Genomic DNA, 72,089 nt, shown 5'->3' on the forward strand with positions numbered 1-72,089 from the left:
CGATCATAGGCCATTGATGCCAAAACAAAACATTCTGTGGTTACACTCACTACAAATGAAAAAAACTGTATCATGCATTCAGAGAAAGAGATCACTTTACTCTTGGCAAAAATGTCTTGTAGCATCTTTGGTGTCACTGTGGATGATAACCAAGTATCCACAAAAGCTAAAGTCCCAAGAAATAAGTACATAGGAATGTGAAGGTGAGGGTCATTCCAGATGAGAGTGATCAGACCAAGGTTGCCCACAATGGTGATGAGATAAATGACCAAGAACAGCAGGAACAGGGGGATTTTCCACTGGGGCAGATGAACAAGTCCTGAGAGAACAAACTGTATGGGCAGTGTTGTGTTGTCCATTTGCATGTCCTCACTAGGTGTCTCTGAAATGAAAATTGATTGATGTCACACAGCATTCACTGAAATTCGTATAGTAAAATGTTGGGTAGTACAATTTAAAACGCAACTCTGTAGTTATCAAGTTGTCCACGAAATTTCATTTTATATCACTACATATGATTAGAACTTTTCTTCAGAGTGAAGAAATTACTTCATTTTTCCAATAAAGGTTCAAACATGTATTTAAAGAAAAGATACCTTTTAAATTTTCTGTGCAGTGTATGAAATTACAAGTTGGCTAGGTGTAAAAGTTCTGTATGTATGTAATAGGGTCATAATCAAGGAAGGAACAGTTTTAAGAATCTTGATTATACAATGAATTCAAATGAAGGGTCTTAGTCAATTCAAATACTTTAATTTAATAAAGTGAAATCTTACAATCTATAGCAACTTAGGAATTTCTTTAAAAATTAATTATAAGGAAGTGGAGAAAATCAGGTTCTCATAGGAAAATAAAAATCAATAATATAGGAAAACTCTTAACATACCTAGAGTCTCCTATGTATTACAGAGTTGTCTGGGAACATATATGCAAATTGTAGATTGTAAGATCATAAGTTGGTTTAGGTGTTTATTAACAAGAATCTAATGACCAAACTTTATAAAATATCCACAGGTGCTATTAAATGCAAATACTGTTATTGAAACGTGTGACTGTGCCTCATGGATAACTATAAACACAGGTAAATTTGAAAGGACTTATAATATTAACCTACAATTATAGAGTAACGTACCACATACAAAATGGTGTTCAATGGCATGAAAATATCATTTGTTGACTATGAATATGATCTCTTCAAAATGGGTTGCACCATTAAGATACACTATTCTCTTAGCCATTATCACTGAACATGAATGGTACATTTTGTATTATCAGTTTACTGAAGGTTTAACACTAGTGACCAAGTATGACTGACTGTGTTTTGCCAGCCAATTACTCTGATACCCCAGAATTTCTATGTTAAAACCAATGATTTCCAGAGTACATGTTCCCTCAAAGTAAACAAAGGACAGACACAGTAATAATACAAACCAGAACTGAACCAAATATTTGAGGGTTGTAGCTTTAATGAGGAGAAAGTAAATAAGAATAAAACAGATCAATAGGGTGTCAGAAGGCAAATAAAGGATCTTTAGGGACAGATGGCAAGAGATCCCTGACTGTTGAGATTAAGAAAATTTTAATGGTTTGGTGAAAGTAGTTTTCTGAGTGTAATCAGAAAATAGCAGGAAATGATGAGGATGAGAGGGCCATGCAGTGATGTTCTCTGTTCTGAAAAGTATGGGGAGAGTTGGCATTTTTTTGTTGCCCTATCTGTTACCTGAAGAACATCTAAGGAAAAGTGATTATGCAAAGTATAAAGAAGTGAGAGGAGAGAATAAGAAAGCACTAACAAGAGAAAAACCACAACTGACATGGAATGAAATACTTGGAATGATAAAAAGAAACAAAATGGAGGAAGACAAGCAGGCAGTGCTTTAACAAAGATAGATTTACATAGAAAAAGGGAGAGAAAGTATTGTCACAAAGCAACATAGAACTGAAAATTTAGAATGTCTCTTTCTCTTTAAAAGTACACACACACATATATAATACACACATGTATACTTAAAAACATATAAATATATACTCTCTATATAATACATATACAACACACACACACAAATATATGTAATGCACACAGACATACACACAGGCATATATATATATAGGTATATATATATGTATCTATATATATATATATATATATATATACATATATATATGTATCTATATATATAGGTATATATATATGTATATATATATATATCTGTGTGTGTATGCATATATATGTGGTATGTATGTATGTATGTATGTATGTATGTATACATGTATATACACATACATATATCTCCCTAAATACATGAGACTACATTGAGAGAGAACATGAGACTATTTGGAGAAAAAAGAGAAAGAGGAAATGATATAAATATATTATAGTCCTCCAAATTAAAAATAAATAAGTAAATAAAAGCCTATTTAAATGCAAACTTGGAGTACATATAGGAAAATAAGTTTCTGATGCTTCGTTTTCAATGTTGGTTTTACCTTTGTTCTTTATTAACTATTATTGATCTTGAAAAAAACATTTTTTAATAAAATTCAAAATATATTTTCCCTAGACTATACGTTTTAGAAACAGATACATTAAGTTTGAGCACATTATATTTTTGTAGTTGGAGTACTTGAATGTATGTGGTCAGTGGATGAGATTCTTTTACCCTGTATTTATATGATGCATTTTTTATGTCAAAATAAATAGAAAATATTTTTCTACAAATCTTAATAATTTGATTTAAGAACACATATTCACATTACTCTCTAACAACTTTGTAGGCTCCATTCTATTCTTATTTTGATGAATAGAATAAAATTGATCCAGATCAATTTTTCATACAGATAATATACACCATGCCAAAATTTTTATTTTAGGGTAAATTTATGGGGATAAAATGGTGTTTCTTTCATGGAGTTCAAAGCATACCAAGATATGTAAATTCTCAGATTGCTTGATATGTAGAGATGAAATAAATCATTAATAAAGGAAAGATTAGACAAAAATATCTTTGTCATCTTCCAATATGTACTTATTAATATGTACATAAACACATATCTAAATATATATCAAGGTATACTACATGATGAAACATATTCTATATGTAAAGTCTACTCTGCACACATTTATAAACAATATGCATTATAAATAAATAAGCAATACTATAAATATTATTGTTATAAGTAGGAGATGTAACTTAAATCATCTACTTAAGTAACAACTTTAAAGACATAGGAAGAAATAACTAAAGAATGCCTCTCTTACTGAAATCATTATAATAATTGCTTATACGAGAATCATTACAATTTCATATTGAATTTTGACTTAACACCCTACTTCAGGAGAATTTAAAAGTCATTATAGTCAGGAAAGATAGCCCAGCTGTTAAATACCAGGGTCACAGCTAAAAATAAATTTAGTTAGGTAAAAAGATTTCTAAAACATATTAAAGAGAACAATTAGAGATATTTTACCCACTTATATTTAGTCATTAATTGAAATATATAGGCAATTTTTGTTGCTGCTATCATTTACACAAGCTATGTAAATTTTTATGAATTAAAATGCCTTATTAAATTTCTATGGAAAGCATGGTGAACACTACACAACTTATTTGTTTCTTACCCATTTCAAGTATAACTAAAAATGCAAAGGTCCTTATAAAGGGTTGAGTGTTCTAAAGCAGGGAAAAGCACAATGGTACAGACAATAGGAGCCTGTGCAATGGCCATCTGCATCACAATTTGTCTGGCAGTTTCGTGACTAAGCACATCAAATTGTGTTTATGTGACTTTTCATGCAATCCAGGAACTTTTATACCATTGCCTGATTCTTTTTCATGAAGAAGGATTGAAGAACTAGAATTCCCACTGGGGCAACAGGGTTCACTAGAGGCAAAGAGATGACTCTCTACTGGACACTATAGGATTGGACAGAATTATAAATTGGCTCCACTGGGAACTGTTGATTTCAAAACCATAAATATTTATTTACTGTAAAAGGTTAATTTTGACACATAAATTGTTTTACTGTGTTATTTCCTATCACACTGTGACAGGTTTAACCAAACTAATATACGATTTTATATTTTTAAGGCATAGAATAGTGTGCTTCTCTTGAGTTCATCAAACATGACATGATCATGTCAATGATCACATTGCTATCTCTTCCCCCCTCCTCCCTCCTTCCCTCCTCCCTCCTCCTACTCCCTCCCTCCTGCCCTCTCTCTTTCTCTTACAGCATGAATTGTGATTTTTATGAAATATTTGGTGTTTGTACTGGTTTTCTAAATGCATAATAAACCTAAAACCAATTCATAAATAATAAAATATGCGATGAATCTAAGATGGCTGTGGCAGTGCTAAATCCTTTTGCACTGGTTTTCACTGAAGCTTTGGTGAACACACTGGTGCTATTTGCACTGCAAATATCACTGTATGAAGCAACAAAGAACTCTTTTTCAAATGCCTGATTTAGAGTACAGGTTACTGTTGGATAGGAATTGTAATTTTTACGGTACACACAATGTATTTTTCTGTTACATAGAACATCAATGTTATTACCTAAAACTAAAAATAAAAAAATTCATATCATCATTTCATAACAATATCAACTTGCCCTGTGATTTGATACCATTCTATTCAAATGAGACATTTTGGTTTTAAAAATTGAGCCCGTGACTCAACTTTCATAAAAATTATTAAATGGAGTTTTGTTTGGAATTATGATAGAATTTCCATCAATTTCTGAAATGGTCCTAAACATACTTTGCCATTTTGTATTAAATGCTTTTGGAAAGTGACACGCTTGGCATTGAAGGTGAGACAGGCAAAACAGCAATCAAGTCTGAAAAGGGTTCAAGATGATTTCCCTATTGCAGTGGTAAATATTCGGCCAAGAGTTAATCAACACATTAAAACAAATATTCATCATTATTGAAATTTTCTTCCTTCTTTAATCATGTATAAAATTACATGTGTATCAAAATATGTCTTAAAAACAATTCTACTACCTGGGTGTGGTGGCACACGCCTTAATCCCAGCACTCAGGAGGCATAGGCAGGTGGATTTCTGAGTTCTTGGCCAGCCTGGTCTACAAAGTGAGTTCCACAACAGCAAGGACTTTACAGAGAAACCCAGTCTCAAAAAACAAAAACAAAAGCAAAAACAAAAACAAATAAACAAAAAGAAACAATTCTACTAATGGTTCATTAGTAATTGTATGACAAAGCTCAGACACACAGGAAGAAAGAAAAATGTAAGCACAGGATTGCAGTAGAGAGAGGAATATATATATATCCATCATTTCCAGACATCAACGCCTGGAATCTAAATTCCCAGAAGACCTTGGTAAAACACACATTCTGCTGAAGTAGTTATGGGTGGACTGAGGAGGAGTCTACTTTAGAGCAAGGTGATGCCCAAGGACACTGTTGTCAGCAAGCTATCACTGAAAGAACAAAATTATCAGAAAAAAGTAAAAACCTTAAATACTATGTATGTGAATTTCTTTAGTGAAAGAACAAGGTAGAAGAATTGGTCTCTAAGGCAGTGTGTTTGAGATTACACAGGACTTGGAGGCTGGGTCACAACCAGTGCAATTTACTAATTTAGAAGATTACTCTTGTGGAAGATTAACAGGAGAGTAATACATTCCAATTTTCTTCTTTAAATATAATTTTATTAGTTCTTTGAGAATTTTGTGCAACATATTTGTAATCATAGTCAACCGTTTCCCCCACCTCCTCCCAGATCCTTGGCCCATTGTTATTCATTCAATGTCAATTAATTTTGTGTTAGTTTTGTTTGATTTGCACCCATCAAGTTCAATTTGTCCTGCCCATATATACTCTTGGATTAGTGGTCTCGGGTCGTAAAATGCTCTTGATGATGACGAAAGACTTTGCATGTAGTTAGGATTAATGGAATATGGTGAGTGTATCATGAACAAATGAAGAGTCTCTAATACAGAGCATATGTATACATTCTGCTCCTGGCCCTAGGTAGAGGCTATACACATCTATATTCCTGCACACTTTTGGCCAACTTGTGCAGACCTGGGATCTGACAGGCTGAAAGAAATGGGCAGACTACAGTTTAATGCTGTTGACAATCTTACTACAGTTTCAATGCACTTTTATACACAAATATGATAAAGAAAGTAATGACTCAAGGAAGGTGGTTTAGGTTCAGAAAAGCATGATCAGAGAAACTTGTAAGCAAACATTGGTTAGCATATACTAAATATTGACACATCAGCCCTTTCCCAGAACTTTCTCAAGACAGACCAGTTTGAACACAGTTGCTGGCATATAACTTTATATTATGTCTGGGAAATCACAGAAGCAAAGCAGAAGCTCATATCTGGATTCAGGGTACACAGAGCAGATTGAGTTCTGTAGCTATGACCTGACATCCAACAAGAATAAAGAAATCTTATAAATAAAATGCGAATGTATGTCATAGCAGGCACAAAGTCTCATCAAACAACAATCCAGGGGACAAAATGAACCTGAGGTAAAACGCCCTCTGCCTTTTTTCCTGGAATCTCTTTCACAGTTACTAGTGGGCCATAGGGGGAAAAGTACTACTGTTATTATGCGAAACAATCATAGAAAAAATGGCTCTAGCCAGGCAGTGGTGGCTCATTCCTTTAATCCCAGCACTTGGGAGGCAGAGGCAGGTGGATTTAAAAGTTCAAGGCCATTCTGGTCTACAGAGTGAGTTCCAGGACAGGCAGGGCTACACAGAGAAACCCTGTCATGAAAAACTAAAAAAAAAAAAAAAAAGGCTCCTCATGATACATTGACATTTTCATAGATCAGTGTATCACTCAACACTCCTCAAAGAAGCTTCTTGCAATAGATGGTAATTTACACAGAGACCAACATGTGGAGAACATCCATACAGTGACAAACCTTGGAGCATTCAGACCAAAATGGAATGCGTTTATCAAATTTCTCCTCTCTATCAAATTCCTCCTTTCATGGTTCAGGAAACTATAAGATTGGAAGACTGTTAGAGCCAGAGATGGTAGATGGCTACAAGAATACATTGTCTTCTATACACAAGAGGGCTAATGTCCATATATACTCACCAATATAAGCAAGACCAAATCACATGGAATGGATCATAAGCTGGGACAGTCACTCATTGTCCATTTATTCAGTTTCTGCTTCACTTTTGTCTGCTTGTTTCTTTTAGACAGCAACAATTTGGGGTCAAAAAATTTGAAGGTGGATTAGTATATCCAACCTTCCACTAAGGGTCCTGTCTAAACTGATAGTAGTCTCTTCAGGTTTCTTATTCCCATTGTTGTGCATTTCAACTGCTGTCACCCACACAGTCCTCGGAGACCCCAACATCCCAGGGCTCTGGGACTTTCTAGAGGTTACCCCAACTCCCACCCCCAGTGGCTGAGTATTTCTATTCATTCTCCTGGCCCTCTGGGCTTCTCTACAGTCTTACACACATACCTGATCCTGCCCCTCTTTTCCATTCCCCCTCCCATGTCCCACTCAGATTCTTCCCTCTCTCTACCCCCATGATTATTTTGTTCCCCCTTCCAAGAGGGATTGGAGCATTCTTGCTTGGGCGTTCCTTCTCATTTAACTTCTTAGGGTCTGCTTGTTTTATCATAGGTATTGTGTGTTTTTTAAGCTAATATCCACTTACCAGTGAGCACATACCATGCATGTGCTTTTGAGTATGGATACCTCACTTGGGATGATGTTTTCTAGTTTTATCCATTTGCCTGTGAAATTCATGATGTCCTTGTTTTATTGGAGCATGCTTCCTTGTTATATTGTAAAGCATCTTTTGGGTATATGCCCAGGAGCAGTATAGCTGGGTCTTCAGGTAGAACTATTTACAATATTCTGAGGAAATGCCAGATTGATTCCAGAATGGTTGTGCCAGTTTGCATTCACAGCTGCTATCCAGTAAGTGTGTTCCCCTTTCTCCATAACCTTGCTAGCATGTGCTGTCACTTGAGTTTTTTATCTTAGCCATTCTAATTGGTGTAGGGTGAAATCTCAGGGTCATTTTGATTTTGATTTACCTCATGACTAAGGATTTTACATTTTATTTTAGTGTTTCTTGAGATTCCTCTATTTAGAATTGCCTGTTTAGTTCTGTACTCTATTTTTAAATTTAGTTATTTGGTTTTTTGGAGTTTAAGTTCACCAGTTCTTTATATATTTTGGATAATATCCCTCTATCAGATGTAGGGTTAGTGAAAAATCTTTTCCCAATCTGTAGGTTGTCATTTTATCCTATTGACAGTGGCCTTTACATCTCAGAAGCTTTTCAGTTTCAAGATGTCTCATTTATCAGTTGTTGATCTTAGAGTCTGAGCCATTAGTGTTACATTCAGAAAAATTTCCTTTGTGCCAATGTGTTCAAGAATATTTCCTACTTTCTCTTCCGTTAGATTCATTGTATGTGGTTTTATGTGGAGAGTTTTGATCCACTTAGACTTGAGATTTGTGTGTGGTGATAAATATGGGTCAATTTGCATTCTTCTACATGCAGACCACCAGTTAGACCAGCACCATATTTTGAAGATGCTTTTCCCTCCACTGTATAATTTTCACTACTTTACGAAAGATCCAGTGCCCATAGAAGTGTGATTTTATTTCTGGGTCTTTGATTCTATTCTAATGATAAACCTGTGTGTCTGTAACAATATTATGCAGGTTTTATCACTATTGCTATGTATTACAGCTGGAAGTCACTGATAGCAATTCCTCCAGATGTTCTTTTTTATTGGTCTGAATTGTTTTGGCTATCTTGCTTTTTTTTTTCCCTGTGTTTAGTTTCTTAAATGAAGTTGAGAATTGTTCTTTCCATGTCTGGGGAAAATTATGTTGGAATTTTGATGGGAGTTCCATTGAATCTGTGGATTGCTTTTGGTAAGATGGCCATTTTCACTATGTTAATCCTACCAGTCCATGAGTTTCAAAGGTCTTTCCATATTCTGACGTCTTTTTTGATTTCATTCTTCAGGGACTTGAAGTTCTTGTCATACAGATCTTTCACTTGCTTGGTCACAGTTTCACTAAGATATTTGAAATTATTTGTAGGTTTTTGGAGGGTATCGTTTCTTGAACTTATTTCTTAGCCCATTTATCATTTGTATAAAGGAATACTACTGATTTGAGTTAATTTTTCATCTATCTACTTTGTCCTGGGGCTTTAGTTTACAAAGAGATGATTCTGCTCCTGCAGCTTTGCTGCCACCAAAATGCACTTTCCTGACCTGTTTCTTCTCCCTTTATGCATCTCTCCTTGACAGATTTCTCACGACTCAGGCATCTCCATTATCTTGAATTTCTAGTGCAATTCAATCTTTGCTTCTACAGCTTTGTACAAAGGTCACTGAGGTCTTCCTTGTACTCTCAGGGTCCTTTTGAAACAACCTCAGTCATGTCACACACTCCTTGTTCTCAATGTGTTGTTAACACCCTGTAGAAGAAGTCTATGCTTTTTCCACTCTTAAAATTTTCATGTCTCCAAAGCCAGTACCAGGTAGATAACACTGCTAAGTTTGTCTGCCTACTAGAGACAGATCCTCATGCCTTCAAATTACATTAGCTGCAGCTTTTGTATGCAATTTATTTCTAGAAAAATACTCTTAGACACTGATGAAAATTTGAAAGTTTAGCCCAGTAAGATGTTGCTTTCATTGTACCATTCTTATTGTTCCAATGCAGAGTAGGAGGCCTCCCCTTAATGTTACTAATATTTTTTAAACAATTATAAGCTCACTTTTAGTGTATATGATATTATGCTTATAGTGTTCTTTTGCTCTCCAAACTGTACATTTTGAACTTGTTTTTGTCCTACTTGTTTTTCTTAAATTTTATCCCCATATAAGTGTAATCAGTAATAACTACTCCACACTCTCAACATTATGCTGTCTTGCAATTCCTTCCACTAAGTAAGCTAGCCCATTAATTTTTAACACAGCCTATGTTAATTCACGGACATGGGCAGAAAAGTTATCTTTCTAAAATACAATACAGATGCTCACTATCCCAGTTGCTAATACAGTGTTCACTCCCTTCTGAAATGTCATGAGGCAGGTCCCCACAGTACACATTACTCTCAGCACTACTGTCTTCTAGGCTGTGGACCTCATAGCCAAAGTTAAAAATATGCCTTGAAATCACTTAAGACTTATGACTGCTAAATACTTATCCTGTTTGTTATGTCATATTCTAAGAGAACTATGTAGCTATCAACACTTATTGCCTTGCATTTCCTATCTATACATAGGCGTATGTTAAATTATGTACTCTTCCATATCCCTCATACAGAATAATGCACATGTGTCATTTGTTGAAAGCAGTAAATACAAAGGTTGAAAGCAAAGTTCTAAAATCCATCATAAAGTTTAAACTCACCATTTATGGGAATTTGGATTTAAACAATGATGTTTGTAGTACTGTCTGTTATCTGGGTCATTTGGGATCAGTTGGAGCCACTGAATTAATCAATTACAAAATTCTATCAACGATTTCTATAAACTATCCCTTTCCATTCTTCTGCTTAAAAATTCTATTAATTTATATAAAATACCATATACGTCCATTCCACTGAATATTGGTGTCCTTGCTGTTGAATAAAGGAGAGAGCAGAGTCCTTTTTTGTGGACAGACAGATGCAGACATACATAGATATAGACAACATACAGATATATGCAAGGGCAAACACAGACAGAGACATAGGAAAACCTTCTTCACATTCACATAGTAGAGAGACAGTAGAAGACACCAGGAACATGAAAGCGAGAATTCAAATCTGGACTTGCTCTTTTAAAAGACCCCAAAGATAAGTTCTTTATGTAATGTGCACGGATGCATTATTGGAGACTCAAAGTTAATCATTAGTATGTTAAATCCAAGTACTGGGCTTCTGCTGTAATAACCTGCTAATCTCAGCATTTTTCCACTTTTATATTCAAAGGTTTGAAAATATTACATACTTATAAGAAATACAGGTGGTCAGTTTCTTTACATGGATATCCCATGTCTGGTTCCACCTTCTGTATTAGTTACAGAAGTATTGCTGTGATAAAACACCATGACTAAAAGCAACTTATGGAAGAAATGGTTTGCCTTGACTTACAGTTTCAAAGGGTCAGAGTCCATAAAATCTTGGTAACCGGAAGCTGAAGCAGAAAGCTAGCTGATCACATTTTGTCAGCCTACCAGGAAACAGAGAACAAACTGGAAGTAGGTCAAGACAACAAACTCTCAAAACTCATCCCTAGTGATGTATTTTTTTTCCAGCAAATCTGTTGTCCTAGAGATTCCAGGGTATTTACAGACAGTCTTGTCAGCTGGGTTCCAAAATGCTTAAATACATGAGTTTGGGGAGCCACTTATTCAAACCACCATAGACAACAATATTTTAGGAATGTTTTTTTAGGGAAATCATCTTAAGTCATAAAAATGATTGAAAAATTTATTTAGCCATTGTCAAAGGAAGATAAGAAAAATAAAATTCAAAACTCTTTGAACATTTCTTTAAAGCATTAAAAAAAACTTACAGAGAAAAATGTGACATATTTATTACTAAATCATATCTCTGTGATGGCTAAGCCTTTTGCTTTAAAACCTTTTTCAGAGAATCCATGACTTGCTTTTTTCTCAGGCTGTAGATAATTGGATTTAAGACAGGAATTATTACCGTGTAAAACAGAGAGTCTATGATATCTTGACCATCTGCTTCTTGCGACAAAGGGAAAATATATATGATGAGAACAGGCCCATAGTACAGAGACACAGATAAGAGATGGGCACCACAGGTAGAGAAAGCCTTCTTCATGCCTTGGACAGACTTCCTTTGCAAAATCTTAAACAGCACTAGTGTATAGGACACAAGAACAATCACAATGGTGAGGACTTGAATTATTAAAGCAAAAATAAATAACAGTTGAAAATTAATAGTAGTGTCAGTACAGGAAATCTTTAGCAATGGAACGATGTCACAGAAAAATTGATGTACTATATGGGAATTGCAGAAGTTTAGTAGTAATAGAAATCCCTCGTGTATTGAAGAATGAAGAATTCCACCTACAAAAGACAGGACTAAGAGACATATACATAGTCTCTTAGTCATAATCATTGGATAAAGTAAAGGTTTGCATATGGCTACATAGCGATCATATGCCATAGCTGCTAACAAGAAACATTCTGTAGTAGCACAGATTCCAAAGATAAAGAATTGTATCATGCATTCAGAGTAGGAAATCATCTTATTGATCTGTAAGAAATCGAGTAACATCTTTGGTGCCACTGTGGATGATAGGCAAGCATCCACAAAAGCCAGATGGCCAAGAAAGGAGTACATAGGGATATGTAAGTGAGGGTCATTCCAGATCAGAGCAATTAGACCAAGGTTCCCTACAATAGTGATAAGATAGATCACCAAAAAAAAAAAAAAAAAAAAAAAAAAAAAAAAAAAAAAAAAACAAGAACAAGGACACCTGTAGCTCTGGAGACCCTGTGAGCCCTTTAAGCACAAACTCTGTCAGCACAGTTGAATTTTTCATTTCTGAATCCTCAATGGATAATCCCTGAAATAAAACACAGGAAAAGGAATGTTCACCAGGATTTATAAGTCAAATATCAGGAGAGTACAATTGATACTATATATGGTTATAGACTAATAACCATATCAATATAACATTTTAGTTCTATATTTTTAAAAATTGCATTTGAAGGATTTATGGGGAAGAAGTTTAAAGCATCTATAAAACTAATTTCTTACCCATCTTGTACGTAGTGGCTATTGACTAAAGATGGAATTTTTGTCTCACAAATTTGTTCACTCAGTCTTACATTTCTTAGATTTTGTTATGAAAAGATAGAAATGAAAAACATTTCAATAGACTAAAATAAGAAATAAAATAACAAACCTCCTAGCAAAAACATGAATAACTTAGCCCCTGCATATTGCATCTCCAGAATATTCTGCAACAATATTAACTGCATTCCTCCATAAAGAATTAGGGGTATGGTATTACTCCTTTAATGACATTTTTTAATCCTTTTGTTCCTTTCATGTCATCCAACTGGATTCTAACAATTTCTGTAAGACATTCAAGTTAGAATCAAAGGGAAGATAAGAAAGAAAACTTCTGAGAGGCTACGCCTAACAGGCAATGGAAAGCAATGCAAAGACTCACAGCCAAACCTTAGCAAGAGCTTGGCGAGTCCAACAGAAGAGTTGGGAGAAGGGTTGAAGGACCCTAAGAGGACAGGGACTCAACAGGAAGACCAATAGAGTCAATTAACCTGGACCCTTAGAGGCTCCCAGATACTGAATTACCAACCAAAGAGTGAGCATGAGGTGGACCTAAGACTCTGAATATATGTAGCAAATGAGCAGCTTGGTCTACATGAAGCTAATCCCCAAAATTGGAGCAGGGTCTGTCCCTGAGTCTGCTGACTGCATGTCTACTTGTGGCACTCACACCCGGAAATAGCTTTATCTGGCTTCAGTGGGAGAAGATGTGTTTAGTCTTGTAGCAACTTCATGTGTGGAAGTCGGGATTGGGTGGAATTGGGGTGGAGTATAATAGTGTGTAAGGTGACACCCAGAAGGGAATTACCTGACTCAAAAGAGAAAGGGAAGGTGGAATGTTGGGGGGGACTTGCTTGTGTAGGTGCTGAGAGGAGAGGCTAATATTGGGATGTAAAGGGAATGAATGAATTTTTAAAATGACTAAAAAAAATGAACAGAAAACCCCTAATCCAAGTCATACATACCTGTAATCCCCACACTCAAAGGAAGGGAGAATGAAAATTATACCTGGGATATGTAGAAAGATACTGCCAATTTAAAAAATAACTAATCAGCAAAACAACCTAATCTAAATTCAACTAGAGTGTTGAGAATTGTGACCCAAAAGAAAAGACAGGTATTAAGAATTACCAAATAAAATTATACTGTCAGAAGTCAAAACCAATGCTCTAGTAGGATAAGCAATAGAGATGCCTGGTTGCTGAAATTAAGGAACTTTTTGGCTTTGATGAGAATGTAGGTAATGCCAAAGAGTAGCAGTGACTGAGTGGCATCAGGAACTCCACCATAAAGAAAGATGCTCTCGGGGAGCCAAAGAGAGTGGGACAAGATGTGGACAGCTTTTATCAGAGTGGATAAAAAGAAGTTATCAAGAAGAGAAAAAATCCAGGAAAGGGAAAATTGGATGAAAAGGAGAAAGAGAACTAGAGTTTCTTCTGTCTGTTGTTCTTTGATTACTCGATTACTGCCAGTTCTGAGTATTTTTATTTTCCTTTTGAAAATTTTAAAATATATTTCTCTATAAATTTTTGCTTCCAAAATGCATTGGATTTAAATTTTATGTCACAAACTATGTGCTGCAGTAACACATTTATATGTTTGACTGATACTTCTTTGCATATTTAAACCATATTTTATAATGTTAAAACTAATGTTAGAATTGTTTCTCTAGATATCTCTCTGGATTTATTTGGTAGCATTTTCATCTCTAGTGATTTTTCTTTTCTGGCAGAGTAGGATTCAGTCAAATATTGAATCTTTACAAGAGATACATAGGGTGTCAATATGTTCAGTCATTAAATGAATGTGTTTCTTTACACGTAGTCACAAATATGCATATTTATATACCAGTTGAGTAGACATCCTCTACTCTTATCTCTCCCTAACATATGTGCATCTTTCTCTCTGTGTATATAGATATTTCTTTCAAATAAATTATTCTCAGATCTTGATAATAGGGGAATTATATTTAAGTAACCAGTCTGAAAATTTTCAATTAAATAGGCAAAGTAATCATTTTTATTGGAATTATGAGAAAAAATTCATATACAAGAACAATAGCTACTTAGTTCTTTAAAATTAGTAACTTAGTTCAAGAAAACTGAATTTATTGCTCAAGTTATAACATTACTAGCAAAACAAATTATTTTAAACTACTGTATTTCTTCATATTTTGACTAAAAATTAAAATATAGAGATATTATTTATTGTTCTTATTTTATTTTATACCAAGCTGAGTTCTGGTAAGCTAAATATAAAAGAATCACAACTTAAACAGCATTTAACTCTTTACATAATACATTCATATTATTGCATAAATCATCCCTCTTACCCATATTGTGAGAGATGTCGTAGAGGTCTTTAAAAGGTGTAGGGAATTTGAAGGCAGCCAAGAACTCAGCAGTGTATAGCTATTGGAAGGCTATTAGCAGTTCTTATAGCAGTGGGTTGTTTTGAAGCTTTTATTCCATAAACACAGGGAGAAAACCATTAACTGTGTATTTTCCTTGTACCTGATATTAACCAGTAGCAGCCCTGAGCAGAGACCTGAAAGTCCCCTCTGCGATCACAAACTTTCCCTGAAGACAGTGCAGCACTGCCCTGCTGCCCAGTTCGGATTGGACACATGTGAGGAGTCCTTAATGGCTACATGAGCTAAACAGACTTTTACACTGTGAATATGCATGCAGTGCCCGAGTCTAGCTTGAAAGGATGGAATCACTGCTCATACTACCTCTGATCACTAGTAACACTCCTGATAGGTTTAGACAATAATTAATTATTTTTGTCAGTACACAAACGGTACAGGCATGTTGGGCTGTCTACTAGAGGAAAGGAAGCTTTCTTTATTTCTTTTTTTAAAAATTAGATATTTTTTTATTTACGGGCATATATCCAGAAGATGTTCCAAACGGTAAGAGAGACACATGCTCCACTATATTCATAGCAGCCTTATATGTAACAGCCAGAAGCTGGGAAGAACCGAGATGCCCCTCAACAGAAAAAAGGATATAGAAAATGTAGTACATTTACACAATGGAGTACTACTCAGCTATTAAAAAGAATGAATTTATGAAATTCTTAGGCAAATGGATGGACCTGGAGGGCATCATCCTGAGTGAGGTAACCCAATCACAAAAGAACTCACGTGATATGTACTCGCTGATAACTGGATATTAGTCCAGAAACTTAGACTACCCAAGATACAAGATACAATCTGCAAAACACATGAAACTCAAGAAGAAGGAAGACAAAAGTGTGGACACTGCTCCTTCTTAGAATTGGGAACAAAACACCCATGGAAGGAGTTACAGAGACAAAGATTGGAGCTGAGACGAATGGATGGACCATCTAGAGACTGCCAACCCAGGGATCCATCCCATAATCAGCCACCAAATGCTGACACCATTGCACACACTAGCAAGATATTGCTGAAAGGACCCTGATATAGCTGTCTCTTGTGAGGTTATGCCAGAGCCTAGCAAACACAAAAGAGGATGCTCACAGTCAGCTATTGGATGGATCACAGGGCTCCCAATGGAGGAGCTAGAGAAAGTACCCAAGGTGCTAAAGCAGTCTTCAACCCTATAGGTGGAACAATAATATGAACTAACCAGTACACCCGAAGTTAGTGTCTCTAGCTGCATATGTATCATAAGATGGCCTAATCGGCCATCAGTGGAAAAAGAGGCCCATTGGTCTTACAAACTTTATATGCCTCAGTACAGGGGAATGCCAGGGCCAAGAAGTGGGAGTGGGGGTGTAGTAGGGGGGAGGGTTTGGGGGACTTATGGGGTAGCTTTGGAAATGTAAATGAAGAAAATACCTAATTAATAAAATAAAAATAATAATACATTTCTAATGTTATCCCCTTTTCTGGTCCACTCTCCAACCTCTACCCATCCCCCTTCCCCTGCTTCTATGAAGCCGTTCCCCCACCCACCCACACACTCCTGCCTCCATGCACTGGCATTCCCCTACTCTAGGACATAGATCCTTCACAGGACCAAGGGACTCTCTTCCCATTGATGCCCAAACAAGGCTATCCTCTGCTATATTTGTGGCTGGAGCCATGGGTCCCTCCATGTGTACTCCTTAGTTGGTGGTTTAGTCCCTAAGAACATGGGGGTGGGGGGTCCTGATTGATATTGTTCTTCCTATGGGATTGCAAACCCCTTCAGTCAGAAGGAACCTCTATCCTCTTGGTGAGCCTGGTTTGGGAGTGTAATTGTTAGAAAACTCAATGGTCTCCAAAACTGCCTTGGGCTTTCAGCTTTGGGATGAGAAAGCTCAAAGAATGAAATTCAGAGACCAAAGAGTTGTGCTGTTGAGAAAATTTTATTATTAAATATTTGTAGGTGAGTGTTCATGAGGCAAAGGAGGGGGGAAGAAATAAAAGAAGTGAGGTAGGCAGAGAAAGAGGAGAGGGGAGGAGAGTGAGAAGGAGGGAGAGGACAGGAGGTAGGAGAAGGGACAGAGATAGATAGAGACAGACAGACCTACTGCATCCAGCACTTCCTTACGTCAAAAAGTAGCAAAATCTATATTAAGGTCTGCGTTTTGAGGCTGATTATGGGATGGATCCCTGGGTATGGCAGTCTCTAGATGGTCCATCCTTTTGTCTCAGCTCCAAATTTTGTCACTGTAACTACTTCTATGGGAGTTTTTTTTTTTTAATCCCAATTCTAAGAAGGGGTGAAGTGTCCACACTTTGGTTTTCATTCTTCTTGAGTGTCATGTGTTCTGCAACTTGTATCTTGGGTATTCTAAGTTTTTGGCTAATATCCACTTATCAATGAGTACATATCATGTGAGTTCTTTTGTGATTGGGTTATCTCACTCAGAATGATACCTTCCAGGTCCATACATTTAGCTAGGCATTTCATAAATTCATGCTTTTTAATAGTTGAGTAGTACTCCATTGTGTAAGTGTATCACATTTTCTGTATCAATTCCTCTGTTGAGGGAAATCTGGGTACTTACCAGCTTCTGGCTATTATAAATAAGGATGCTATGAACATAGTGGAGCATGTGTCCTTATTACTAGTTGGAACATCTTCTGGATATATGCCCAGGAGAGATATTGTAGGATCCTCTGGTAGTACTATGTCCAATTTTCTGGGGAATTGCCAGACTGACTTCCAGATTAGTTGTACAAGCTTGCACTCCCACCAACAATGGAGGAGTGTCCTTCTTTCTCCACACCCTCGCCAGCATCTGCTGTCACCTGAATTTTTTATCTTAGCCATTCTGACTTGTGCGAGGTGGAATTTCAGGGTTGTTTTCATTTGCATTTCCCTGATGATTAAGGATGTTGAACATTTTTTCAGGTGCTTCTCAGTCATTCAGTATTCCTCATGTGAGAATTCTTTGTTTAGCACTGAGCCCCATTTTTAACGGGGTAATTTTCTTTTCTGGAGTACACCTTTTGAGTTCTTTATATATATTGGATATTAGTCCCCTATCTGATTTAGGATTGGTAAAGATCCTTTCCCTATCTGTTGGTGGCCTTTTTGTCTTATTGACAGTGTCTTTTGCCTTACAAAAGCTTTGCAATTTTATGATGTCCCATTTATGGATCTTACAGCACAAGCCATTGCTGTTCTATTCAGGAATTTTTCCCCTATGCCCATATCTTCAAGGCTTTTCCCTACTTTCTCCTATATAAGTTTCAGTGTCTCTGGTTTTATGTGGAGTTCTATGATCCACTTAGACTTGACCTGAGTACAAGGAGATAATAATGGATCAATTCGGACCCTGATATAGCTGTCTCTCTAGAGATTATGCCAGTGCCTGGCAAACACAAAAGTGGATGCTCACAGTCATCTATTGGATGGAACACAGGGCCCCCAATGGAGGATCTAGAGAAAGAACCCAAGGAGCTAAAGGGTTCTGCAACCCTATAGGTAGAAGAAAAATATGAACTTACCAGTACCCAAGAGCTCATGTCTCTAGCTGCATATGTAGCAGAAGATGGCCTAGTTGGCCATCATTAGGAAGAGAGGCCCCTTGCTCTGGCAAACTCTATATGCCCCAGTACATGGGAACACCAGGGCCAAGAAGAGGGAGTAGGTGGGTAGGGGAGCAGGGCAGTGTGGAGTACAGGAAACTTTCCGGATAGCATTTGAAATGTATACAAAGAAAATAATAAATAAAAAAAATTTAAAAAGTAGCAAAAGTCACAGAAGTATTAGATGTGGAAACAATATTAACCTCATTTGTTTTTTGTAGGCAGCCAACGACTAAAAGATGGCGCCGGTTTCTGGTACACTGTGGCCATAAACAACACCAATGTGCAGGCGCTATCCCGAATCTGGAGCCAACCCCTCCCAAGGGGGTGCATGCAAATTAAGGTGCCATCAGACTGACCAATCCCAGGAGGACACAAAGCTTTTCCCTCTGCTGGGGTGTATATAAGGAGTCCTCCCACCAATTTGTCATGCCCACCTTGTCCAGCAAGGAAGACACAACACAGTCAGATTCTTCACCAGATTTTATTGCAGGAATGTGTCGCTGTGCTACGGGGACCCCGGAAACCCAGGGAGGAGAAAAGACACAACCCAGGAGGACCACTGCCCCCCAGGCCAACATTCCCACCCATTCTTTAAAGAATGAGAAGGCATTGGTGATTCAGGAGGTGAAGTCCTGCAAGGCGACAGGGTCCAGTTCAGTGCTGTTGAGTTTGGCAATCTGGAGGAACAGCTTTCTGGACAACTGCTCCACTTTAGCCGACCAATTTCCTTTAAGGTACTCAGATAAGAGGCGACTCTGTTCAAGAGACTGAGAGAAATTAGCTTGTAGAGGGGTAGATGAGACACAGGACATTTGGACATCTTTATACAATTCTTCAAACTATTCTTGAACTAAGTCAATTCCTATGGAATTTCTCAACGTTAAAAGGAGAAATAAGAGAAAGTCCCACCTGCTTTGATATGATTGAGGAGGCATACGTGACAAAATGTGGCCACAGCTTTTGCTACAAGTGTATTCATCAGAGTTTGGAGGACAATAAGAGATGTCCCAAGCGTGATTATGTTGTGGACAATATTGACCATCTCTATCCTAATTTCTTGGTGAATGAACTCATTCTCAAACAGAAGCAAAGATTCGAGGAAAAGAGGTTCAAATTGGACCACTCAGTGAGTAGCACCAATGGGCATATGTGGCAAATATTTCAAAATCTACACTAGGCACAAAGGTGGGAAGTTTCACAACCACAGCAGTATACCCTGCCAACACTCTGCTAAAAACATGTCCTTCCGGAACTATTACAATCTATATCTCTGTCGGGGGGGAGCAATTTTCATGACAGCCTCTCTGGTACCCAAATCAGGTGTTCTTGACCATGTGGAAAAACACAAACAGCTCCCCTGAATCTCAAAATAATGGGATCTGAGCCATACCATTTTCCAGTTAAGACATCTTTCCGTTTGACATCCTGTTTAATGATAGGCGAGGTCATGGCATGCCTATCTGCAGCCTAATGACCATGTTCATCCAGAATAAAAAAATTTAAAGTAAAGAGGGCTACAGATAATTTTTCTTTGGCTCGACATTGGCGATTCCCCCTTTTTGTTTTTGTATGAGTTCTTTTAAGGTTCGATGTGCTCTTTCCACAATGCCTTGGGCCTCTGGATTGTAGGGAAGGCTAGTAGAGTGACTAACCTGCATTATTTTGCAAAGCTTTGGAATAATTTTGATGTATATGTGGGGTCATATTCAATTTTTAAACTATCTGGCTTTCCCCAAGCTGCCCAGGCTTCTAGGCAATGGCCAACCACCTTGTGGGATTTCACACCAGACATGGGGGAGGCAAAAATGATACTTGAACAGGTGTCAATTGAAACATGAACATATTTTAATTTTCCAAATGCTGAGACATGAGTAACATCCATTTGCCAGAGTTTTAGAGGAAGCAATCCACAAGGGTTAATACCAACATGAGGAGGGTGGTGAAACTGCACACAATGTGGGCATTGTAACACCACATCTCCTGCTGAGGCTCTTGAGATATCAAATTTCTGCTGAAGTGTGGCAGCAGGAACATGATACAATTGATGGAAATCTTTTGCAAGCTCCAGTGGGATGGCGTGAAAAATAAATTCCATGCGAGTGCTAGCATTCATTAAGGCATTTCTTTCAGCCATAGGGCCTGGCAAGGTAGAGTGAGCTTGAATATGTTGAATAAAGAATTCATGTGTTCTTTTCCAAATTAATTTTTGTAACTCTAATAAGATGGTGAACACAGGGCTGGTTGGTCTAAGGAGTCCAGCAACTTCTCATGCACACACTGCATTTACTACATAAGCAGAATCAGAGACTAGATTAAAAGATTCCTTAAAAGCTTTGAATACTTCCAAGACAATTTTACATTCAGTAAGTTTCAGGTGCCAGGATTGTATTGAAAAAGAATGGGCTTTTGAGAATTAACTACATAGGCACCAACACCTGTTTTATAACCATCCGTATAAATATCCAGTGCATCCGATATGGGTTTTGATACTGTGATTTTTGGAAAAAATCACTGGATGTTCACTAAAAAAATGTAGCAAAGGATCTTTGGGATAATGATTATCTAACCCCCCATCAAAACTACAGTGCAATAGGGCCCAATCATCTATCAAAGAACTTAGGATCTGTATTTGATTAGCATTATAAGGTGTAATGATTTTCTGAGGGGGTGCTCCAAAATGTTAAATACATGATTTAATGCCCAGAGTCGCTAATTGAGCTACAGCAATGGGATAATATTCAAGGGTTTTATTGGAAGACACATGAGGATGGATCCACAATAGAGGACCTGACTGCCATAACACTCCTGTTGGTTGACAGAATGTCTTCAAAAGACATAGGAGGATGTCCTCTCCTTCTTTCCATCTATACAGCTTGGCCTTTTCTAAACAACTTTCTACCTTTTCTAATGCTACTCGGGCCTCAGGGGTGAGAGCACAAGGTGACGAAAGCTGTGGATTGCCCTTCAGTATATCAAAAAGAGGGATCAATTCAAAATTTGATAGCCTCATATATGGACGAATCCAATTTATATCTCCCAACAACTTCTGGAAATCATTCAATGTTTTCGAATGATCTTTACGTAATTCTATCTTTTGAGGTGTAGTAAAATGTGGAGTAATTTGGGCACCCAAGAACTCTCCTAAATTTCCCATTTGAACTTTATCAGGAGCTATAAATAATTGTTTCATTTCTAATTCTTTTAATAGCTTAATATAGGCTTCATCTAAACTTTCTTTATTCTTTGAGGTAAAAAGGATATCATCTATATAATGTACTATCCTTAATTTTGGGAATGCACCACGGACAGGTTGTAGGGCTTCTCCTACAAAAAGTTCACACATAGTACGACAGTTTGCCATCCCTTAAGGTAAAACTATCCACTGATACCGTTTATCAGGCTCTTCATTATTCACAGAATGAAGAGTAAAGGCAGAGTGCTCGCTATCACACAATGCAAGGTGAATAGAGAAAAAACAATCTTTAATATCAATGATTATAATAGGCCACCCTTTGGGCAAACTAGAAAGTAGGGGCAGACCCCACTGTATGGGACCCATAATCTGCATTTGGTTATTAATGGGTCGAGGATCATGCAGGAGCCTCCATTTGCCTGATTTTTTCTTAATCACAAATATGGGTGTATTCCAAGGTGACTGGGAAAGTTTAATATGTCCTAATTTCAATTGTTCCTCTACTAATTCTCTGGCTACTGCCAATTTTTCAGAGGAAAGAGGTCATTGAGGAACCCATACAGGTTCCTCTGTTTTCCAAGTAATGGGTATACTGCCCTCAACAGCCCCTAGGAATAAACCAATCCCTTTTTATCTTGTTTGAACTTAGTTGGTACTAGCATAGTACTGCCTTGTAATGACTTCCCAATCCTTTTCCTGGAGTGTAGCCCATACTAGACATAATTTCTCGGGCTTGTGGGGAATACTCATTAGTTAATCTAAGATCCATCTCGGTTAAGACATCCCTGCCCAATAGGGTCACAGGTATGTCCACAATGTAGGGGAGGAATTTTCCCTACTTACCTTCCTCATTTTTCCATGTCAATTCCTTATACTAATAAGAGGGGTAGTCTCATAACCAAGACCACACAGGCTTTGAGATGATGTCTCAAGGGCCACTTTGACAGCCAATCCTGAGTGGAGATACTACTGCAATCTGCACCAGTGTCTAATAATCCTAAAAAGGATCGTCCTTCAATCTCCAAAGTTAACATGGGGCGGTTTCCTAATTCCATAGATAAGAAAGCAAATCGAGAACCTGTAGAACCTAGTCCACTCTCCCCTCTTATTTTATTATTTGCTGGGAAATATTTATGTAAACTGGGTAGTAGCAACAATTGAGCAATTCTATCTCCTGGGGATATAGCTAAAATGCCACTGGGGGAGGCCACTAAGATTTTCACAACCCCCGTATAATCTGGATCAATCACTTCAGGGGTAATTTGTAATCCTTTTAAGGCAGACGATGAACATCCAAGCAGCAGCACCACGGTGTAATTTGGAAGTGGGCCTTTAAAATCTGTCTCTATGGGCTGTACACCCATCTGTGGGGTTAGTACAAGTCTGGTGGTGGAGTGGAAGTCCAGGCCTGTGGAGCCCATAGTGACTCTCCTTGGTCTCTCAGATGTCGAAAAGATGGCCAAGGTTTCTTCTGTTCTGTATGAAGGGCCCCATATATTTGAGGGCCCTGGGGACATGGGCCCCATTGTCTGTTTTTTGTCCTGGGGCCACCATATCCTGCTTGTAATGGTGGGCCGTCTATATCTTTTGTTGATCTGCACTCATTTGTGCAATGTTTTCCTTTTCTACATTTATGGCATATTCCCAGTTGTCTAGATTTATCTAATGTAGTTCTCTTTTCATTTTCAGGACATTGTCTTCTAAAATGTCCTTTTTGGCCTCTCTTATAACAAGCATCATTGCTAAACTTGCCCAACTGCACTACTGCTGCTGCTAGGCCTGCATTGGTTAATGGGCCCTCTAGTTCTCTGCAGACCTTCCTCCATACTTCTAAACCTTTATGTTTATAAGGTGTAATGGCTACTCTGCATTCCTTAGTGCATTCTTCATGTACTAGCTGTTTGACTAAAGGCATAGCTGTATCAGGGTCTCCAAAGATTCTAGTAGCTGCCTCAAGGAGTCATGCTACAAAGTCTGAGAATGGTTAAGTGGGGCCCTGCAAATTTTTCATAAGATTGCCTGAGACTGTGCCTTTGTTCTGCAATGCCTTCCAGGCTTTGGTAGCTACCTCATTTATTTGGGCATAGACTGCCTCAGGATAATTTGTTTGATCTAAGGCAAACTGCCCTAAGCCTAGGAGCATGTCTACATCCCAATGCCTCTGAGGGTCTTGTCCTGAGGCTAAATTAGCTGCTGCCTGGCTGTTTGCATGTTCATATGACCAAGACCTCCAATCTATATACTATCTGGATGATAGGCATGTCTCAGCTATATTGTTCCAGTCCCTGGGGGTGAGGCAATATCTAGCAAGCTCCTGGACCTGTGCAACTACAAAGGCTGCAGTCACCCCGTAGATATGGATTGACTCAGCCATTTGCTTAATAGTTTTAAAATCCACTGGCTCGTGATACTGCTGCCCTTGTCCATCAACAATAACCGGAAAGGTTAATCCTATTTCTTTCATCCACATCTCTGGGCAGAAGGAGGTACCTGGTCTAACAGCCCTAGCAGACTCCTTTTATCCAGTGTAATCAGGATTGAAACGTGGACCTGTTGGTACATTCAATTTTGACCTTTTGTTAACCAACACTCCCTTTTTCACTGGGTTGGCTCTATATGGCCAATCCAGATCATACCTTTCCCTCTCATATTGAGCAGCCTCTGCTTCTAGGTCAACTTCCTCATCTTTATCAAGCTCTGAGTCACTGGAGTCAGAACTTGCTGAACTTATTGTTGTCTTTTAATGAAGGATATATTTTTTCTATTTCCTTTTCTTTCTCATTATTTCGTTTTCCTTTTGAATTTGCCTTTTCTCCCTTCTCCTTTTCTCTATCTTTTTGTCCCTTTTCTTTTCCTTTGCTTATGTATTTCCTATCTTCCTCTGACATACTTTCTTGTTGTCCTGTGAGAATTTTCTGACCTGCCTTTACCACTTCAACACACTGCTTATCTGCTAAACAAGTTCATGCCATGCGCAAAAGCAATTTCATGCTGGGCTTTACAAAAAAACAAAACAACAATGGCAAGAGATCCACACTGGATCTATGGGCGAGAAAAACATATCCCCCCTTTTAACCAGGGATCAATTTGGGTGACTTACTGATACCGCCGTTCCTCAGCTGAAGAGTTCTGAATCCACGAGATCCTCGGGACCCCACCGTATGGGCCACCAATTTGTTATGCTCACCTTGTCCGGCAAGGAAGACACAATATGATCGGATTCTATTCAACAGCTTTATTGCAGGAATGTCTTGATGTGCTATGGGGACCCCAGGCACCCAGGGAGGACTCCTTATATACACCCCAGCACAGGGAAAAGCTTTGGGTCCTCCTAGGATTGGTCAGTCTGCTGGCACTTTAATTTGCATGCACCCGCTTGGGAGGGGTTGGCGCCAGATTCTGGCTAGCTCCTGCACAGTGGTGTTGTTTACGGCCACGATGTACTTGAAACCAGAGCCATCTTTTAGGCGTAGGCTTCCTATAGTTCTTGCTACACTAGCCAATTTGAAAAGTGATAGAAAAGAAACAGCTTTTGTGTGCAATTCAGAAAAAGGAAAAAAAAATGTATAGAGCAAGCCCCTTTGACTCAGCAACTATTGTTACTCCAGGAAGCAACAACTGAAGGAGGCACTGTTTGAGGTTACTGAGAAGTCCTTGTGGATGAATTACAGTTTATGTCCTCATACATTTGCAGCAAAACCCTGAAATCTTTGGCAGGAATAGGCAACTTTTGGGAAATATTATCCTCAGTCATCATGGGCCTTAACCAAGCCTGAATGTACAACCTCAGGCTGTGATGTGACCATGAGACCTGAGTTCACTGTCATGAATTAGGGGTTATCTGACATATAAGACATTTGTTGTACACCATAATTAGTTAAAACAGGGCTAAGGTATATTCAGGTTACTGATAAGTATTATTTATATAAATATCTGTGTCAACGTTTACATAAAATATGAGCATCATCATATATCTTAATGTTATCATGAATGGTATTCTTTCCATGATTCTAATTATTTCATGGTTTATAGAGGCATTCCAATAATAATAATAATATGTAAAATATTGTACATTATATATTTTACATATAATGATATATATATATATATATATATATATATGAGAGAGTGAGAGAAAGACAAGAGAGAGAGAGAGAGAGAGAGAGAGAGAGAGAGAGAGACTTTAAGTGAATTACCTTATAATGGAGTGACAAGACTCCTATTAAATACCACAGGCTAGCAAATAAAAGTGCCAGTGCCAGGGATAGTTTATCTTTTTTGGAGTAGTTGAACAGTGAGATCCCATAGGTCCACAAAGATTAAAGGCTATTGTCATGGCTTCTGGCTAACCCCAGAATATGGTAAGACCCAACTGCTAAAATAGCACATATTTAAACCACAAAATATTGGGAAATTGAGCTGGTACTCCCCTGGAAGCTTCACCTCTTCCAGCTAGCCTTCACTGTTTTGAAAGGTGCTACATACACTGCTGTAGGATAAAGATAATTAACAATGTTGCTCAGTGAACATTTGGAGCTATAGTTATATCATTATAACTGATCTAACAAGACATGCTCACCTGTGCAATAATGGCATGAATCACTTTCTATTGTACCTAAGTCACATTCCATAATTCCTGTGTTGAAACTCATACCTGTCATTATTACCCTGTACCAAGTACCTATGGCTAGACAGATCATAGGCCCTAGAGGGAGAATCTACCACTATTATTGTCCTAAATTGGCATAGTATTAAACTGAGTCCTATTGACTTGTTATACCTACAAATTAGTGCCTCTCTTAATCCTCTCCAAATCAAACTTCTTTTTTGCAGTATATGGCAAGTATCAAGACACATAACTGCTTAAGAGATAGAGAATAAAAGTCTACAAAATTTGCCAGATTACAAGGGGCATCTATAGCATACTCTGCCTCGTAGTTCTCAGAGATTATTGCAGGTGAGGAAGTGAAAAGATTAAAGAAAGAGCCAAAGGTAGTGAATAACTTTAAGGTAACAATGTTTTCTGAATACAATAATAAAGTTGTATATGTGATCTCAAAGCAATTTGGACATTCCTTTCCTGAGATTTTTGAGTGTTCTAGTAGGGATTATAAAACCTGCTCTAGTATTATAAACCTGAACTCCAAATTAAAAACAATAATAACATTTGTTAAAATATGGTTTTTATTATTCAGTATTAAGATTCAATACTTCCTGATATATAAAATCTACATTAAAAGGGGAACATTCAATTATAACAGGAATACTATTTTATCAGTGTACACTGCTTTTGGTTACCACAAAGAATAAAGACAAGTTGACAAGAAGCATCTATGCCAAGCCAACAGTCTGCCTATGTTCATTATGTGATACAGAGTAGCAATACATCTTTACTTCATCCTTCATATATAGTGTGAATTTAAATTTCATGAATCTTTCTTTAAAGCTACCTGATTATAAACCACCATACTGTGTGTTGGAAAAGAAAGAAAGGGTTTTAAGACTTTAAACTGTAATCTGAACAAGTTTGTAGCCAAAATTAAGTATTAATCAAAGTCAAATGTGATCCAAGAAGAGTAAATAAGCTTTTAAAGACTATAAGTTAGTAATATTCTCTTTGAGATTATAGTGCTATATAAATTTATCAAATCCTTAAAAGTATGTATAATTTCACTTTTAAATTAACCCATCTTTTCCACAATTGTAAAAAGAAAGTCAAAATAAGTCAACGTATAAAGAGAAAGGATCTATGAATCTTACAGTTTAGAGGTTTGACTATGTTATTAATCAATCCTTTCTTATGAGACTTGACACCATGGACCACTTGTATTTGGAAACAAAACTGTTCATTCATGTCTAAGGAACAAAAATGGGGCAAAAGGGTGGGATCAGAGTCTCATAATCTTTTTTAAAATAATGCATTTATTTACAAACTCTTCCACATATCCCATATGTTAAAGTTCACACAACCTGTCAATAATTCCAAATGGCAAAACAAGTTGCTGTGTCTTACAAAAAGACCTCAAACAATTCCAGGATGATCAAACAGAGGATGTGGGAAACAAATATGCTTTTATATATCTAAAAGTGCAATCATGCTCACAGATAATATCACATCACATATAATCTCTAAATTCATACAAATACATATGTACATCTCTGTATCTTTACATCTTCACATAATTTTACTTGAGAAAGATTTAATCCAAAACCTACATGGTAAAAAGTTTTGGAAAGGAAAAGAGTTAACAACAGATATTTGTTACGTTGCAAAAAACCAAAAAGTTTTGCAATATATATACATAAGAGGAGTAGTGTCTACGGTAAGGTTCTCAATAGCCAATTTAAGTGTATGGATAAAACAAACAAACAAGCAAACAAACAAACAAAATGTAACAGAGGTGAGACTGAAGATGGTTCCTTTATTCTGCATTCGGGAAGTGCATGACATTTGCAATCAAGGTCATCCTACATATAAAGCTCCCATAATTTTCTTTTTTTCTCATCTGTCCAAAAATAAGAAACAGACAAAAAATTGAAACAAACAATAATAACAAAAAGAAAAAAAACCACGGGAGTCTATGACATCATATCTTAGCACTGTTTGAGCTTAGCTTATATACATTTATAATAGTTTTTTCAAATATACACTCTAATAACTCTTACATAGCCCATTTAAATGCTAGTTAATTCAGTATTTAAGATCTAAGCTATTGAGATACTTCTATCTTCTACCACTACATTTCCTCAATAAAATCCCTCACATATTTATTTCATGGAAACGGTTAACATTTTAATTTACTGAAACTTCCTGGAAGCTGATAAGAATGGAAGTAGACAGAATGTCAAGGACAGCCCAGATGGTGAGAAAAATGAGCCTCTCCTCACACTCCCAAGCACACTGACCACAGAACATCCTCTGACAGCCTGACTGGTCTTATACTTACATTTGTACTCCAGTGACTTTATTGTTCCTTAAAGAAAACACAAGTAGAATTGCTATATGAATCATCATTTCCCAACAAAATTTAATGAAAGACCTTACAATCCCATGGTTTGTACCTGTTTACAGAGACATAACACTGCCTCATCAGAACAAGGAAACGTTCTATGAGTCTCCAAGTTATCAATGACATTATATTCATGATGTTTTTACAGGAACTACAATACTACAACAGCTAATATACTTATGTCATAAAAAGTAATGTACAGACCTGTTAAAGATTTTTAATTTGATTTCTGTTGTATTTATTTTTACTATACTGTCTTTAGATAATTTAAAATTCATTTCAAATATTTTTAAAGAAATGGATACATAAACAAGAGTTCATTTAGTGCTAGCTCTGGGGGACTGGGATATGTGCAGTGGGAAAGAACACTTGCTGCTCAATTTCAAAATTGTGGTTGCATTCCTAGCAACATGATATTCAAATATCAATAGGAAAGGGCTTCCAATGAAGAACAGATCATGGGTCCACGTGTAATTTCAGTGATGTGAATGGTGGAGAAGAGGAATACTGTGGTTAGCAGGTTAAAATTATAGCTTGGGGATCAGTGAAAGACACTATCTCAAGAAATTAAATAAGAAGGATTATGCAGGACATTTAACCTCCCTCTGGTCTCTGCACAAGTTTCCATGACCAATGTAACAATTCACAAATAGGTATGCCTACATCACATACATACATAAACATATAAAACAACAACAAAAATTCAAGGTTGGATTCATTTTCAAAATATTTTGACAATGTTTAAAATATAGCCACATTAAGGCTACACAAATTTGCCATGTTTTAATAAGTGCATGACAGATAATAATGTGAAATCTAAGTATTTCTCCTTAAAAAATTTGCCAGTGAACTTTTTACTTGCTTATTCCTCAAACTGTAGATAATTGGGTTCAGTACAGGAATTATGATGGTATAAAATACAGAGTCCATCATGTCTTCATCATTTACTTGTGGAGATGCAGGGTGCACATACATGAAGAGCAGAGGGCCATAGTACAAAGAAACAGAAAGGAGATGGGCTCCACAGGTGGAAAAGGCTTTCTTTATGCTTTTGATAGATTTCTGCTTTAGGATAGAAAACAGAACAAGTGTATAAGAGACAAGGATAGTTGTAATTGTGAATACCTGAATCGAGCCAGAGAAAATAAAAAGCATCAGGTAATTAAGAGAAGGGTCATTACAGGAAATCTTTAACAGTGGTATAACATCACAATAAAAGTGGTGTATTATGTGAGAGCTACAGAAAATTAATCTGAATAAAAAGCCTTCATGGATTAAAGCATGAATAAATCCACCTAAAAACGACAATGTTAAAAGACGTACACAGAGTCTATTTGTCATGATCACTGAGTAGTGTAAAGGTTTGCATATGGCTGCATAGCGATCATAGGCCATTGATGCCAAGAGAAAACATTCTGTGGTTGCACAGATTGCAAAGGAAAAAAACTGTATCATGCACTCAGAGAAAGAGATCAGTTTATTCTTGGCAAAAAAGTCTAGGAGCATCTTTGGTGTCACTGTGGATGATAACCAAGTATCCACAAAAGCTAAAGTCCCAAGAAATAAGTACATAGGAATGTGAAGGTGAGGGTCATTCCAGATGAGAGTGATCAGACCAAGGTTGCCCACAATGGTGATGAGATAGATGACCAAGAACAGCAGGAACATGGGGATTTTCCACTGGGGCAGATGAACAAGTCCTGAGAGAACAAACTGAATGAGTAGTGTTGTGTTGTCCTTTTCCATGTCCTCATTGGCTGTCTCTGAAATGAAAAATGACTGATATCACTCAGCATTCACTAAAATTTGTAGAGTAAAATGTTGGGTAGTAGAATTTAAAACACAACTCTGTAGTTATCAGGTTGCCCATGAAATTTCATTTCATATCACTACATATGATGAAAACTTTTCTTCAAAGTGAAGAAATACTTCATCTTTCCAATAAAGATTTGAACTTGTTAATGTATTTAAAGAAAAGATATCTTTTAATTTTTCTGTGCAGTGTATGAAATTACAAGTTGGCTAGGTGTAAAAGTTCTGTATGTATGTAATAGTGTTATAATCAACGAAAGACATGTTTTAAGAATCTAGAATATACAATGAATTCAACTGAAGCGTCTTAGTCAATTCAAATAGTTTAATTTAATAAAGTAAAATCTTACAATATATAGTAACTTGGGAATTTATTTCAAAATCTATTATAAGGAAGTGGAGAAAATCAGGTTCTGGTAAGGAAAATATAATTCAATAATATAGAAAAACTCTTAACATACCAAGAGGCTCCTATGTACTGCAGAATTGTCTGGGAACAGTTATTCAAATTGTAGATTGTAAAATCATAAGTTGGTTTAGGAGTTTATTAAAAAGAATCTAATGGCCAACCTTTATAAAATTTCTCCAGGTGTTATTAAATGCAAATACTGTTATTGAAACGTCTGACTGGGCCTCATGGATAACTATAAAACAGATATAAATTTAAAGGACTTGTAATATTAACCTACAATTATGCAGTGACATACCACATATGAACCTGATATTCAATGACATGAAAATATCATTTGTTGACTATGAATATATTTTCAAATCAAGAAACCCTATTGCACCATCAAGATACCCTATTCTCTTAGCCATTATCCCTGAACATGAATGGTAAATTTAGTAGTATTAGTTTACTGAAGGTTTAAAACTAGTGACCAGGTATGACTGACTGTGTTTTGCCAGCCAATTACTCTGATAACCCAGAATTTCTATGTTAAAATCAATGATTTCCAAAGTCCATGTTACTTCAAAGTAAACAAAGGAAAGACACAGTAATAATACAAACCAGAACTGAACCAAATATTTGAGGGTTGTAGCTTTAATGGAGAGAAAGTAAATAAGAATAAAACAAATCAATAGGGTGTCAGAAGGCAAACAAAGGATCTTTAGGGACAGATGGCAAGAGATCCCTGATTGTTGAGATTAAGAAAATTTTAATGGCTTGGTGAAAGTAGTTTTCTGAGTGTAATCAGAGAATAGCAGGAAATGATGGGGAGGCGAGGGCCATGCAGTGATGCTCTGGGTTCTGAAAAGTATGCGGAGAGCTGGCATTTGTTTGTTGCCCTATCTTTTACCTGTAGAACATCTAAGGAAAAGCAATTATGCAAAGTATTAAAAAATGAGATGGGAAAAGAGGAAAGCACTAACAGAGAAAAACCACAACTGACATGGAATGATAGATACACTTGGAAAGATAAAAAGAAATAAAATGGAGGAAGAGAAGCCAGCAGTGCTTAACAAAGATAGATTTACATAGAAAAAGGGAGAGAAAGTATCGTCAGAAAGCAACATAGGACTGGAAATTTAGAATGTCTCTTTCTCTTTAAAAGTCACACACACATATATAATACACATTATATACTTAAATGTATATATAAATATATAGTCTGTATATAAAACATATGCATATACAACACACACACATATATGTAATGCACACAGACATGCACACAAACATATATATGTGTGTGTGTATATATGTGTATATATATGTGTGTGTGTGTGTGTATATATATATATACATATATATATGAGTATATGTGTGTGTGTATATATACATATATATATACGTATATATGTACATATGTATATATGTATGTATATACACATACTTATATCTCCCTAAATACATGAGACTATTTGGAGAGAGAACATGAGACTATTTGGAGAAAGAAGAGAAAGAGGAAATGATATAAATATAGTCCTCCAAAACAAAAAAAAAAAAAGTAAATAAAAGCTTGTTTAAATACACACTTGAAATATATACAGAAAAACAAGTTTCTGATGCTTCATTTTCAATGTTTGTCTTAGCTTTGATGTTTATTAACTATTACTGATCTTGCAAAAACATTGTTTAATAAAAATCAAAATATATTTTAACTAGAGCATACATTTTCAAAACAGACACATTAAGTTTGAGTTCATTACCTTTTTGTAGTTGGAGTATTTGAATGTATGTGGTCAGTGGATGAGGTTTTTTCCCTGTGGTTATAAGATGCATTTTTGATGTCAAAACAACTAGAAAACATTTTTCTGCAAATCTTAATAATTTGACTTAAAAACACATATTCACATTACTCTCTAACAGCTTAGTAGGCTCCATTCTATTCTTATTTTGATGAATAAAATAAAATTGAACCAGATCAATTTTGCATACAGATAATTTACACCATGCAAATGATTTGTATTTTAGGGTAATTTTGTGGGGATAGTGTTTCTTTCATGGAGTTCAAAGCATACCAAGAGATGTAAATTCTCAGATTGCTTGATATGTAGAGTTGAAATAAATCATTAATACAGGAAATATTAGACAAAAATATCTTTGTCATCTTCCAATATGTACTTATTAATATGTACATAAACACATATCTAAATATATATCAAGGTATACTACATGATGGAACATATTCTATATGTAAAGCCTACTCTGTGCACATTTATAAATAATATGCATTGTATATAAATAAGCAATAATATAAATATTATTGTTATAAGTAGGAGATGTAACTTAAATTGTCTACTTAAGTAATTGAACTTTAAAGACATAGAAAGAAACAGAACTGAAGAATGCCTCTCTTACAGAAATCATCATAATAATTGCTTATCCGAGAATCATTACAATTTCATAAGGAATTTTGAGATAATACCCTACTTCAGGAGAATTTAAAAGTCATTATAGTCAGGAAAGATAGCCTAGCTGTTTAATACCAATGTCACAGCTAAAAGTAAATTTAGTTAGGTAAAAAGATTTCTAAAATATATTAAGGAGAACAATTAGAGATATTTTACCCATTTATATTTAGTCATGAATTGAAATATATAGGCAATTTTTGTTGCTACTACCATTTACACAAGCTATGTAAATTTTATGAATTAAAATGGCTTATTAAATTTCTATGGAAAGCATGGTGAACACAACAGAACTTATTTGTTTCTTACCCATTTCAAGTAAAAGTAAAAATGCAAAGTTCCTTATAAAGGGTTGAGTGCTCTAAAGCAGGGAAAGAGCACAATGGTACAGACAATGGTATCCTGGGCAATGGCCATCTGCATCACAATTCGTCTGGAAGATTTGTGACTAAGCACATCAAACTGTGGTTATATGACTTTTCATTCAATCCAGAAACCTTTATAACATTGCCTGATTCCTTTTAATGAAGAAGGATTGAAGAACTAAAATTCCCACCAGGGCAACAGGGTTCACTGGAGGCAAAGAGATGTCTCTCTATTGGAAACTATAGGATTGGACAGAATTATAAATTGGCTGCACTTGGCACTGTAGATTTCAAACCATAAATATTTATTTACTGTAACAGACTAATTTTGCCACAAAAATTATGTTTTACTGTGTTATTTCCTATCACACTCTGACAGGTTTACCCACATTAATATACGATTTTATATTTTTAAGACTTAGAATAAATCTACAAAAAACCAGTAGCCAACATCAAAGTAAATGGTGAGAAGGTGGAAGCATTCCCACTAAAATGAGGGACTAGACAAGGCTACCCACTTTCTTCCTATTTATTCAACCTTGTACTTCAAGTCCTAGTCAGAGCAATTCGACAACAAAAGGAGATAAAGGGGATACAAATTGAAAAGGAAGAAGTCAAAATATCACTTTTTGCAGATGATATGATAGTATGTATAACTTACCCTAAAAATTCCACCAGAGAACTCCTAAGCCTGATAAACAGCTTCAGTGAAGTAGCTGGATATAAAATTAACTCAAACAAGTCATTGGCCTTTCTCTATACAAAGGACAAACAGGCTGAGAAAGAAATTAGGGAAACAACACCTTTCTCAATAGCCACAAATAATATAAAATACCTAGGCATGACTCTAACTAAGGAAGTAAAAGATCTGTATGACAAGAATTTCAAGTCTCTGAAGAAAGAAATTAAAGAAGATCTCAGAAGATGGAAAGATCTCCCATGCTCATGGATTGGCAGAATCAATATAGTAAAAATGGCTATCTTGCCAAAAGCAATCTACAGATTCAATATAATCCCCTTCAAATTTCCAACTCAATTCTTCAACGAATTAGAAAGGGAAATCTCCAAATTCATCTGGAATAACAAAGAATCTAGGATAGCAAAAACTCTTCTCAAGGATAAAAGAACCTCTGGTGGAATCACCATGCCTGACCTAAAGCTGTACTACAGAGCAATTGTGATAAAAAACTGCATGGTACTGGTACAGCGACAGACAAGTAGACCAATGGAATAGAATTGGAGACCCAGAAAAGAACCCACACACCTATGGTCACTTGATCTTTGACAAGGGAACAAAAACCATCCAGTGGAGAAAAGACAGCATTTTCCACAAATGGTGCTGGCACAACTGGTGTTTATCATGTAGAAGAATGCGAATTGTTCCATTCCTATCTCCTTGTACCAAGATCAAATCTAAGAGGATTAAGGAACTCCACATAAAACCAGAGACACTGAAACTTATAGAGGATTAAGAAGGGGAAAGCCTCGAAGATATGGGTACAGGGGAAAAATTCCTGAATAGAAGAGGAATGGTTTGTGCTGTAAGATCGTGAATCGACACATGGGACCTCATAAAATTGAAAAGCTTCTGCAAGGCAAAAGACAATGTCAATAAGACAAAAGGCAACAACAGATTGGAAAAGGATCTCCATCTATTGTAAATCAGATAGGGGACTAATATCCAATATATATATAAACAACTAAAGAAGGTGGACTCCAGAAAATCAAATAACCCCATTAAAAAATTGGGCTCAGAGCTAAACAAAGAATTCTCACCTGAGGAATACCGAATGGCTGAGAAGCACCTGAAAAAATGTTCAACATCCTTAATCATCAGGGAAATGCAAATGAAAACAACCCTGAGATTCCACCTCACACAAGTTAGAATGGCTAAGATCAAAAATTCAGGTGACAGCAGATGCTGGCAAGGATGTGGAGAAAGAGGAACACTCCTCCATTGTTGGTGGGATTGCAAGCTTGTACAACCAGTCTGGAAGTCAGTCTGGTGGTTCCTCAGAAAATTGGACATAGTACTACTGGAGGATCCCGCAATAACTCTCCTGGGCATATATCCAGAAGATGTTCATAGCAGCCTTATTTATGATAGCCAGAAGGTGGAAAGAACCCAGATGCCCCTCAACAGAGGAATGGATACAGAAAATGTGGTACATTTACACAATGGAGTACTACTCAGCTATTAAAAAGAATGAATTTATGAAATTCCTAGGCAAATGGATAGACCTGGAGGGCATCATCCTGAGTGAGGTAACACAATCACAAAAGAACTCAAATGATATGTACTCACTGATAAGTGGATATTAGCCCAGAAACATAGAATACCCAAAATATAAGATCCGTTTTGCAAAACGCACGAAACTCAAGAAGAATGAAGACCAAAGTGTGGACACTTTCTCCCGTCTTAGAATTGGGAACAAAACACACATGGAAGGAGTTACAGAGACAAAGATTGGAGCTGAGATGAAAGGATGGACCATCTAGAGACTGCCATATCCGGGAATCCATCCCATAATCAGCTTCCAAATGCTGACACCATTGCATACACTAGCAAGATTTTGCTGAAAAGACCCAGATAGAGCTGTCTCTTGTGAGACTATGCCAGGGCATAGCAAACACAGAAGTGGATGCTCACAGTCAGCTATTGGATGGATCACAGCCCTCCCACCCCGCCAATGGAGGAGCTAGAGAAAGTACCCAAGGAGCTAAAGGGATCTGCAATACTATAGGTGGAACAACAATATGAACTAATGTGGACACCCGACTTGCCAGCAAGGAGACGCCACAACAAGATTCTTCTGCACACGTTTATTGGGAGAGCTTGATAGTGAAGGCAAAAAGACCCGGAGCCCCAGAACTGGCGCTGCTTATATAGGCCTAGGAGCTGCGTGTCTATACCTGATTGGTTGTGCTTTCAGTACCTCATTTACATTCTCCTGGATGGGCTGTGACTTGGCAGGAAACCCTTATGCACATGTGCACATTGGTTGTTTACCCAACTTACGGTGGTAGACAGTGCCATCTTGTAATGGATTGTGTGGCTTCCCACAAACTAACCAGTATCCCCCCATACCTCGTGTCTCTAGCTACATATGAATCATAAGATGGCCTAGTCGGCCATCAGTGGAAAGAGAGGCCCATTGGTCGTGCAAGGTTTATATGCCTCAGTTCAGGGGTAAGCCAGGGCCAAGATGTAGGAGTCGGGGGGGAGTGGGGGGGGGGAAGCATGTGGGGGACTTTTGGGATAGCACTGGAAATGTACATGAAATAAATACCCAATTGAAAAAAAAGACTTATAATAGTGTGCTTTTCTTGAGTTCATCAAACATGACATGATCATGACAATGATCACATTGCTCTCTCTTCCCCTCCTCCCTCTCCCTCCTCCTCCCTGCTTCCCTCTCTCTTTCTTTTACAGCATGAATTGTGATACTTATGAAATACTTGGTGGTGGTACTGGTTTTCTAAATGTATAATAACCCTAAAACCCATTCATACAAAATAAAATATGCAATGAATCTGAGGTATCAGTGGCAGTACTTAATCCTGTTGCACTGGTTTACACTGCAGCTTTAGTGAACAAACTGGTGCAGTTTGCACTGCAAATGTTACTGTATGAAGCAACACAAAACTCCATATCAAATGCCTGATTTAGAGTACAGGTTACTATTGGATAGGAATTGTAATTTTTACAGTACATGCAATGTATTTTTCTGTTACATAGAACATCAATTTTATTACCTAAAACTAAAACTAAAAATTCATATCATAACTTCATAGCAATATCAAATTGCCCTGTGTTTTGATATTATTCTATTCAAATGAGACGTTTGGGTTTTAAAAATTGAGCCTCTGACTCAACTTTCATAAAAATTATTAAATGGAGTATTGCTTGGAATTATGATAGAATTTCCATCAATTTCTGAAATGGTCCTTAACATAATTTGCCATTTTATATTAAATGGTTTTGGAAAGTGACGCTCTTAGCATTGAAGGTGAGACAGGCAAAACAGCTATCAACTCTGAAAAGTGTTCAAGATGATTTCCATATTGGAGTAGTAAATATTTGGCCAAGACTTAATCAACACATTAAAACAAGTAAGTACAACTATTCATCATTATTGAAACTTTCTTTCTCCTTTAATCATGTATAAAATTACATGTGTGTCAAAATATGTCTTAAATACAATTCTACTAATGGTTCATTAATAATTGTATTACAAAGCTGAGACACAAACGAAGAAAGAAAACTGTAAGCACAAGATTGCAGTAGAGAGGGGAATATATATCCATCATTTCCAGACATCAAAGCCTGGGGTCTAAATTCCCTGAAGACCTTGTTAAAACGCACATTCTGCTGAAGTAGATGTGGGTGGACTGAAGTGGAGTCTACTTTATAGTAAGGTGATGCCCAAGGACACTGTTGTCAGCAAGCCATCACTGAAAGAACAAAATTATCAGATTAAAAAAAAACAACTTAAATACTATTTATGTGAATCTCTTCAGTGAAAGAAACAAAGAAGAGTAAGAATTAGCCACTAAGGCAGTGTATTTGAGATTACACAGGACTTGGAGGCTGGATCACAACCAGTGCACTTTAGTAATTTAAAAAATTACTCTAGTGGAAGTTTAACATCAGAGTAATATATACCAGTTTCTCTTCTTTAAATATAATTTTATTAGTTTTTTGAGAATTTTGTGCAACACATTTGTAATCATAGTCAACCCTTTCCCCTACATCCTCCCAGACCCTTGGCCCATTGCTATTCATTCAATTTCATTCAATTTTGTGTCAGTTTCGTTTGATTTGCACCCATCAAGTTCAATTTTTCCTGCCCATATATACTCTTGGATAAGTGGTCTCTGGTTGTAAAATGCTCTTGATGATGAAGAAAGACTTTGCAGATGGTTAGGGTTAATGGAATATGGGGAGTGTACCATGAACAAATGAATAGAGTCTCTAATACAGAGAATACCTATAGATTCTGTTCCTGGTCCTAGGTAGAAGCTATATAAACCTCTATTCCTGCACACTTTTGCCCAACCTGTGCAGACGTGAGATCTGAGAGGCTGAAAGAAATGGGCAGGCTACAAATTAATGCTCTTGACAATTTAACTTCAGTTTCAGTGCACTTTTATACACAAATATGATAAAGAAAGTAATAACCCAAGGAAGGTGGTTTAGGTTCAGAAAAGCATGATCAGAGAAACTTGTAAGTAAACATTGGTTAGCATATACTAATTATTGACACATCAGCCCTTTCCCAGACCTTTCTCAAGACAGACCAGTTCGAACACAGTTGCTGGCACATAACTTTAGCTTCTGTCTGGAAAATCAAAGAAGCAAGGCCAAAGCTCATATCTGGATTCAGGGTACACAGAGCAGATTGAGTTTTGTAGCTATGACCTGACATCATCAAGAATAAAGAAATCTTATAAACAAAATGCGAATGTATGTCATATGAGGCACAAAGTCTCATCAAACAACAATCCAGGGGTCAAAATGCACCTGAGGTAAAAGGCCCTCTGCCTTTTTTCCTTGAGCCTCTCTCACAGTTCTCAGTGGGCCCTGAGGAGAAAAGTACTACTGTTACTATGATAAACAATCATAGAAAAAAAATGGTTCTAGCCAGGCAGTGGTGGCTCATCCTTTAATCCCAGCACTTGGAAGGCAGAGACAGGTGGATTTCTGAGTTCGAGGCCATCCTGGTCTACAATGTGAGTTCCAGGACAGCCAGGGCTAAACAGAGAAACCCTGTCTTGAAAACAGCAACACCACCAACAACAACAACAAAAAAAAAAAAACTAAAAAAAAAACCAAGAAAGTTTCCTCAAGATATGTTGCCATTTTCATGGATCAGTGAATCACTCAACACTCCTCAAAGAAGCTTCTTGCAATAGATGGTAATTTACACAGAGACCAACATGTGGAGAGCATCCATACAGTGAGAAACCTTAGAGCATTCAGACAAAAATGGAATGCTTTTATCAAATTTCTCCTCTCTATCAATTTCCTCCTTTCATGGTTCAGGAAACTATAAGATGGGAAGCTTGTAAGAGCCAGAGATGGTAGATGGCTACAAGAATGCATTGTCTTCTATACACAAGAGGGCTAATGTCCATATATACTCACCTATTTAAGCAAGACCAAATCCCATGGAATGGATCATAAGCTGGGCCAGTCCATCATTGTCCATTTATTCAGTTTCTTCTTCATTTTTGTCTGCTTGTTTCCTTTAGACAGGAACAATTTGGGGTCAAAAATTTTGAAGGTGGATTAGTATATCCAACCTTCCACTAAGGGTCTTGTGTAACCACTGAAAGTGGTCTCTTCAGGTTCCTATTCACATTGTTGGGCATTTCACCTTCTGTCACCCACACAGTCCTGGGAGACCCCCCATCCCATGTCTCTCGGACTTTCTAGAGGTTTCCCCTACTGCCACCGCCAGTGGCTGCCTATTTCCATTCATTTTCCTGGCCCCCTGTGCTTCTATACAGTCTTACCCACATACCTGATCCTGCCCCTCTTTTCCTTTCCCCCTCCCATCTCTTACTCAGATTATTCCCTTGTTATGCTCTCTGGTTGAGCAGCTGGACAAGCCTAAAGGCTTAAAGTCACTCATGAGGCAAAAGAGTTTTAAGGAAGCTCTCCTCCTAGAGTCTAGCATTCCCTACCCATACATTAATTTTCCATTCTCGCGTTAGACTAGTGTATGGATCCACATGCTCTCTTTCAGTATTTTCCTATTAAAAGTGCTTTTTAAAATTGAATTTTGACATGGCTAAAGCCTTTTGCCAGTGTTTCAACAGTCCTAGAACATCCTTGACCAAGATCAAGGGCTTGGAATTCAGTAAGATTGTAAAACCTAAGTTACTCTCTTAACAGTAACTTACCATCACTAAGGAAGAAAGAAGTTTTAGACCAAAGGAGAAACCAGAATAGGTACTTAGAACCATAGCAGAATTACACCCATACACACGTATTTACAATGGCCTAAGGGGAAGGTGGACTATACAAGAGAATAAAATAGGAACTATGGCAAGGGCACGAAGCCCTTGACCCTGGCTTCTAAGATTAGTGAATCTTAGGTGGAGCCCTTGTTGATCCCAGCTGTTATCAATAAATTTTATCCCAGGTGGTTCCTGTTAGAACTTTTGTGTTTACATTCTTCTGTTTTATGTAAGATTTCAGTTACCTCAATTGTACCTTTCAAATATATCACCCAACTTCCTTATTGTCCTCTGCATAAAAAGTCTGATGCTCGATTCGAAAATTACACTCAGATTTTACATGATCTCTCTTGTGTGTGTCTGTTTGTCATTCATCCACGCTTTGTCCACCCGCTTTGAGAGGTCCGTTTTATGCAGACACAGGGACCCAGAGGTCTGCGGCAGCTGGCGCCTTCGAACAGGGACACCAGAGCGGGTTAGTCTTTCTTTCTTTTTTCTTTTTCTTCTTTATTTTCTCAGGCAAAGACAGGATCTCGTCTTGACCGTGCTGCAGACGGGCTGATTCATACATCAGTTAAGAGATGAGTAAGTTTTTATCATGGGGCAGTCAGAATCAAAAGGGAAGAGGTTCTTTTTGTCTGTCTTCAAGCACATGTTGTCTGGAAGAGGCCTAAAGATCTCAGATAAATCTTTACAAGAATTTTATGATTTCGTACAAAAAAATCAGTCCCTATTTCCAGAGGAGGGAAGATTAACATTAGAAGATTGGAAGCATGTAGGTAAGGATATGAGAAAGTTCCATAAGGAAAATCCATCTAGGGATATCCCCTCCAATGCCCTTATTCTGTGGCAACAAATGAGGGATCTTTTGACTGAGAAAACAGATTTAGAATTCCTTGCAGAGGAAGCTCCTTCAGAGCCCTCTGATAATCAAAAAACAAAACCATATGCTACTAATAAGAAAGTGTACCATACAGGAAAAAAAAGGCAGAAGGCTAGAGGAAAGTGAATCAGAGGCTATTTACAGTGAAGGTGATGTTGAATTGGATATTACTGAGGGAATGACAAGGCGTAAATTTAAGGGAAGAAAAGATCGTTTTCGCAGTTACCAAGACAACAGTGAGGAGGAGTCTTTAACTATGGAACCAGCCACCTGTAGACTGGCACCAAAGCCGCATCGGCTCTTGCTGCTGGTTGGCTTTGATGCTGCCGTGGCAGAAGCCAAAAGACTAGGAGATTTTACACTCACTTACCCGGTAATTTTCGAATAAGGAAGTGAGCCGCAATGGGAACCTTTGCCGTTAAAAACTGCCTTTAATCCCAGCACTCGGGAGGCAGAGGCAGGCGGATTTCTGAGTTCGAGGCCAGCCTGGTCTACAAAGTGAGTTCCAGGACAGCCAGGGCTATACAGAGAAACCCTGTCTCGAAAAACCAAAAAAAAAAAAAAAAAAAAAAAAAACTCTTAAGGAATTACAGTCAGCAGTAAAAACGCTGGGCCCTACTGCACCTTATACTTTACAGATTCTGGATGCAGTAGCAAGCCAGTGGCTTACCCCTTATGATTGGCATCAAACAGCAAAGGCTACACTCGTTCCCAGAGATTTCATTCTCTGGAGAACAGAGTATGAAGAGAGGGACAGAAAGTTAGCTCAGGAAAGATCTACATCGAGAAATGGAGCTAAACCCACGGTGCCTATGCTTCCTGGAAAGAAGGAGTATGCTAGACCAGCAGCACAACTGAAAATCCCAAAGGCAGTGTTGGAGAAAATCAATCAGATAGCTGTATCCAGCTGACAGAGTTTACCTCCACCTGGGGCTAAGTCCACAGTCCTTTCAGGAATTAAGCAAAAGCATGATGAGTCTTATGAAGGTTTTGTGGCTAGACTAGAAGAAGCAGTCTCTAGGATGCTTCCCCCAATCGGAAGGAACTGATATATTAATAAAACAGTTGGCTTGGGAGAACGCTAATACCTTGTGCCAAGACCTGATCATACCAATCCGCAAAATGGGTTCCCTACAAGATTATATAAAAACGTGTGTAGATGCCTTACCAGCCGTAATTCAGGGGATTGCTTACGCTGCAGCAATGAAAGGAGAAAAATTTAGCGCCTATGTAAAAAATACTTATGGAGTTACATGTTTTCGGTGTGGAGAGCCGGGGCACCTGAGAAAAGATTGTAAAAATCTCTCAGGAAACAAGAAAAGCCTTCCTCCAGGTCCCTGCCCGCAATGCAACAAAAGAGGACATTGAAAAAATAAGTGTAAATCAAAGTTTCACGAGGATGGAACTCTGCTCACAAAAGAAGCAGGAAAAGTTAGCGAGTCAAAAACTGAATAGGGGGCCGCCTCTAAGCCCCGATAAAAGAAAGGCACAGAGTCAAGAGGAGGGTAGAGAACCGACTCCTCTGAACCAGAAAGCTCCAGAGTTCACTATACATCATTTACCTAGAGCTACCCCAGGGAGTGCAGGACTAGATTTGACAACCTTAACTGATGTTATAATTTCTAGTTGGGATGGTATGCATCTCGTTTCCACTTTAGTGTCTGGTACTCTGCCTCCCAGGACCATTGGTCTCATTATAGGACGTAGCTCAAATTATAAGAAAAGCTTTGAGGTAGTCCCTAGAATTGTGGATTCTGACACTTTAGTTGAAATCAAAATTATGGTAAAAACACTAAAAGAGACAGTTCAGCATCATAAAGGTCAAAGAATAGCTCAGCTTTTGTTATTACCTTATTTACAACTCCCAAACCCTATGTTGAAAGGGGAGCGAGCTAGGAGACAATTTGGATCTATGGATACTGTAACTTGGATACAAGAAATTAATGATCACAGACCTTTTAAGAACATCGTTGTAAAGGGAAAGTCATTCAAGGGCCTTTTGGATACTGGTGCCGACAGATCCTGTATTGCAGGTAAAGACTGGCCTTCATCTTGGCCACTTCACTGGTCTTCCTCTACTCTACAAGGGTTGGGGATGGCCACTAATGTGGCCCAAAGCTCACAAATATTAAGGTGGAAGTGTGAAGGAAAAACAGGGCATATACAGCCTTACATCATAGCTTCCCTACCTTTTTCACTTTGGGGAAGAGATATTATGAAAGATTTGAATGTCAAATTGGTTACTTCTGACAATTTAAACTAGCAGAATTTTTCATAGGGGTCCCTGATGAACATTTATATGCTGATAAAATAGAATGGAAAAACTCAGAGACTGTGTAGATTAATCAGTGGCCCCTAACTGAAGAGAAAATACAGGCTATTGAAGAGCTAGTGAAAGAACAGCTGGAGAAAGGGCATATAGAGGAGTCCAACAGTCCGTAGAATTCTCCAGTGTTCATTGTAAAGAAAAAATCAAGGAAATGGAGACTTCTACAAGATCTTAGAACAGTAAACACTACTATGCATGATATGGGAGCTTTGCAACCAGGGCTACCTTCGCCAGTTGCGATTCCAAAACGATATTATATTATAGTTATAGATTTACAGGATTGCTTCTTTACAATAAAATTGCATCCTAAAGATTCCAAAAGATTTGCTTTCAGCGTTCCCTCAGTGAATTTACAAAGGTCTTATAGGCGATTTCAGTGGAAGGTTTTGCCTCAGGGAATGAAAAACAGTCCTATGTTGTGTCAAAAATTTGTAGATAAAGCTTTATTGAAAGTTAAAGAATTATTTCCACAAGCATATATGCTCCATTTTACAGATGACATATTAATAGCTATAGAGAGTAAAGAACAAACATAGCAGGTTTTGAAAGTAACTATAGAATGTTTATCTAAGTATGGGTTAGTTGTAGCCCCAGAAAAAAATCAGCATAATAGGCTGTTGAGCTACTTGGGGCACTTGTTATACAAAGATTATATTTCTTCTCAAAAGGTTACACTTAGATTGGATAAATTAAAAACTTTAAATGATTACCAGAAGCTGTTAAGAGACATTAATTGGGTTAGGCCATATTTAAAGCTTACCATAGGAGATTTAAGTCCCTTATTTAATATTCTAAAAGGAGACACTCATCCCAACTTGCCTAGAGTTTTGACTCCTAAAGCCTTACAAGCCATTGCTTTGGTAAAGGAGAGACTCTCAGAGGCCAAAGTACAACAATTAGACTATACTAGGAAATGGGACTTCTTAATCCTTAAAACTACCTATACACCTACTGGGTGCCTCTAGCAGGAGGGAGTACTAGAATAGATTTATCTGCCTCACACACAAACCAGAATGGTGTCCTCTTACTTGTTTATGTGTTCAATGTTAATTATTAAGGCTCGAACTCATTCCAAAGAATTGTTTGGTAAAGAGATACAAAATACAATTGTCCCATACAACAGACAGCAATTTGAACAATATTGCAAAATAATGAGGATTTGGGAATAGCGTTATAAGGATATACAGGACAAATTAAGTACCATCTACCTAGACACCCCTTAATTGAGTTTGCTAAAAATGCTGAATTTGTTTTTCCTAATAAAGTTTCCAAAGAACCTTTGCAAGAAGCACTCCTGCTCTTTACAGATGGTTCCTCTAACTGTAGGGCAGTGGTGTATAGAAAAAGATTTCCCCCTATAATAAAAAGGGTAATAGAGTTTTCTGCTCAACAAGCAGAAATTGCTGCTGTAATTCTAGCCTTAGAAAAATTTCCTCAGGCCTTTAATCTTTATACAGATTCTAAATATGTCACAGGCCTGTTCCCAGCTATAGAGACAGCCTTGCTTCCTGGCGATTCCAAAATCCTAAAAAAGTTACAGCAACTGCAGTCTCTAATTCAGAGTAGAAGAGAAAAATTCTTTATAGGACATATCCGTAGACATATGGGACTTCCAGGCCCATTGTCTTTAGAAAATTTGTTAACAGACAAATATACAAAAGAAATAATCATGAATGCCATAGAAGGAGCTCAGCATAGTCATCAGCTACATCATCAACATGCTCTGGCATTAAAAATAATGGTCCAAATTACTAGGGAACAGGCTAGACAAATCGTGAAGCAGTGTCAACATTGTCTGGAAGTACATCACCCACCAAAAATGAGTGTTAACCCACGAGGTTTAAAGGCACAAGTCCTATGGCAGATGGATGTTACTCATGTACCAGAATTTGGAAAGCTGTGCTATGTGCATGTTGTGGTGGATACCTTTTCACATGATGTCATGGCCACTGCCAGGACACGGGAGGCAGTAAAAGATGTCGTACAGCACTTGCTGACTTGTTTTTCATACCTAGGTGTCCCAAAGAAAATAAAGACAGATAATGGGCTGGCTTATATTTCTAGGGCATTTACAAAGTTTTTGAATCAGTGGAATATTCAGCATGTCACTAGAATTCCTTATAACCCACAAGGACAGGCAATAATAGAAAGGACTCATCAAGTATTAAAGAATCAGCTTGATAGGGTAAGAGCTGCGAACCATTTTACTCACCCCATCATGCTTTGAATCATGCCCTGTTTGTAATTAATCATCTTAACACCAGTGAACAGGGAGAGACTCTGAAGGTGAGACATTGGGGTCCAGTTGCCTTTAAGGCACAAACGTTAGTAATATGGAAAGACCTTTTGATGGAGTCTAGAGGGGTCCAGATACCTTAATCACTTCAGGGAGAGGATATACATGTGTTTTTCCACAGAATGCAGAATCCCCCATCTGGATCCCAGACCGACTCATCCAACCCACCCCGCCTCTCCCGCACACAAAAGCTCACAAAGAAGAGGAAAAGGGAGCAGAAAGAGAGAACACTGGTGGCCAGAATGAAAAAGCTCTCCCTATCCCCACCGCAGACTGCAACAACCAGAGCCGCCACGCCAGTACCGACTTGGGGACAGCTAATGTGACTGACTTGTGAGGCGAAAGGATTGGTGCAGAGGACCGGCAAGACATCCTCACCTAAAACAATATTCTTTGCCATGATGGCTTTAATAGCTACACAGTTGAACTCTGTAGCGGGAGGTAGTTTTTGGGCTTACATACCTAATCCACTGCTTCTTCACCCGGTCGGGTGGAATGAGCAGAATCTTATTAAGGTCATGACTAATAATTCTGAGTTATTGGGTAGATTCCTAGATTTTGGCAGGGACCATCATATTTCCAAGCATGTTAATTATGAAGGGAGGTCTAATGCAGCCCCTATGTGCCTAGTACTTAAAGGGGCGGTACCAATAGGGTGTTTGCCAGTCAACTATAGATCCTTTGTGACTTATGATCCTGACTATGGGGATAAATTTAAGCGCTGGGTATGGAAACTGCGAATCCAGATGCTTAGATATGACAATTATGATGAAACTTCTGAGAGTGTGCCTAGATTACCAATTCCGATTGTACGGCAATTACCAGAGATGAAGATGATGACTATACTTGGAATAGCATGGTTACTGAGTACCCCGTATGGCTAGATTGTGGATTGAAACATTCAGCCACTGTTTTTCACCCTAGGGGAACTCAAGACTCAGTAACAGATTTTTCGGTCCCATGTCCTAGTGCTGACTTCACTCGCTTTTTAAAGCAACTCTCAGATATTAAGTTTCATAGATTTGATCCTGATATGGGGAACGAGCCCTTAAAACATTGTTTTACTCCCGGCTTTGTAGCCCCTATTTGGGTTGGTCATTCTGTTGCTCACAATACTATTGCTATTCAACCAGAATTGTTTAGACTTGTTGTTGCTGCTAACACGATCTTTTTAAAGAAACCCAAAGCTCAGGTCAACTCCCCAATAGTGGTGAAAGCTTGAGCACCTTACCTGTATGCTATCTTATTGGGAAGTTCTGATAAAGTTAAGATCACTAATCTTGACAAGTCTTTTCATATTCATTGTTAATCTTGTCATTTAACTGTGTAAATCCTAATTTAGATAAGAAATCTACTGTTATGATTTTGTTAAAAAGACCTCATTATGTTTTGCTGCCTATCGAGTTAGGAAATGTGCCTTGGTTCGAAAATTCAGGATTACAAACTTTAAAAAGACTTAAAGAACTTATTAGATCCAAGAGATTTGTTGCAGCACTGATTTTAGGAATTACTGCCTTAATTACAATTTTAACTTCTTTTACATTGTCCACCACAGCCTTAGTCCAGCAACTGCGTACCGCTCATTTTATAAATGATATGCATAAGCACATCTCTGTAGCCTTGTCAAAGCTGCATATTATAGATAAAAAGTTGAAATCAAAGGTAAACGCCCTAGAAGAAGTAGTGCTAGCAATGGGGCAAGATGTTTCTAATATTAAGACCAGGTTAGCTACTAAATGTCATGCTTCTTTCCAGTACATTTGTGTCATCCCCTTACCTTATAATACAACCACTCATTGGAAAAAGACCAAGGCCTTTTCACACAGGGAGTGTGAAAAGATACTGATATTTCTCATGACGTGAAACAGTTAAAGGCAAAAATTTCAGATATTAGTAAAAGTCATTTGGACACTTACAATATTGATGAATTGGCTAGAGATTTGAAAAACAACCTAAGTACATTAAACCCCCCGGATTGGGTTTAATATATAATCCTACTTGTTATTATTTTTGGCATTGTTTTACTAGTAATCGTTGTGTTTCCACTCATCTTTAAAATGCTCCTGAGGTCTATAGCTACAACAAGGTGGGACATCCTGGAACTTCGGCTGAAAATTAAAAAAAGAAAGGGAGAAATGCTACGCTCTCTGGTCGAGTCAGCTGGATAACCTGAAAGGCTTAAAAGTCACTCATGAGGCAAAAGAGTTTCAAGGAAGCTCTCCTGGAGTCTAGCATTCCCTACCCATACATTAATTTTCCATTCACGCGTTAGTCTAGTGTATGGATCCACGTGCTCTCTTTCAGTATTTTCTATTAAAAGTGCTTTTTAAAATTGAATTCTTATCCTGAGCTTTTTTTCCCGCCGGCAAGTACACACTCTGGACAACCGGAATCTCCTGCAGCAAAAGCTATATTGCTTCTTCAAGAGGGAAGACCACGACCCCAGAAAATGGAGTCACTTATATAGCCCCTAGCCATGGCGTTTCAGCACCTGATATGGCATGTCAGCTCCTGATTTGTTGCTCACCCATCACCCCACTATTACGCCCCAAGAATGGGCAGTGACTAGGAGTGAGTTCACTCTCGCACCTGCGTACAAGGCCTGTTTACTAGTTAGACACAGCGGAGGCCAGTGCCATCTTATCATGGCGATTGCTCGCTGCGTGCACAGCTCTCCACAGCGATTGCTCGCGGCATGGCTCTCCACATCTCCCCATTTTTATTTTATTAAATTGAGGCTGGACTAGGTCTGTGTAATTATGCCCATCTGCTGTGGCTCCTGTTTTAGGTCGTTCCTCCAATGTCACAGCATTTCCTGTCATAGGTATCCCTATCGCCACCGGGCCCCATGTCTTAGGTTGATCTGTGCATGAGGAAAGTTGCTCATCCCTGGATAGCACAGTGCGATGTGACAGTAACAACTAAATGACCTAGGGCGAACTCTACAAAAGAGGCCAGCCACCAATGTCAACTAATTTTTGAGCATAGATCGCCAGATTTCGGGGGAGGCCCCTTGCGCAAAGGCAGGAAGTGCTTTAGTTATCACAACCTTGTCATTTGTTTGTTGGGTTCTGAGCTTGCAAACCAACCAGAGCATGAACACAAGTCCACAGCAAGTGGCAACACCAAATAAACCCACCCCCACCCATTCCTTAAAATAAGAAAATGCAGATGAAATTCAGGAAGACAGGCTCTCTGTCAAAGACAGGTCCACTCGCGTTGAGTTGATCTTTAAAACTGGCACCCTCAGGGCCTCAAGAGTCTCATCAAATCCCTCGGACCAATTTCCTGCAAGATACAAGGAAAGCTGTCTAGATAGATTAGCTGCATAAGTAAAATTTTCATATTGGACACTGGTAATACACAGAGCTTTCAGTTTTCTTTCACAACCCAACTGGGCCATCTGGTATAGAACGCCTATTTGTTCCTCCACCAGGTCAAGAAGCTGATTCCAAATCATCAGCCCTCCCTTTAACTTGGTACTAGCAGAAGTTTGGACAGTGATGGCATCAGCCAGATCTGCTGAAAGCTGATTTAATTTTGTGCCTGATTGAACCGTACTAGCCATAGTGTACCCTGCAGCTGTAGCAGCAGCTGTACTGGCTGAAATTACTATGATCACAGCAGCAGTAATGCCAAAATCTCTCTTTTGTCGAAACAGAGATAAGGTGGAGGGTGTTTCCACCGGAACAGGGATCCAACGTGGGATCCGCGCCACCATGGCATGGGTGTTCTTTGTTACATCCTAACATTGAGAAATCCAACAAGAATCATTGGAACAGACTTCAAATGAATCATTTGAAAGAATAAACAAGAAAGGGGGGTAAACACAGACTGGGGTAGATGGATAATTAATCTGGTTTACCAAAGTTTTATTGAACCCAGTGATCTCTACACTGGTATTAGTATATCCATAAGAGTACTGGGAGGCATCATGTATTCTCCAATACTGAGCAAATCTTGAGATACCAGTAAAAGAAGCCTTTCCAACTGCTCCTCCCTGGATTAAGATCAAAGGATTGAGTTCTGTACAACTGCCATTGACTCCACAAAGCACCCACTTGTGAAAGGGATGCATTCTAAAATCCTGTATGAAAAGTCCCTTTTTCATAACAAATTCCTTCTCTGGGTCATCTATCATGTTGGGAGAAAAGGAAAAGGTTTTACTCTGATCTGCCCAACGAGTGATGGAGGATTGACAATCAGACCAAGGTAGGATCAGCCCTTCACCTTCCAAGCTACAGTGAGGGGCTATTTTTGGTTGGGGGGACGTTCTTTGTCTGAAAAGTTAGGTGGTAGAAATGTACCATTAACCCAAATTGCCTCCTGCCAGAAGGTCCGATTTGTAAAGGTTATATCTGCGTTGGAAGTATCTTGGGTTGTGCTCACCCAACCTCCTCGGTACTCATAAAACTTCCCCAAAGCTCGAGCTGTGAGGTTAATACATTTTCCTGGTCCATTAATTTGAAAACATAAAGAACTCTGTTCTAATAAAGAGCGATTTTCTCCTAATGGTGCTCGGGTGGGATCATAGGGTAGATATGGTAAATCTAATGTCTTATTAGTAGTAAAGAAATTTGGAAAAAATACAGCATCATGGTGAACTGGCATTGGTTTAGGGAAAGTCGAGAGAATGGCCCATCTCTGTTCACCCATCATACTAGGAACCTGAGACAAGTTCAGCATTGTCAGGATCAGGAGCATTCCTCGGGAGGTCAGCATCTTCCACACCATCCTTGATTACTATCTTGTGGGTGAGTCATTCCGGCAGCCAAAATGGGTTGACTTCACTCTGTGGAAAAACACAAACAGCTCCCCTGGATCTTATCAAAATAGGACCTGGGCCTTTCCACAGACCAGATAAGACATCCTTCCATTTCACCATTTCTTTTGGTCTATCAGGGTCTGAGCTATGTCAATCGGCTGCAGAGAGAACTTGCTCGTCAAGATTCAAAAAATTAAGTGTAAAGAGTGTCATGGATGCAGCTACTCTTGGCACTGAGGGCAGAGTCTCATCAACTCCCCTTTTTGTTTTATAAAATAAGACTTGAGTGTACGGTGGTCATGTTCCACAATGCCTTGTCCTTGAGGATTATAAGGAAAGCCCGTCAGGTGAGTGACATCCATTTGATGACAAAATTGCTGAAATTTAGTAGAGGTATATGCTGGCCCATTATCAGTTTTAAGGATTGTGGGCTTGCCCCAAGCACTCCAAGCTTCTAAACAGTGCTGTATAACATGAGAGGCTTTCTCACCTGTTAAAGGTGTAGCAAACATAACACCAGAGCAGGTGTCCATGGAAACATGTAAATATTGATTTCTTCCAAAGGAGGAAATATGAGTGACATCCATTTGCCAGACCTGTAATGGCCTGATGCCTCAGGGGTTTACCCCTACATGAGGAGTAGGCAGAAATTGACAACAGTTTTGACATTGGGTGACAATGTCACGAGCTTCTTTCCTGGTTAAAGTGAAACAACATCTTAATGTTTCGGCCATCACATGGAAGTGTTTATGAAACTTCCTTGCAGCCTCTGCCTGCGAGGACAGAGCAGCAGCCACGATTCTAGTGACTTTGTCTGCCAAGTCATTTCTATGATACATGGGACCAGGAAGGCCAGAATGAGCCCTGGCATGAGTAATATACACAAGATGTCTTCTATGTAACAAGGCTGACTGAATTTGCTGGAAAATGTGAGCAAGCTTGCTAGAGGGTCTAATTAAGCCAGCAACTTCAAGCATATTAACTGCATTGACCACATATAAGGAATCAGATACAATATTGAGTGGTCCCGGAAAAGTTTCAAGGACCTCTAGAACTACCAAACACTCTACAACCTGGGGTGATGTCTCATTATATTGTTTAGATGTTACTTGGCCATTTACTACATATGCACCTATATCAGATTTGGATTCATCTGTATACACTACTACCCCATCCTGAAGTGGGTCTTTGGCTGTTATTACTGGAAACACTATGGCTTGGCTTAAGGCAAACTGTAAAATTGGATGTTTTGGATAATTATTATCAATTTGTCCTGAGTAAGAGGCAACCAAGACTGCCCAATCGTTAGTTGTTGCTGCCAGGGTTTGAACTTGAGCAGAAGTATAAGGCACAATTTGCATATGAGGTTCTTTCCCAAAATGAGTAATAGCTGCTTTTATCCCCCTAAGTGCAAGTTGAGCAACTGCAGTAGGATACCACTCAATGATTTTTGCAGGGGAAGCATTAGGATGGACCCACAATAAGGGTCAATTTTGCCATAAGACTGCTGTTGGTAACTGTGCAGTTTTTAATTTGCACAATTCAAATGACTTTGACTCGTCAATGCGTTGTAATTGAGCATCTTGTAAGGCCTTTTCTATCATTTGTAAAGCTTGACATGCAGCTGGGGTAAGTGCTCTGTGGAAGGAGATGTGGGTATCTCCCTCAAATATGTCAAATAAGGGCTTTAATTCTGCTGATGGAATTTTCAAAAATGGTCTTAGCCAATTATTATCTCCTAGCAATTTTTGGAAATCATTCAAGATATGTAGTTGATCTTTGCGAATCTCTAATTTTTGAGGAACAATTTTGTCAGGATAAATGAGTGACCCTAGGAAGTTTCCCATTCGAGCAACTTGCAACTTTTCGGTGGCCAACTGCAATCCCCATTGCCCTAACGTTTTTATTAATATAGGGTATGCATCTTGCAATAGCTATGAAATTTTATGGCAAATCAAAATGTCATCCATATAAATTATCACCTGTAATGATGGAAAATGCTCTCTAACTGACTTAAGTGCCAATTGCACATAAAGTTGACACATGGTGGGATTATTCACCATCCCCTGAGGTAGGACCTTCCATTGGTATCTTTGATCCAGCTCTAAATGATTAGTGGCTGGGATGGTAAATGCAAATCTTTGCCTATCTTGAGGGCATAAAGGTATAGAGAAAAAGCAATCTTTAATATCTATAATTATAATTTCCCAATTTTTGGGTAAGGCAGAAAGCAATGGTAGCCCTCGCTGAACTGGTCCAAACGAACGCATTTGTGCATTAATTGCTCTAAGATCATGTAATAAGTGCCATTTGCCAGATTTTTTCTTAATTACAAAAATAGGTGTACTCCAGGGTTAGGTAGAGGGCTCTAAATGACCCAAGTGTGGCTGTTCAGAAATTAGTTTTGTGTCTGCTTCTAATTTTTCAGAGGAGAGAGGTCATTGAGGAACCCATACAACTTCCTCTGTAAGCCATGGTATGGGCATGGAGCCCTCAAAGGCCCCTAGAAAAAACCCAAACTTTGTCTCCCATTATTACCTTTTTGAGGGATAGGTTCAAGTCTACCCTGCTCTCCTTTCCCTAATCCTCTTCCTTCTTTATAGCCCATTTTCTTCATCATTTGAACAGCTTGTGGCGAGTATTCATTAGTCAAGGTCAGTCCTAGTGCCTGTAAGATGTCTCTCCCCCAGAGATTTACTGGGAGTGATAAAACATAGGTAATGAATTGTCCCATTTGACCTTCAGACGCTGTCTAGCTCAAAGAATGGGAACTAATAGTGGGACAGGACTGATAACCTAAACTTTGCAAAGAAAATGATGACTGAGAAATGGGCCAAGTTTTTGGCCACCATTGGGAAGAAAGGATACTTTTATCTACTCCTGTGTCTAAAATCCCTTTAAATTGTTTTCCTTCTATAACTAATTCTAAGAATGGCCAGGAGTCAAGAGGCATTACTAAGTAAGCAGAATCATTTCCAGTATAACCAATCCCTCTGGTAGCTCGGGTGACACCAGAAGAAGGAAAACAGCCATGTAGGCTTGGCAAAATTATTAACTGAGCTATTCTATCCCCTTGCGTCATAGAAAAGACACCCTGAGGACAGGAACAGAGAACTTGAAGTTCCCCTTCATAATCTTGATCTACAACTCCAGGGTGAACAATAAGACCTTGTAAGTTAAGGGAGGCCCAGCCCAATATTAGGCCGACACTCCCGGATGGCAGAGGTTCTTTATAGTCAGTAGGAATAGGCTGCACCCCCATTTGGGGCTTGAGCATGAATTGGGTGGTGGTACGGAGGTCCAACCAAGCTGATCCTTCTGTTGCTCTGTGGACTGTGGGGTCCACCTTTTGCCTGTCGAGGTCCCATATGTTTTCAGGCCCTGAGACCTCGGGACCCTGTACTGGTTTTTTGGAATGGTCTCATTATCTACTGCTTGAGGGAATCCTGGCTGCAGGGGCCTGCCTCGAATGTCCCTGACGGAATGACAATCTCTAGCCCAATGATATCCTTTTCCACACTTAGTACACAGTCCTGGCGCTCTCCTTTTGACAAGGGCGGGCTCTATAGTCCTTTTTTAAGTGTCTTGGTTTTTCACAATTATAGCAGAATTTGAGCTCAGCCATGTCAGGGAGTTTTTGCCCTTGTAGAATGGCAGCTGTTAAACTGGCATTAGTGAGTGGCCCTCCAAGCTCACGGCAAACCTTCAACCAGTCCTGCAGTCCTTTGCTCTTTCTAGGTGTAATAGCCACCCTGCATTCCTGGGTAGCCTGTTCATAGATCAACTGTTCAATTAAAGGCATAGATGTCTCTGGGTCCCCAAAAATTCTCCCTGCCGCTTCTGTCATTCTAGCCACAAAATCTGAGAATGACTCCTGGGTGCCCTGAGTGATCTTGGTCAAATGCCCACTTGCCTCTCCCTTCTTAGAGAGTGCCTTCCATGTCTTAATGGCAGCAGCTGAGATCTGTGCGTAAGCCCCCCAGTGATAATTTGTCTGGTTGTTAGCGTGTTGTCCCTGACCTGTAAGCAACTCAAAAGTCCATGTTCCTTGGTCCCCTTCAACATTGGCATTGGCCCTTGCCTGTGCTTGGCAGGAGTCTTGTCCCAAAGTTTTCCATTCTAAATACATTCCCATGTTAGGAGATGCTGCTTTTACTATGGTCATCCAATCGCCAGGGGTCATTGCCAGAGTACCAAGCCTTTCAACTTGGACGAAAGTAAAGTTGGCATTGATTCCATAGTTACAGACTGACTCTGCAAGTTCTTTAATCTGTATATACTCCACTGGGGAGTGAACGCGTCCGCCATTGGCGCCTTCAAAGACTGGGAACAATTGCTGCACTTTTCTCTGTTCTTCTTTTGAAATGAATGAGTCTGAATGATACCTCTGCACATAGGGCGGAGGTGTACTAGGACCCAGAGGTTGCGGACTTGAAGACCGCATAGCTCAGGGCCTGTGGAAAGGCCTAAATTCTTCAGTGCACTTTGTTTACTCTCTACTTTTACTCTCTCTCCCCTCTCTGTCTCTAATAGACTGTGTTGAATTTCATCCAAAACTTTCTGCCCCGCTTCTACCATTTGCTGACAATCCTCGTCTGTTAAGCACAATCTCACCAATTTCCATAATGGCATGATCCCTGCTTTAAGTTTGCCATTCTGCTATTCCCTAACTAGATATCCTTTCAGTTTGTCCCAAGAGGCGACAGTTAATGACCCTGAGCAAGCATACCGTGGTGCCACACGGTCTATTTCCCTGAAAAATCCCTCTATAGTCTTAGTGGCAATTTTCAGGCCACACTGCTTCAGGACCGACCATGATGCCACTACTACACAGTGGGAGATTCCCATACTGCCGCTGTCCAGTCCTGACCGCGACTGAAACTGTTCGCTGTCCAGGTGCTGTCCAGGCCTGACCACGACTGAGAACCAGTCAGCAGTTCCAGAGGTGGAAACAAAACGAAACCGAAAGGAAAAGTGCAATCGCCATGCAAACAACCAAAAGGGCATCTAACTCTGGAGAAATTTCAAGATTGTACTTACCTTACAGAGAGCTGTATTGTCCTGAAGTTCTGGTTCCGCCCCGCAAACGAGGGATCTCCCTTGCGCTGGTGTGATGGTATAAAGTCCCCGGGTCTTCGGAGCCATGTATCCTGAGCTTTTGTTCCCGCCGGCAAGAACACACTCTGGACAACCAGAATCTTCTGCAGCAAAAGCTTTATTGCTTCTTCAAGAGGGAAGACCACGACCCCAGAAAATGGAGTAACTTATATAGCCCTCAGCCATTGCGTTTCAGCACCTGATATGGCGTGTCAGCTCCTGATTTGTTGCTCGCCCATCACCCATTATTATACCCCAAGAATGGGCAGTGACTAGGAGTGAGTTCACTCTCGCACCTGTGTACAAGGCTTGTTTACTAGTTAGGCACAGGGGAGGCCAGCGCCATCTTATAATGGTGATTATTCACTGCAAGGCTCTCCACAAATTCTGACAGGGCTAAAGCCTTCTGCCAGTGTTCCAACAGACCTAGAATGTCCTTGACCAAGATCAAGGGCTTGGAATTCAATAAGATTATAAAAGCTAAGTCATTCCCTTACACAGGAATTTACCATCACTAAGGAAGAAGGAAGTTTCAGACCAAAGGAGAAACCAGAATAGATACTTAGAACCATAGCAGAGTTACACCCATACAACACATATTTAGAATGGCCTAAGGGGAAGGTAGACTATACAAGAGACTAAAATAGGAACTATGAAAAGGGCGCGAATCCCTTGACCCTGGCTTCTAAGATTAGTGAATCTTTGGTGGAGCCCTTGTTGATCCCAGCTGCTATCAATGAATTTTATCCCAGGTGGTTCCTGTTAAACCTTTTGTGTTTGCATTCTTCTGTTTTATGTAAGAGACTGATTATGGGAAGGATCCCTGGATACAGCAGTCTCTAGATGTTCCATCCTTTCATCACAGCTCCAAACTTGTCTCTGTAACTCCTTCCATGGATGTTTTTTTTTTTTTTTTCCCAATTCTATGAAGGGGCAAAGTGTCCACACTTTGGTCTTCGTTCTTCTTGAGTTTCATGCATTTTGCAAATTGTAACTTATATCTTGGGTATCCTAAATTTATGGGCTAATATCCACTTATCAGTGAGTACATATCATTTGAGTTCTTTTGTGATTGGGTTACCTCACTCAGGATAAGCCCTCCAGGTCCAAACATTTGCTTAGGAATTTCATAAATTCATTCTTTTTAATAGGTGAATAGTACACCATTGTGTAAGTGTACCACATTTTCTGTATCCATTCCTCTGTTGAGGGGCATCTGGGTTCTTTCCAGCTTCTGCCTATTATAAATAAGGCTGTTATGAACACAATGGAGGATGTTTCTTTCTTACTAGTTGGAACATCTTCTGGATATATGCCCAGGAGAGGTATTGCTGGATCCTCTGGTACTACAATGTTCAATTTTCTGAGAAACAAACCAGACTGATTTCCAGTGTGGTTGTACAAGCTTGCAATCCCACCAACAGTGGAGGAGTGTTCCTCTTTCTGCACATCCTCACCAGCATCTGCTGTTACCTGAATTTTTGATCTTAGCCATTCTGACTGCTGTGAGACGGAATCTCAGGGTTGTTTTGATTTGCATTTCCCTGATGATTAAGGATGCTGAACATTTTTCAGGTGTTTCTTAGCCATTTGGTATTCCTCAGGTGAGAATTCTTTGTTTAGCTCGGAGCCCCATTTTTAATGGGGTTATTTGATTTTCTGGAGTCCACCTTCTTGAGTTCTTTATATATATTGGGTATTAGTCCTCTATCAGATTTAGGATAGGCAAAGATTCTTTCCCAATCTGTTGGTGGCCTTTTTGTCTTATTGATGGTGTCTTTTGCCTTACAGAAGCTTTGCAGTTTCTTGAGGTCCCATTTGTCAATTCTCAATCTTACAGCACAAGCCATTGCTTTTCTATTAAGGAATTTTTCCCCTATGCCAATATCTTTGAGGCTTCTCCCCACATTCTCCTCTATAAGTTTCAGTGTCTATGGTTTTACGTGTAGCACCTTGATCCACTTAGATTTGACCTTAGTACACTGAGATAGGAATGGATGAATTCGCATTCTTCTACATGATAACCGCCAGTTGTGCCAGCACCATTTGTTGAAAAAGCTGTCTTTTTTCCACTGGATAGTATTAGATCCCTTTCCAAGATCAAGTGACCATAGGTGTGTGGGTTCATTTCTGGGTCTTCAATTCTATTCCATTGTCCTACGTTTCTGTCGTTATACCAGTACCATGCCATTTTTTCACAATTGCTCTGTAGTAAAGCTTTAGGTCAGGCATGGTGATTCCACCAGAAGTTCTTTCATCCTTAGGAAGAGTTTTTGCTATCCTATGTTTTTTTTTTTTTTATTTTGTTACTCCAGATGAATTTGCAGATTGTTCTTTCTAATTTGTTGAAGAATTGAGTTGGAAATTTGATGGGGATTGCATTTGAATCTGTAGATTGCTTTTGGCAAGATAGCCATTTTTACAATGTTGATCCTGCCAATCCATGAGCATGGGAGATCTTTCCATCTTGTGAGATCTTCTTTCATTTCTTTCTTCAGAGACTTAAAGTTCTTATCATACAGATCTTTCACTTCTGTAGTTAGAGTCACGCCAAGGTATTTTATAATATTTGTGACTATTAAGAAGGGTGTTGTTTCCCTAATTTCTTTCTCAGCCTGTTTATCCTTTGAGTACAAAAAGGCCATTGACTTGTTTGAGATAATTTTATATCCAGCTACTTCACCGAAGCTGTTTATCAGGTGTAGGAGTTCTCTCATGGAATTTTTAGGGTCACTTAGATATACTATCATATCAACTGCAAAGAGTGATATTTGGACTTCTTCTTTTCCAATTTTATCCCCTTTATCTCCTTTTTTTGTCGAATTGCTCTGGCTAGGACTTCAAGTACAATGTTGATTAGGTAGGAGAAAGTGGGCAGCCTAGTCTAGTCCCTGATTTTAGTGGGATTGCTTCCTGCTTCTCACCATTTACTTTGATGTTGGCTACTGGTTTGCTATAGATTGAGTTTATCATGTTTAGGTATGGGCCTTGAATTCCTGATCTTTCCAAGACTTTTATGATGAATGGGTGTTGGATTTTGTCAAGTGCTTTCTCCACATCTAACCAGATGATCATTTGGCTTTTGTCTTTGAGTTTGTTTATATAATGGATTATGTTGATGGATTTCCGTATATTAAACCATCCCTGCAACCCTGGAATAAAATCTACTTGGTCATGATGGATGATTGTTTTGATGTGTTCTTGGATTCGGTTAGCAAGAATTTTATTGAGTGTTTTTGCATCGATATTCATAAGGGAAATTAGTCTGAAGATGTCTGTATTTGTTGGATCTTTCTGTGGTTTACGTATCAGAGTAATTGTGGCTTCATAGAATGAGTTGGGTAGAGTACCTTCTACTTCTATTTTGTGGAATGATTTTTGCAGAACTGAAATTAGATCTTCTTTGAAGGTCTGGTAGAACTCTGCAATAAACCCATCTGGTCCTGGGCTTTTTTTGGTTGGGAGACCATTAATGACTGCTTCTATTTCTATAGTGGATATGGGACTGTTTAGATCATTAACTTGATCCTGGTTTAACTTTGGTACCTGGTATCTGTCTAGAAATTTATCCATTTCGTCTAGTTTTTCCAGTTTGGTTGAGTATAGCCTTCTGTAGTAGTATCTGATTGTGTTTTGGATTTCTTCAGGGTTTGTTGTTATGTCTCCCTTTTCATTTCTGATTTTGTTAATTAGGATGCTGTCCCTGTGCCCTCTAGTGCCTTGCTAATGGTTTATCTATCTTGTTGATTTTCTCAAAGAACCAGCTCCTCGTTTGGTTGATTCTTTGAATAGTTCTTCCTGTTACCACTTGGTTGTTTTCAAAGCTGAGTTTGATTTTTTTCTTTTTTTCGGTCTACTCCTCTTGGGTGAATTTGCTTCCTTTTTCACTAGAGCTTTTAGGTCTGTAGTCAAGCTGCTGGTGTGTGCTCTCTTTAGTTTCTTTTTGAAAGCACTCAGAGCTATGAGTTTCTCTCTTAGAAATGCTTTAATAGTGTCCCATAAGTTTGGGTATGTTGTGGCTTCATTTTCATTAAACTCTAAAAAGTCTTTAATTTCTTTCTTTATTCCTTCCTTGACCAAGGTATCATTGAGAAGAGTGTTGTTCAGTTTCCTCGTGAATGTTGGCTTTCCATTATTTTTGTTGTTATTGAAGATCAGCCTTAGTCCATGGTGGTCTGATAGGATGCATGGGAAAATTTCAATATTTTTGTATCTGTTGAGGCCTGTTTTGTGACCAATTATATGGTCAATTTTGGAGAAGGTACCATGAGGTGCTGAGAAGAAGGTATATCCTTTTGTTTTAGGATAAAATGTTCGGTAGATATCTGTTAGATCCATTTGTTTCATCACTTCCGTTCATTTCACTGTTTCCCAGTTTAGTTTCTGTTTACAAGATCTGTCCATTGGTGAAAGTGTTGTATTGAAGTCTCCCACTATTATTGTCTGAATTTCAATATGTGCTTTGAGCTTTACTAAAGTGTCTTTAATGAATGTGGCTGCCCTTGCATTTGGAGCATAGATATGAAGAATTGAGAGTTCCTCTTGGAGGATTTTATCTTTGATGAGTATGAAGTGCCCCTCCTTGTCTTTTTTGATAACTTGGGGTTGGAAGTCGATTTTATTCGATATTAGAATGGCTACTCCAGCTTGTTTCTTCAGACCATTTGGTTGGAAAATTGTTTTCCAGCCTTTCACTCTGAGGTAGTGTCTGTCTTTTTCCCTGAGGTGGGTTTCCTGTAAGCAGCAGAATGTTGGGTCCTGTTTGTGTAGCCAGTCTGTTAGTCTATGTTTTTTTTGTTTTTTTGTTTTTTTTTTATTGGGGAATTGACTCCATTGATATTAAGATATATTAAGTAAAAGTAATTGTTGCTTCCTTTTATTTTTGTTTTTGGAGTTGGCATTCTGTTTTTGTGGCTGTCTTCTTTTTGGTTTGTTGAGGAATTACTTTCTTGCTTTTTCTAGGGCGTGGTTTCTGCCCTTGCATTTTTTTTTTCTGTTATTATCCTTTTAAGGGCTGGATTCGTGGAAAGATAATGTGTGAATTTGGATTTGTCGTGGAAAACTTTGGTTTCTCCATCTATGGTAATTGAGAGTTTGGCTGGGTATAGTAGCCTGGGCTGGCATTTCTGTTCTCTTAGAGTCTGTATAAAGTCTGTCCAGGATCTTCTGTCTTTCATAGTCTCTGGTGAAAAGTCTGTTGTAATTCTGATAGGCCTGCCTTTATATGTTACTTGACCTTTTTCCCTTACTGATTTTCATATTCTATCTTTATTTAGTGCATTTGTTGTTCTCATTATTATGTGTCGGGAGGTATTTAATTTCTGGTCCAGTCTATTTGGAGTTCTGTAGGCTTCTTGTATGTTCATGGGCATCTCTTTCTTTAGGTTTGGGAAGTTTTCTTCTAAAATTTTGTTGAAGATATTTGCTGGCCCTTTAAGTTGAAAATCATCATTCTCATCAACTCCTATTATCGGTAGGATTGGTCTTCACATTGTGTCCTGGATTTCCTGGATGTTTTGAGTTAGGATCTTTTTGCGTTTTGTATTTTCTTTGATTGTTGTGCCGATGTTCTCTATGGAATCTTCTGCACCTGAGATTCTCTCTTCCATCTCTTGTATTCTGTTGCTGATGCTTGCATCTATAGTTCCAGATTTCTTTCCAAGGTTTTCTATCTCCAGCGTTGCCTCACTTTGGGTTTTCTTTATAGTGTCTACTTCCCTTTTTAGGTCTTGGATGGTTTTATTCAATTCCATTACCTGTATGGTCGTGTTTTCTTGCAATACTTTAAGGGAATTTTGTGCTTCCTCTTTAAGGTCTTCTACCTGTTTAGCCATGTTCTCCTGTATTTCTTTAAGTGAGTCATTCATTAAAGTCCTTCTTGATGTCCTCTACCATCATCATGAGATATGCTTTTAAATCCAGGTCTAGTTTTTTGGGTGTGTTGAGGTGCCCAGGACTGGGTGGGGTGGGAGTGTTGCATTCTGATGATGGCGAGTGGTCTTCATTTGTGTTAGTAAGATTCTTATGTTTGCCTTTCAACATCTGGTAATCTCTGGAGTTAGTTGTTGTAGTTGTCTCTGGTTAGATCTTGTTCCTCAGGTATTTATGTTTGCCTCTATCAGCAGACCTGGGAGACTAGCTCTCTCCTGAGTTTCAGTGCTCAGAGTACTCTCTGCAGGTAGGCTCTCTTCTTGCAGGGAGGGTGCCCAGATATCTGGTGTTTGAACCTGCTTCCTGGCAGAAGTTGTGATCCACTCACAGAGGTCTTAAGATCCTGTGGAGGGTCCTGTGTATACCTAACAGGTGTCCGTAGACTCCACACTCAAGGTACCCCTGTGATGGCGTGGACCAGAAGGGACTTGTGATCCCTGATCAGGCCGGGTTTTCTGCTTCCCTAACTAATGCAGTTTCAGGTCCTGCATGATTGGATTGGAGCCGATGCTGTATTCCACTCACCAGAGGTCTTAAGATCCCGTGGCAGGTGTTGTGGTTAGCTGGCAGGTGTGAGCCAACTCTGTGCCCTAGCTACCCTGGTGCTGACCTTGGTCTGAATTCTTTTGGCTATCCTGCTTTTTGTTTTTTTCTGTGTTTAGTTTCTTTCTTTCTTTTCTTTTTTTTTTTTTTTTTTTTTTTTTTTTCGAGACAGGGTTTCTCTGTATAGCCCTGGCTGTCCTGGAACTCATTTTGTAGACCAGGCTGGCCTTGAACTCAGAAATCCACGTACCTCTGCCTCCCAAGTGCTGGGATTAAAGGCATGTGCCACCACCCCCAGCTCTGTGTTTAGTTTCTTAAATGAAGGTGAGAATTATTCTTTCAATGTCAGGGAAAAATTGTGTTGGAATTTTGATGGGAGTTCCATTGAATCTATGGAATGATTTTGGTAAGATGGCCATTTTCACTATGTTAATCCTAACAGTCCATGAGTTTGAAAGGTTTTTCCATATTCTGAAGTCTTTTTCGATTTCATTCTTCAGGAACTTGAAGTTCTTGTCATACAGATCTTTCACTTGCTTGGTCACAGTTTCACCAAGGTATTTTATATTATTTGTAGTTTTTGTGAAGGGTGATGTTTCTTGAACTTATTTCTCAGCCCATTTATCATTTGTATAAAGGAATACTACTGATTTGCATTGATTTCTTGTCTACCTACTTTGCCCTGGGGCTTTAGTTTACAAAGTCTTAGATGATTCTGCTCCAGCAGCTTTGCTGCCTCCTAAAATGCATTTTTCTGAGTTGTTTCTTCTCTCTTTAGGCATCTCTCCTTGACAAATTTCTCATGGTTCAGGCATATCCATTATCTTGAATATCTAGTGCAATTCAACCTTTGTTTCCACAGCTTTGTGCAAAGGTCACTCAAGGCTTAGTAGTACTCTCAGAGTCCTTTTGAAACAACCTCAGTCATGTCACACATTCCTTGTTCTCAATGTGTTGTTAACACCCTGTAAAATGAGCCTATGCTTTTTATACTCTTACAATTTTCATGTCTCCAAAGCCATTATAATGTAGAAGACATTTTGAAGTTTGTCTGCCTACTTGAAACAGATCCTCATGCCTTCAAATGACATTAGCTGCAGCGGGTTTTTTTGTTTGTTTCTTTGGTTGGTTTGGTTTGGTTTGGTTTTTTCTTTCTTTTTTTCTTCTTTTTTTTTTTTTTTTTTTTTTTTTTGGTTTTTGGTTTTGGTTTTGGTTTTGGCTTTTTGAGACAGGATTTCTCTGTGTAGCCCTGGCTGTCCTGGAACTCACTTTGTAGACCAGGCTGGCCTCGAACTCAGAAATCTGCCTGCCTCTGCATCCCAAGTGCTGGGATTAAAGGCATGTGCCACCATGGCTGGCTAACTGCATCTTTTGATCCAATTTCTTTCTAGAAGAATACTATTAGATTCTGTTTGAAACGTGAAAGTTTAGCTCAGTAAGGTACTGAGCTTTTTGTGTACCATTCTTAATGCTCCAATGCAGAGTAGGAGGCCTCGCCTTATTGGTACTAATATTTTTGAAACAATTACAAGCTCACTTTTAGTGTATATACTATTAGGCCCATAGTGTTCTTTTGCTCTCCAAGCTGTACATTTTGTACATCTTTTTTTCTACATGTTTTTCTTAAATTTTATCCCCATTTAATTGTAATCAGTAATAACTACTCCACACTCTCAACATTATGCTGTCTTGCAATGCCTTCCACTAAGTAAGCTAGCCCATTAATTTTAACACAGCCTATGTTAACTAACAGTCATGGGCAGAAAAGATATCTTTCTAAAATACAGAATAGATGCTCACTATCCCAGTTGCTAATACAGTGTTTACTCCCTTCTGAAATGTCATAGGCCAGGTCCCCACAGTACACATTACTTTAAGGACTATTGTCTTTTAGGCTGTGGACCTCATAGCCAAAATTAATAATATGCCTTGAAATCACAGAAGACTTATGACTGCTAAATACTAATCCTGTTTGTTATGCCATATTCTAAGAGAACTACATAGCTATCAAAACTTATTGCCTTGCATTTCCTCTCTATACATAGGCATATTTTAAATATGTACTCTATTAATTTATATAAAATATCATATCCCTCCATTCCACTGAAGAATGGAGTCCTTGCTGTTGAATAAAGAGAAAGCAGAGTCTTTTTTTTAATGCACAGACAGATACAGACATACATAGATATAGATAACATACAGATATATGGAAGGGCAAACACAGACAGAGACATAGAGCAACCTTCTTGAAATTAACGTAATAGAGAGACAGAAGGTAGAAGACACCAGGAACATGAAACAGAGAAGTCAAATCTGGGCTTGCTCTTTTAAAAGACCCCAAAGATAAGTGATTGCAATTCTTTCTGTAATGGGCACAGATGCATTATTGGAGACTCAAAGCTAATCATTAGTATATTAAATCCAAGTACTGGGCTTCTGCTGTAATAACCTGCTAATTTCAGCATTTCACCACTTTTATATTCAAAAGTTTGAAAGTATTACATACATATAAGAAATACAGATGGTCCGGGTCTTTACATGGATGCCCCATGTCTGGTTCCACCTTCCATATTAGTTACAGAAGTATTGCTGTGATAAATTACCATATCTATAAGCAACTTATGGAAGAAATGGTTTACCTTGACTTACAGTTCCAAAAATCCATAATATCTCGGTAACCAGAAGCTGAAGCAGAAAGCTAGCTGATCACATTTAGTCAGCCTACCAGGAAACAGAGAGTACAAACTGGAAGTGGAACAAGACAACAAACTCTCAAAGCTCATCCCCAGTGATGTATTTTTTCCAGCAAATCTGTTGTCCTAGAAATTCCAGGATATTTACAATCTTATCAGCTGGGTACCAAAATGCTTAAATGCATGAGTTTGGGGGGCCATTTATTATTCAAACCACCATAGACAACAATATTTTAGGTATTTTTTTAGGGAAATAATCTTAAGTCATAAAAATCATTGAAAATTTTATTTAGCCATTATCAAAGGAAGATAAGAAAATTGAAATTCAAAATTTTTGAACATTTCTATAAAGCATTTAAAAAAAAACTTACAGAGAAAAACGTGACATTTTTAACTAAATCACATCTCTGTGATTGCTAAGCCTTTTTCTTTTACACCTTTTTCAGAGAATCCATGACTTGCTTGTTTCTCAGACTGGAGATAATTGGATTTAACACAGGAATTATGATTGTGTAAAACAGAGAGTCTATGATATCTTGGCCATCTGCTTCTTGTTACACAGGGAAAATATACTTGATGAAAAGAAGCCCATAGTTCAGAGACACCGATAAGAGATGGGCACCACAGGTAGTGAAAGCCTTCTTCATGCATTGGACAGACTTCCTTTGTAAAATCATAAACAGCACTAGTGTATAGGACAGAAGAACAATCACAATGGTGAGGACATGAATTATTTCAGCTAAAACAAATATCAGTTGAAAATTAAGAGTAGTGTCAGTACAGGAAATCTTTAACAACAGAACGATGTCACATAAAAAGTGATGTACTATATTGGAATTGCAGAAGTTTAGTAGTAATAGAAATCCCTCGTGTATTGAAGAATGAAGAATTCCACCTACAAAAGACATGACTAAGAGACATATACATACTCTCTTAGTCATAATCATTGGATAAAGTAAAGGTTTGCATATGGCTACATAGCGATCATATGCCATAGCTCCCAACAAGAAACATTCTGTAGTAGCACAGATGGCAAAAATAAAGAATTGTATCATGCATTCAGAGTAGGAAATCATCTTATTCGTCTGTAAGAAATCGAGTAATATCTTTGGTGTCACTGTGGATGATAGGCAAGCATCCACAAAAGCCAGATGGCCAAGAAAGAAGTACATAGGGATATGTAAGTGAGGGTCATTCCAGATAAGAGTGATTAGACCAAGGTTCCCTAGAATAATGATAAGATAGTTCACCAGAAAAAACAAGAACAAGGGCACATGTAGCTCTGGAGACCCTGTGAGCCCTGTAAGCACAAACTCTGTCACCACAGTTGAATTTTTCATTTCTGAATCCTCAATGGATAATCCCTGAAATTAAACACATGAAAAAGAATGTTCATCAAGTTTCAGAAATCAAATATCAGGAGAGTACATTTGATACCATATATGGTTATAGACTAATAAGCATATCAATATAACATTTTACTTCTATATTTTTAAATATGGCACTTGAAGGAGTTACAGGGAAGAAGTTAAAAGCATCTATAGAACTAATTTCTTACCCATTTGTACTTAGTGGCTCTTGGCTAAAGACAGAGTATTTGTCTCACAAATTTGTTCACTCGATCTTACATTTCTTAGATTTTGTTATGAAAAGATAGAAATGTAAAACATTTCACATAGACTAAAACAAACAAACAAACCTCCTAGCATAAACGTGAATAATTTAGCCCCTGCACACTGCATCTTCAGAATATTCTACAACATTTACTGCCTTCCTCTATAAAGAATTGGGGGTATGGTGTTTCCCCTTAATGACATTTTTGAACCCTTTAGGTCCTTTCATGTAATTAAACTGGATTCTATCTATTTCTGTAAGACATTCCATTTAGAATCAAAGGGAAGATATGAAAGAAAACCTCTGAGAGGCTCCTCCTAGATGCCAATGGAAAGCAATGCAAAGACTCACAGCCAAACACTAGAGAGAGCTTTGGGAGTCCAACAGAAGAGTTGGGAGAAGGGTTGAAGGACCCTAAGAGGACAGGGACTCAACAGGAAGACCGATAGAGTCAATTAACCTGGACCCTTAGAGGCTCCCAGATACTGAATTAGCAACCAAAGAGCGAGCATGAGGTGGACGTAAGACCCCTGAATATATGTAGCAAATGAGCAACTCAGAAGAATTCCACCAATTTTTCGCACCCACCTTGTCTGACAAGGAAGACACAACACGGTCAGATTCTTCTCAACAGCTTTTATTGCAGGAACGCCTTTATGTGCTACTGGGAACCCGGGAACCCAGGGAGGACTCCTTATATACACCCCAGCACAGGGAAAAGCTTTGTGTCCTCCTGAGATTGGTCAGTCTGCCATCACCTTAATTTGTATGCACAAGCTGTGGAGGGATGGGCGCCAGATTGGGGCTAGTGCCTGCACAGTGGTGTTGTTTACGACCATGGTGTAACAGAAATTGGAGCCATTTTTTAGGCGTCAACTGCCTACATCTTCCCTTTTTTTGTTTAATAATATGATGCTGGACTAGGTCTGGGCAAGTCTGTCCATCAGCCACGGTTCCTGTCCTAGGTCAACACTGTGGGAATTGTAACACCACATCTTGTGCTGAAGTGTGGCAGCAGGAACATGATACAATTGATGAAAATCTTTTGCAAGCTCCAGTGATGTGGCGTGAAAAATAAATTCCATGCGAGTGCTAGCATCCACTAAGGCATTTCTTTCAGCCATAGGGCCTGGCAAGGTAGAGTGAGCTTGAATATGTTGAATAAAGAATTTATGTGGTCTTTTCCAAATCAATTTTTGTAACTCTAATAAGATGGTTCACACAGAGCTGTTGGGTCTAATGGGTCCAGCAATTTCTAATGCACGCACTGCATTTACTACATAAGCAGAATCAGAGACTAGATTAAAAGATTCCTTAAAAGCTTTGAATACTTTCAACACAATTTTACATTCAGTAAGTTGCGGGATGCCAGGATTGTATTAAAAAAGAACGGGTTTTTGAGAATTAACTACATAGGCACCAACACCTCTTTTAGAACCATCTGTATAAATATCTAGTGCATCCGATATGGGTTTTGATGCTGTGATTTTTGGAAAAATCACTGGATGTTCACTAAAAAATTGTAGCAAATGATCTTTGGGATAATGATTATCTAATTCCCCATCAAAACTACAGTGCAATAGGGCCCAATCATCTATCAAAGAACTTAGGATCTGTATTTGATTAGCATTATAAGGTGTAATGTTTTTCTGAGGGGGTGCTTCAAAATGTTGAATACACGATTTAATGCCCAGAGTCGCTAATTGAGCTACAGCAATGGGATAATATTCAAGGGTTTTATTGGGAGACACATGAGGATGAATCCACAATAGAGGACCTGACTGCCATAACACTCCTGTTGGTTGACTGAATTTCTTCAAAATGCATAGGAGGATGTCCTCTCCTTCTTCCATCTATATAGCTTGGCCTTTTCTAAACACCTTTCTACCTTTTCTAATGCTACTCGGGCCTCAGGGGTGAGAGCACAAGGTGATGAGAGCTGTGGCTCACCCTCCAATATATCAAAAAGAGGGATCAATTCAAAATTTGATAGCCTCATATATGGACGAATCCAATTTATATCTCCCAACAATTTCTGGGAATCATTCAATGTTTTCAAATGATCTTTACATAATTCTATCTTTTGAGGTTAATAAATATGTGGAGTAATTTGAGCACCCAAGAACTCTCCTAAATTTCCCATTTCAACATTATCAGGAGCGATAAATAATTGTTTCATTTCTAATTGTTTTACTATCTTAATATATCCTTCATTTAAACTTTCTTTATTCTTTGAGGCAAGAAGGATATCATCTATATAATGTACTATCCTTAATTTTGGGAATGCACCAAGGACAGGTTGTAGGGCTTCTCCTACAAAAAGTTGACACATAGTATGACAGTTTGCCATCCCTTGAGGTAAAACTATCCACTGATACCATGTATCAGGCTCTTCTATATTCACAGAAGGAAGAGTAAAGGCAAAGTGCTCACTATCACACAATGCAAGGGGAATAGAGAAAAAGCAATCCTCAATATCAATGATTTTAATAGGCCACTCTTTGGATAAACTAGAAAGTAGGGGCAGACCCCTCTGTATGGAGCCCATAATTTGCATTTGATTATTAATGGTTCAAAGATAATGCAGGAGCCTCCATTTGCCTGAGTTTTTCTTAATCATAAATATGGGTGTATTCCAAGGTGACTGGGAAGGTTTACTATGTCCTAATTTCAATTGTTCCTCTACTAATTCTCTGGCTGCTGCCAATTTTTCAGAGGAAAGAAACCATTGAGGAACCCATACAGGTTCTTATGTTTTCCAAGTAATGGGTATACTGCCCTCAAAGGCCCCTAGGAAAAACCCAATCCCTTTTTATCTTATTTGAACTTAGTTGGTACTGGCATAGTATTGCCTTGTAATGACTTTCCCAATCCTTTTCCTGTAGTGTAGGCCATACTAGACATAATTTCTCGGGCTTGTGGGGAATACACATTAGTTAATCTAAGATCCATCTCAGTTAAGACATTCCTGCCCCATAGGGTCACAGTTATGTCCACAATGTAGGGGAGGAATTTTCCCTACTTACCTTCCTCATTTTTCCATGTCAATTCCTTATACTAATAAGAGGGGTAGGCTCATAACCAAGACCACACAGGCTTTGAGATGATGTCTCAAGGGCCACTTTGACAGCCAATCATGAGTGGAGATACTACTGCAATCTGCACCAGTGTCTAATAATCCTAAAATGGATCGTCCTTCAATCTCCAAAGTTAACATGGGGCGGTTTCCTAATTCCATATATAATAAAGCAAATCAAGAACCTGTAGAACCTAGTCCACTCTCCCCTCTTATTTTATTATTTGCTGGGAAATATTTATCTAAACTGGGTAATAGCAACAATTGAGCAATTCTATCTCCTGGGGAGATAGCTGAAATGCCACTGGGGGAGGCCACTAAGATTTTCACAACACACATATAATCTGGATCAATCACTCCAGGGGTAATTTGTAATCCTTTTAAGGCAGACGATGAATGTCCAAGCAGCAGCCCCACGGTGTCTTTTTGAAGGGGGCCTTTAAAATCTGTCTCAATGGGCTGTACCCACATCTGTGGGGTTAGTACAAGTCTGGTGGTGGAATGGAGGTCCAGTCCTGTAGAGCTTGTAGTGGCTCTCCTTGGTCTCTCGGATGTCGAAGAGAGGGCCAAGGTTTCTTCTGTTCTGTCTGAAGGGCCCCATATATTTGAGGGCCCTGGGGACATGGGCCCTGTTGTCCGTTTTTTGCCTGGTGCCACCATATCCTGCTTGTAATGTCTGCCATCTATATCTTTTGTTGATCTGCACTCATTTGTGCAATGTTTTCCTTTTCTACATTTATGGCATATTTCCGACTGCATAGATTTATCTCATGTAGTTCTCTCTTCATTTTCAGGACATTGTCTTCTAAAATGTTCTTTTTGGCCACTCTTATAACAAGCATCATTACTAAACTTGCCCAACTGTACTACTGCTGCTGCTAGGCCTGCATTGGTCAAAGGGCCCCCTAGTTCTCCGCAGACCTTCACCCATACTTCTAAACCTTTATGTTTATAGGGTGTAATGACTGCTCCGCATTCCTTAGTGTATTGCTCATATATTAGCTGTTTGACTAATGACATAGCTGTATCAGGTTCTCCAAAGATTCTAGTAGCTGCCTCAATGAGGTGTGCTACAAAGTCTGAGAATGGTTAGGTGGGGCCCTGCAAATTTTTTATAAGATTGCCTGAGACTGCACCTTTGTTCGGCAATGCCTTCCAGGCTTTGGTAGCCACCTCATTTATTTGGGCATAGACTGCCTCAGGATAATTTGTTTGATCTAAGGCAAACCGTCTAGGAGCATGACTATATCCCAGTGCCTCTGAGGGTCTTGTCCTGAGGCTAAATTAGTCGCTGCCTGGTTGTTTGCATGTTCATATGTCAAAGACCTCCAATCTAAATACTGTCCAGACAATAGGCTTGCCCGAGCTATATTGTTCCAATCCCCAGGGGTGAGGCAATATCTAGCAAGTGCCTTTACCTGTGCAACTACAAAGGCTGCACTCACCTCGTAGGTACGGACTGACTCAGCCAGTTGCTTAATAGTTTTAAAATCCACTGGCTCGTGAAACCGCTGCCCTTGTCCATCAACAAAAACTGTAAAGGTTAATCCTATTTCTTTCCATGCCTCTGGGCAGAAGGGGGTACCTGGTCTAAGAGCCCTAGTGGTCTCCTTTTTTCCAGGGTAATCAGGATTGAAAGGTGGACCTGTTGGTACTTTCAATTTCGACGTTTTGTTAACCAACACTCCCTTTTTCACTGGGTTGGCTCTATATGGTCAATCCTGATCATACCTATCCCTCTCATATCGAGTTGCCTCTTCTTCTAGGTCAACTTCCTCATCTTTATCAAGCTTGAGTCACTGGAGTCAGAACTTGCTGAACTTATTGTTGTCTTTTAAT

The 72,089-nt window shown here is 38.5% G+C and overlaps 3 protein-coding genes and 1 pseudogene across 3 annotated transcripts in view; all 4 read right to left on the minus strand.

Annotated features, from left to right (window-relative positions):
• LOC110288057 (olfactory receptor 5H19-like) overlaps positions 1 to 365 on the minus strand; it is a 930-nt gene extending 565 nt beyond the window's left edge. Inside the window, exon 1 of the mRNA XM_021154512.2 lies at positions 1 to 365. This exon is cut by the window's left edge and continues 565 nt beyond it. Within this exon, the coding sequence (XP_021010171.1) occupies positions 1 to 365 (365 nt within the window).
• Positions 366 to 11,596: 11,231 nt separating this feature from the next.
• Positions 11,597 to 12,554, minus strand: LOC110288058 (olfactory receptor 5H19-like). Its single transcript, XM_085832102.1, has 2 exons — positions 12,474 to 12,554; positions 11,597 to 12,439 (listed from the first exon to the last, which is right to left on the minus strand). Exons 1-2 carry the CDS (start codon positions 12,552 to 12,554, stop codon positions 11,597 to 11,599), a joined length of 924 nt encoding a protein of 307 aa, XP_085688228.1.
• A 17,286-nt stretch (positions 12,555 to 29,840) lies between these two features.
• On the minus strand, positions 29,841 to 30,779 carry LOC110288056 (olfactory receptor 5H19-like). The gene has a single exon (XM_021154511.2). It carries the CDS (start codon positions 30,768 to 30,770, stop codon positions 29,841 to 29,843), a length of 930 nt encoding a protein of 309 aa, XP_021010170.1. The 5' UTR covers positions 30,771 to 30,779.
• A 35,197-nt stretch (positions 30,780 to 65,976) lies between these two features.
• LOC110288688 (olfactory receptor 5H18-like) lies at positions 65,977 to 66,900 on the minus strand (annotated as a pseudogene).
• Between the last annotated feature and the right edge of the window lie 5,189 nt (positions 66,901 to 72,089).

This window comes from Mus caroli, unplaced genomic scaffold (genome assembly GCF_978045245.1).
Source record: "Mus caroli unplaced genomic scaffold, Mus_caroli_1 scaffold_17, whole genome shotgun sequence".
Lineage (NCBI taxonomy): Eukaryota > Metazoa > Chordata > Mammalia > Rodentia > Muridae > Mus > Mus caroli.

What these genes read in the sequence shown, in the direction of transcription:
- LOC110288056 (XM_021154511.2), bottom strand. Translation starts at nt 30,770, where the DNA reads ATGGAAAAGGACAACACAACACTACTCATTCAGTTTGTTCTCTCAGGA.
- LOC110288058 (XM_085832102.1), bottom strand. Translation starts at nt 12,554, where the DNA reads ATGAAAAATTCAACTGTGCTGACAGAGTTTGTGCTTAAAGGGCTCACA. An exon ending in TACAGGTGTCCTTGTTCTTG is followed by an intron (nt 12,440 to 12,473) that starts TTTTTTTTTTTT and finishes TTTTTTTTTTTT; the next exon opens with TTTTTTTTGGTGATCTATCT.